Source organism: Chenopodium album, chromosome 8 (assembly GCF_948465745.1).
Source record: "Chenopodium album chromosome 8, dcCheAlbu1.1, whole genome shotgun sequence".
NCBI classification, from domain to species: domain Eukaryota; kingdom Viridiplantae; phylum Streptophyta; class Magnoliopsida; order Caryophyllales; family Amaranthaceae; genus Chenopodium; species Chenopodium album.
Genome location: NC_137841.1, coordinates 43725852 through 43797940, shown reverse-complemented (window position 1 = coordinate 43797940; position 72089 = coordinate 43725852). Strand labels below are relative to the sequence as shown.

The 72089-nt window shown below is 36.1% G+C and overlaps 1 long non-coding RNA gene and 1 other non-coding gene across 3 annotated transcripts; both read left to right on the top strand.

Annotated features, from left to right (window-relative positions):
* The first annotated feature begins 33356 nt into the window (after window positions 1–33356).
* Window positions 33357–61062, top strand: LOC145556072 (uncharacterized). 2 transcript variants are annotated; one of them, XR_014091720.1, is made up of 3 exons: window positions 33357–33493; window positions 57637–58230; window positions 60795–61062. It is a non-coding gene; the product is annotated as an uncharacterized LOC145556072 (long non-coding RNA). The 2 variants fall into 2 exon arrangements; XR_014091721.1 differs by lacking the exon at window positions 60795–61062 and adding an exon at window positions 58304–58649.
* LOC145556925 (small nucleolar RNA R71) lies at window positions 49894–49999 on the top strand. The gene has a single exon (XR_014092017.1). It is a non-coding gene; the product is annotated as a small nucleolar RNA R71 (small nucleolar RNA).
* Window positions 61063–72089: the final 11027 nt, after the last annotated feature.

Genomic DNA, 72089 nt, shown 5'->3' with positions numbered 1-72089 from the left:
GCCGGTGGTTGGTTATGGGAGATTATAGGTGGCCGGCCATAGAGTGCTCCTTAAGGATTAATTTTATTCCTCTTGATCGAGGGTTAGCAAGGTCGTTAAGCTACTACCCTAATCAAATTAATCATTAATAATAGCTAAACTTACACCAAACTAGTTAGTGGCAAGTAAAGGGTTGAACCACTAGGAAAGCACACTAATTCAACATCAATAATCACTAATGCAAGAGTAAAAAGGGAATTGTTTTCGTTGGTTTTGTTGAGTAAGAACACTAGAACTACAAATAAGCAAGAAAATGATGATTTAAATCAAGGGAAAATGACTCTAGGGATACGGGGGTGTCAAATATGATTAAAAAGAGGGGAATAATAATGATTATCATGAAACACATGCCAAAGAACACAAGATTCTACCTAAACAATTCATTCTCATGCAATAGTCTACGCAAATCAATGAAAGAGGTCTACACTAATAAGGATCATTCTCATGCATCCTATTAGTTACAATCAAATCAAGAGAATAAAGAAACACAATCCATAAAAACTCCACTTTAATAACTCATTCTCATCCAATCATTAAAATAGAGATTATCTTAAACTAGTTCAAATCACTTTCATGCATTTAAACTAGAAAACATCTTATAGAGTGCAAAAATAATCTCAAGCTATTAAAAATCATGTCTTTCATCAATTTATGGCAAGAGTTCAATCCAGCCATCATCATTCATCCAATATCAACTCATATTTTCCATCCCCTTCCCCTTGCTAAAAGATTAGCCTAGAGGAGGGAGATTAAACATAATATCAAAACTAGAAACAAACTCAAGAAACTCAAAACAAAACATGATTAAAAACAATGAAATCAATAACAACTAGATGAAATAATAAGATTAACAAAAATAAGCAACAATAAATGCAAATAAATAAAGCTAAAGGAAAGGATTAGAGATTACTAAAGAAAAGATTAATAAAAGATGAAAACTTGAATTCTTGCTTGATTGAAGATTAAACTTGAGCAAAGTTGAATACATGGAAGAAAATTGAGCAATAATATACTTTCTCTCTCTAAAATTTATCTAATCTAACCGTAAGAGAGAGAAGCTCTCCTAAAACTAATTAAGAAAATGGTTGTTTAAAGTTGAGAGAGTATTAACTCCAAAAGGGAATTTATATACAAGCTAATCCAAATAAAATAAATAAAACTAACTAAAATAATTAAATAACAAAAATAAAAAAACAAAAAAGAAAATAAAAAGGAAAATTAAACCCAAAAACCCCCTAAAATCCCATCAGACCCACGAATCCTACAAACTCCCTTCATTTCGTGGCTGCTCTGATCTTTGATCTTCTTCACCATCAGCGCATCATCAACCATCATCTTCACCGTTCAATCATCATAAACTATAATCGAGCATCAAATCGTGGCCATCCAATTTTCATTAAAATCACGTGACAAGCTTGTGATTGAACCCACATTTGCGCTTCCGCAAAGACGTCGCGCAGAGGTCGTGCAAATGCTACTGCCACAACTCTGAATTTGGACTCCATTTGGGCGTCTTCTAACGGGGTTGCGCGGCCGCGAATAGCTTCAATCAAATTGGACCTTAATTGAGGTTCGATAGTTTTCAAATGGTGAGAGTAGGGGCCGGATATCGCTGCTGTGCTGGTTGGGGCAATGGTGGCTGGAGATTGAGGGTGGGCTGTGGTGCAGGTGGCTTGTTAGGGTGGCTGAAGCGGAGATGTGGGCTTCTCTAGTTTGGTGGTGTTGCGAGTACGGCCTAAGGTGGTAATTGGTGGTTTGTGAGCTGTGGGTTGCGTGAGGGAGTATTGCGTGAGGTGGTGAATGGAGTGGGGTTGCTGCTTGGTGTCGTGGTGAGTTGTTGCGGCTAGTTGTTGTTGGTAGTTTAGGTGGTACATTGGAGGTAAGTTGGAGTTGTTACGGGTGTTATTGTGGCTGTGATAGGTGGGTGCGTTTGATGGTGATTTTGTTGGCTAGTGGAAGGTGGAGCAGGGCTGCTGTTTGAACGAGCAGGGGAGTTGTGTGCTAATTGGTTGATGGGGTTGTTTGATGTGGTGGTTGAAGGTGGCAACATCGCTGGTGTTGGGTGGCAATTGAAAAGCCTCGGCTTGGACCTTGAGCTCGAGCCTTCACACAAACAAACCCGAGGGTGAAACCGAGATAAATAGAATAAAATAAATAATAAAATAGAACTAAATAACCCGAACACACCTACAACCTATATAATAAAATATAATAAAATAAAATGAAGTAAAATAAAATAAAATTAGTAAAACAAAATAAATGACTAATTTAAAACAAATAAGAAAATGAGTGAAACTAGGAACTTATTATATAACAAGAACTAAAATCTTAAAATATAAACATAGAAAATAAGAGAATTTAAATAAATTAAGAAAATAAGCTCTAAACTATTAAAAACTACTAAAATACATCAAATAAAAATAAAATATGAGAATAAGCAAATAATAGAAATAAAGAACAAAATGAGCTAAATTATTGGAAAATAAGTCGGAAAATGACTCAATAAACACCCTAGAAGTGACATAAAAGTCACTTATCAACCTTCGCCTCCTTCGGGTCCTCACCTATCTCTTCTCTTAAATGTGGCACTTGTTGATTTATTAGTAGCTTAATAATTTTTTTTTATTTAAAAATAAAAGGAATAATCCATTCTCCCACATTGATGGAAGAGCAAATCTCAGTCATGCTTTTCCCTATAAATACCTGTACACATCTACTTTTGGCTTCCTATCCCAAAAGGGAGTGTAATAACGATAAATAAAACCATCTTTGTGTTGGATTAACGTGAAAAAACACTTATTAATAACTGATTGAATTGCAAGAACATAAAAATAAGATACCCTAACACAAAAACAAAGCATTAAGGTCTAATCAACTAAGCCCGATAATAATTAGACTTAAGCCCGAGCTTAAACCCTAAAAGTGACTGATTTAGAGGGCCTAGGTTAAAATTACTGTTGCCGCAAATAAATCCGCACGTATTTCAATGGGTCGCGCTGGTCTGGCGCGCGCAACTCACAAAGTTGCACGCAACTGCTAGTTATGCGCTTGCAGAAGATTTAAAATTTAATAAAAAATAAGGAATCAATTCTTACCATAATACCGCATGCAAGACAATCATTTGTACTGCCTATAACAGCGCAACTAATCCACATTCGCTGGGGTGTAACGCGCAACCCTTTCAGATGTGCCTCTATAAATAGGTGATTAATACGAGGCTCAAATAGACAGAATTTTCTAAGCCCTAATCTTATCCATTCCCTATAAATTAGGGATTAACACAAGGCTCAAATATATAGAAAATAACCTAAAATGCTGGCAAAAACATTGTGAACTTGTGTGCTACCAAAACCTCTTGTCCTAAACACTCACCCTTTTTAATACTTGTTACTACGGTGGAGGTTCCCGAACAAGAAGGAGTCCATAAGTGTTCTAAACAAAGATCTAGCAAAGAGAATTGGTGAACTCCCGAGCAATTAGAATAATCACCTTTATTTTATTGTTTAAAACAACTTTAATTAATTAATTAGTGTTGTTTAATCACTTTAAACGGATTTCTAATTAATCAATTCCACATAGTATCTTGCGTTAAATAAGAATAGAATTAAATAATTAATTATTGATTGATCACTTATGCCAAGGCGAAATTTTTTTTTTTGGTTCATCTCACGAATTTGATTTAAATAAAGAATAACGACTTTGCAATGTATATCCGAGCTAGCCCATCAGCCGACAACTCGTCGTCAAGGACCGAGTACGGGCAAGACTGCGCATACAATTGGAGGGCTGCTGCAAGGCGGTCCCCCACAAGGTCACGCAGTCTTTCGCCTAACCCCTTAACGACTTCTATCACTACAAGCTCACCTCCGAAAGGGATACCCGTAATCATAGAAATAGTAAGGGGTAACCATCATCTCTCCTCATGGAAATGGAAAGTGTTGGTGGAATCCCACCAAAACTCCAACAACCCACGAAGGAAAGCTGATGACACAGGCTGACTTGATAAATCCCGAAGATCCGTCAACTGGGGGCTGATCTCCGAAAGCTTCACTACCTCCTTTACCACGTCGGGTAAACTCTCAAAAAGGCCCCTCAAGTCACCCAAGCCATACAAATGCATGCTAGACTCACTCTAAAACAAACATATGAAAAAAAATACGGTTACGGCTTGATTTAAGGAAAAAAGGAGAAAGAAACAAAAAAAAACATAGAGGCAAAAAAAAATTCATTATGCCACGCCAACTTCTGATCGAAACGTTATCGTCTAGGTCCTACTTAAGGATTCGAGGATCCCAATTTGGAAGAGCCTCCTAGATAACATTCTCCTAGCGACGTCAATCAGCTCCGACGCATCGCTCTCGAACCTCCTCATGAGGACGTGTGTAGACACCCAAATGTGTCTCCCCAAAATCAAACCCAGTGATGAATACCTTTCACGTCATTTGATTATCAAACAAAGCGAAACTGTGAAAAGTCTAGTGATGAGGATGTTTTTATTAAAATATCTTTTCATTTTGTTTTTGAAAATATTTCTTTTCTTACCTTATTAATAAAAACGTGCATTCTAGTTTAGTTTTATCCATGATAAGGGTCCAATAATAGTTTATTTGTATGGGGCTTGAAAAGACCTTTCCAATGATACATTATAAGCCCAATTCCGATGAATAATGAGGAAGTTATGGCCAAAATACTAAACTGGGCCCGGTTTGGTTTTTATATACGGCCCAATGATCTAGAGGAGGGCCTATTATTAATTATCATTCCTATTGCTATTAGGATTGATTTTAGTCTTCTAGAATACTCTAGAAGGTTCTTTTAAATCCTAATAGAGTTAGGATTGATAATTATGTTTCAAAGAGTTTGAAATTGAATAAAACTACTCCTTTTTAGAATCCTTGAATTGTACAAGGTGGAATATATTCAGATTTTATTTTCGTGCCTCATAATCTTTATACAAATTTTATATGGTTGGATAGATCTTGAAATTATCTTTCCAATGATATATTATAATATTAAATCCGAGCTATATCGAAAAAGATATGTATGAGATATGAAGCTCTATCCAAAATTGACACCCTTCCACTATTTCCACCATATCATTTTTTTTACAAAATATTTTAATCTAATTCTAATTGGTTTTGAAAGTAGACTTCAAGATCTTTCCAACTACATATCATATGCCTTATTTGGACTTTTAGATAAAAATATATGATAAAAACAAAATCCGCAAAAACTGTTGTCCATCGAGTTCTATTTCGATTCGAATTCGGATTCTCTTCTTATTCTTCGACCCTCTTTTTTCTCTATAAATGGAGGTAATATCTCCCCTTTTTCAATCACCAATTCTCATCAATAATCACCAACTCTCATCAAGAAATTCTTGATTACTTTCTGTCTAAGCTAAAGCTTATTCTCTCTCTCTATCTAAACCAACCCTTTTACAAACACAATTCCTCATACATTAGCACTGGACACACCTAACATTGTTCGAAGTTGCCTTCACCCTAGAAGTGAAAGGTTTTAATTTCTGAGGGTTTGGTCCCAAATCTAGTCTAAACTTTCTTTAATCTCTTTTTTCAATTATTTAATTTAATCGTTTAATTTTTATTTTCCTTGAAGTTATTAACGTGTGTATTTTGTTATTAGAAAAAGATAAGAGGCATCCAGTTTTGTGCTTTAATTGATTTATTTATATTTTGATATAGAAATCATGCTTAGATTGTTATTATGATTCCTAGTGTCATGTTAGGGTGTTTTGATCTTCCTAGTATCATGTTTAGGGTAACTATAATTTCTAATATCAAATATGACAATTGTGATTCCTGTGATACTTCCTATTTTCTTTCCTAATATTCATGTTAGTATCATGTTAAGGCTATATATTTAATTTTTTTTTTTTGGTGACATGCTAGGGTTTATTATTAATCTTGTTAGTATCATGCCTAGTATCTTGCTATTAATATTATGCTTTAACATGGTTATAATAATTATGATTATTATTGTGTCGAATTATATAATTTCACGTAATTTGTTAATTAGCATATTGTTTCACGTAATTTTTTATTTAACGAATTGTTTCACGTAATTTGTTAAATTACGAATTGTTTTACGTATTATTTTATGTTATTTGTTAATTGATGAATAACTTATATATAATTTGTTTACATCATTTTGCTTGATACTTATTATTATTTATTGCTTGATCACACCTGTTTAGGGTAATTTTACCCGGCCACGTGGTCCAATCAGAGGATGACACGTGTCAGCCTCAGGATGGCCCAAAGTGGACCAATCCCTGCTTGACACGTGTCACTCCATAAATTAAGGAAAAAAGGCGGCCTTCAGACCCAAATCCCGAGAAAGCCGCAAAGCGGCGCGGCCCACCAATGATTAGGGTTCAGTGACCTAATCAGGGGCACAATTCCCAAGGACCCTATAAATAGGGAGATGTCCCTCATTTTGAGGGCACGTTTTATCATTTATTACACATTTTACTCTTTGATAGAGACATCCTGAGCTTGGAATCCGAGCAGATCCCTACCTAAATTTCCGCACCTTTTTCTCCCTTCAAGTTTCTAACTTGTGCGTCGGAGGCGGAGCACCAACCAACTGGTGTCTCCGTTTGTTTTGCAGGTATATCTCACCTCGGATCAGTCTTCGTGTTGTAACTGTTCCGAGGGACAAAAACACCCAAAACATTTGGCGCCGTCTGTGGGGAGATTACCTCGAAGATGGTTCAAGAGTCTGTACCGCCCCCTAACCGTCTGGGCGATGACCCAGAAGTTTTTACAGACTAGGAAGATGAGGATCCTCAGCTTGAAACCTTTACAGCCGAGGATGGCTCGCTCAGAATCAAGAGCATCCGGCCTAGAGATATTCCGGAGCGGGGTGCCTCCCAGGCGGGTCCGAGCAGACCCACTGGGCAGCCGGAAGGGAAAACCTAAACGGCCGCTGGATCAGCCCATGTCACCCGAGACGAACTCATGAGATTCATGACTAGTTTCAAGGGTGAAATTAAAGAGTTGATCACCAAAAGCCGGGCTGGCCCAAGTAAAGGTCAGTCGGCGAAGAAGACTCCTCTAGAGAAGGGGAAGTCAGTCAGAGACCGACAGCCCACTCCTCATCCAAAGGAGAAGGCAGCCGGGACCATTGATTGGTAAAAAATTCTCCTTCCTGGGAAGAACACCAATAACACTCGCCGGACTCAGCAGCCGGTGAGAAGTAAAAAATCAACTCTTGATGCCCGGGAGATCATTAACCGGAAGAGAAACCAATCGCTGTCTTAGTCGGCTTCAACGTCAAACTTTCCAGACAGCTTCAACAATAACTCTGCCGGGAATGCATCTTCCTTGCATGAGAGTTAGACAGGCGGTAATACCGTCCATTCTGGCCCTCATATGATTGGAGCTGTACCGTATGTGCCCACTCATGTCTACGACCAGTATCCCCGTCATTTCATGCAGCCAGCCCTCTTTGGTGGTCAGGCGGCATATCCAAATGTCCAGCCATTGGACTGGTAGCTTCGTCTGCTGCGCCTGGGTGAACAACCTTCTGCGTTCACCCGGGAGATAACCGAGGCGGCCCAGCCGGCCAAGGTTAAGAATGTGTTGGTTGGTACCTATGATGGTACCACCAACCCGGAAGACCACCTCATGGCTTACACCAACCTCATGTATCTGCAGGGGTTGGATGATGCCACTTGGTGTCGGTGCTTCCCGGCTACATTGAAGAGCATTGCCCAACAATGGTTTGGCAACTTGCCGGCCGGATCCATCGATAGCTTCAGGAAGCTCGCCTTCTTGTTTGCTTCCAACTTCTCAATGAACATCCCTGTTAAGAAAACAAGCCATGATTTGAGCACTGTTAAGCAGGGAGAAAGAGAAGGGCTGCGCTCATATGTTAGGCGGTTCAACCTGATAAGAATTCAGATTCAAGGACTGTTTGACGAGGTAGCTTTTACAGACTTTTTCAAAGGTCTGAGAGACGGGTCGACCTGTAAGTTCGACCTAGTCAGAAAAGGGGCTTTCACTTTACAGGCGGCCCTGAGGGAGGCGGAAAGCTACATCCAAGCTACCGACCTCTGCTCGCCTGGTAACCAGTCAGACTCCAAGAAGTCCGACAAACAGAAAGACAACCGGTCTGCTCAGCCGGCCAAAAACAAAGAAGAGAGCAAGAAGAGAAAAGAAGTCTGGGCGGTTACTGACTCTAACCAGTCGTCCCGGAATAAAAAGAAAGAGTTTAAACCGTACGTCCCCAAGTACGAGTTTAACAAAGATTACAACTCCATCCTCATGGAGGTAAAGGACCGGCTGTCCATTGAGAAGCCGAATCCTATGAAGAGTTCTGTCCAGTCACGGAACAAAAATAAATTCTGTCAGTTCCATGAGGAGGTCGGCCATGACACCAACGACTGCTTCAGTCTTCAGCGGGCGTTGGACCATCTGGCTGACAAAGGGTTGTTGAAGTCCTACATTTCTAAGTCCCCAGCTGGAGAAAAAAAGAAAAACAAGGGTCAGTCCTCCAAGACTACCCCCCAGCTTGCTAGTAGCTCAGATACCGATAAGGAGCCGGTCTACACAATAACAGGCGGGTTCTCCTGTGGTGGCCCTACCATCCGGGGCACCAAGAGCCATCTTCGAAAGATGGACAAGGATGATGACGAGCAGGCGTCTGCAAGCACCTCCTTCCCAGACGTCTTGATTACTGAGAAGGATAGGGGCAGCGTCCGCCGTCCGCATGATGACCCGGTTGTCATTGAATGTAAGGTTGCCAACCAACTGGTTGGAAGAATCCTTATTGACACCGGCAGCTCATCAGACATCATCAGCCTCCGGTGCTTGCAAAAGCTGAAATATAACATCAGCAGCATGCATCCGGTCACCCACCCCTTAGTTAGTTTCGGGGGTGGGATGGTCTACCCAGCCGGAAGAATTGACTTACCCATCCGGCTGGGAGAGAAGGGCCAAGGACGACATATTGTCGTCAGATTCTTGGTCGTTGAGGAGTTGACCGCCTACAACATTATCCTTGGCCGGCCGACCCTCAACGTAGCCAAGGCAGTAATCATACCATCTCTCATGCTCATCAAGTATGAGAAGGATGACGGCACTGTGGGTTCCCTGAATGGGGATCAGAAGACGGCCCGAGAGTGTTATCTCTCAGCCGTCAGAGACATTGTGGCCCCAGAAGTCCAGGAACCAATAGACCTTGACAATGTCAAGGATGCCGACCCTGCGCCTGTCCCACCAGCAGCCGGGAAGAAAAGAAAGGCACCTCTGCTGGTGGAGGTGAAGAAAGAGAAAAAATAGCAATCACTGACCGGTGAACGGTTAGAGGAGCTCCGCCCTCAACCGGCTGGTGAAAGTATTGATCTCGTTCTGGATGAAAGCCGTCCAGAATGTACTGTGAAGTTTGGGACGGTTGCTCATGCTACTTTGGGTGCAAGCTTGCACCTTATGCTGAAGGAATTCAAAGACATTTTTGCCTTTGAAGTGGAAGAGATGTCAGGCGTCAGCCCGGATCTCGCTGTCCACAAACTCGCCGTGGACCCCAAAAAGAAGCCCATCCAGCAAAAGAAAAGAAACCACGGCGAGGAAAGAAGTCAGGCGGCAGCTGCCAAAGTCAAAAAGCTGCTAGACGCCAGGTTCATCCGGCCCTGTAATTTTCCCGACTGGGTGGCCAATGTGGTCCTTGTTAAGAAACCGAATGGGACCTGGCGCATGTGTGTTGATTACACAAACCTCAACAAGGCGTGTCCAAAGGACAGTTACCCGCTCCCAAAGATCGACAGTCTGGTCGACTCTACAGCCGGTCACGCCTTGATGAGCTTTATGGATGCCTACTCCGGCTTTCATCAGATACTCCTGTGGAAGAAAGATCAAGAGATGACGGCCTTCGTCACTGATCAGGGGTTATTCTGTTATACTGTGATGTTGTTTGGCTTGAAAAATGCGCCTGCCACTTTCCAACAGATGATTAATACGGTCTTCATGAATCAGATTGGGAGGAATGTGGAGGCGTACATTGATGACATGATAGTCAAATCCAAGCTACAGACGGATCACCGAGAAACATTCACCACCCTCAAGTGGCATAGGGTTGTGTTAAATCCTAAGAAATGCGTCTTTGGTGTTGAGTCTGGGAAGTTTCTCGGATTCCTGATTGATCAAAGGGGGATAGAGGCTAACCCTGAAAAGATACAGGCGGTGATAGACATGAAGTCACCCCGTTCTGTCAAGGAAGTGCAGAGGCTCACCGGCTGTCTGGCTGCCTTGGGGAGGTTCCTCAGTCGGTCAGGCGACAAGTGCCTCTACTTCTTCCAAGCAATCAGGAAGAAAACCAGATTTGAATGGAGGGAGGATGCTGAGGCGGCATTCCAGAGGTTGAAAGAGCATTTACATTCTCTACCTAGGTTGGTCAATCCTTTACCTAGGGAGACGTTGTACAAGTACTTAGCCGTCTCAGATCATGCCCTCAGTGTCGTTCTCCTTGCTGAGCAAGACGGCGTGCAACTCTCGGTTTACTTCATTAGCCATGTTCTTAAAAATGCTGAACTCCGGTATCCCATGGTTGAAAAATTTGGCCTTGCTCTGTATATGGCTTTCAAAAAATTGAAGCCCTACTTTCTGGCACACCCGGTGGTGATTTACACCGACCATCCACTCAAGCGGCCAATGTCTACCTTGGACTCATCCGGGAGAATGTTGAAATGGGCTATTGAAATGCAAAGTCTTGAAATCACTTACGAACCAAGAAAGGCAGTGAAAGGTCAGGCGTTTGCCGACTTCATTGTTGAAATGACCCATCCGGTGGCTCCGGATAATCTTGATCAGGTTTGGAAAGTGTATGTAGACGGGAGCTCTACTAAGAACGGTTGTGGTGCAAGCGTAATTTACGAGTCTCCTGAAGGGGACAGATTTGAGTATGCACTACGCTTCAAATTTCAAGCCTCTAACAATGAGGCGGAATATGAAGCCCTGCTAGCCAACATTCGCATGTGTAAAGCAGCAGAGGCCATGAAAATTGACGCCTACTCTGATTCTCAATTGGTCGTTAGCCAGTATGAGGGAAGCTACGAGGCTACTCATCCGGCTATGATTAAATATCATCAGGCAGTCAAAGAAGAGACCAAGGCACTTGAGGAATTCCGTCTGAGTCAAGTGCCTAGGTCGGAAAACAACCAGGCGGATGCATTGTCAAAGCTGGCGTCTTCCGCCTGCCATGATACGCCTCGGTCAGTCTTTTGGGAAGTTCTTGAAAAGAGAAGCATCTATGAGGATCCTATTGGAATTCTGGACCGAAGCTCTACCTGGATGGATGACATCCGGGCCTACCTCTCAGACGGCACACTTCCTGATTCGCCACAGGAAGCAACCGTCCTGAAAAAGCGAGCTGCAAGCTTCGAGTTGAAAAATGGAGAACTCATCAAGGCGGGGTTTCTGAAGCCTTTGTTGAAGTGTGTCACCCCAGAAAAGGGGAAAGAAGTTCTCGAAGACTTGCACTCGGGATTCTGCACCTCTCATATAGGCGGCAGGTCCCTAGCCGTCAGAGCCAGACGACATTATTTTTGGCCCACTCTTGAGGCAGACGCCAAGGAATTGGTGAAGAAATATGACAAATGCCAAAAATTTGGCAAGCTTATTCACCATCCGGCTACTGATCTGACGGCCATCCACAGCCCAATCCCGTTTGCAAAATGGGGCATGGACATTCTAGGTCCTTACACGCCTGCTCCAGGCGGAAAGCGCTACATCTTGGTGGCTGTGGATTATTTCACCAAGTGGGTGGAGGCTGAGGCGGTTAAAAACATCAAGACCTCAGACGTAATTTCCTTCATTTGGAAGAACATTATCACCCGGTATGGGGTACCTATGTCTATGGTGTTTGATAATGGTCCTCAGTTTGAGACGCCTCAGCTAAAAACTTGGTTGGGAGATCAGGGGATCTCAAGCTATTTTGCATCTGTTGGCCGGCCCCAAGCAAACGACCAAGTTGAAGCCTTCAACAAACTCATCTCAGACGGCATTAAGAAGAAAATAGAAAGAGCCGGTGGCCTATGGGCAGAAGAGTTAATCCATGTCCTATGGGCCATCCGGACAACAGCAAAAGGGGTAACCGGTGAAACCCCATTTCTCATGGTTTACAGTGCTGAAGCCGTCTTGCCCATCGAACATTACGAGCCGACTCTCAGAGTCATGCTATATGATGAAGAGGAAAACTAGGAAGCAATGCGCCTGACATTAGACTCACTCCCGGAGCGCAGGGGCAATGCCACCTTGCGTCATGAGATTTACCGTCTGAGAATGACGAGAGCCTACAACAAAAAAGTACACAAGCGTCCTTTGAAAGTTGACGACTTAGTGTTACGAAAAATGGAGGCAACCGGTAGGGCCAATGAGCTGGGGAAGCTAACCCCAAATTGGGAAGGCCCCTACCGAATCTATGAAGAAGTAAGGGACGGCACCTACCCCCTGGAAACTCCAGACGGCAGGCATTTGCCTAGAACTTGGAATGTAGACAATCTAAAAAAGTACTACTTCTGAGAATGTAATCCTTTTGTAAACAGTGAGTCAATTAATGAAGATTCAGACTTTGTTTGCAAAATTGAGTTATCGTTTGATTATCCATCCGAGTAATATCCAGGTGGATTCTCCATTTACCTAACTAAGTTCGATACTTAGTAAAGGTTACATTTGTTTGACCGCCTGGGTAATACTCGGATCTCTTGTTTATTTAAGTTTGATACTTTGTTCATTTAACTAAGTATGATTATCCGCCTGGGTAATACTGAGATGGATTTTTCATTTACCTAACTAAGTTTGATACCTGGTAAGATTAAAAAATTGCCTGTCCGTCTGGGTAATACCCTGACAGACTCGTTTGTTTAAACAACTAAGTTAGATACTTAGTGTAAATTCAATACTCCGACTAAAAACTAAGCACAAAAACGTTTAGTGGCTATACAACCGGTCTCAAACAATATCAGAGGCTAAAATGGCCGGATGGTTGCTCATTTTATAAAATCGCCTGTCCCAACATGGACAAAGGCGTCCGGCGACATCCCTCCGGGTGTAATCGTCGTAGAGAACGAACTATTTTTCGGTTCTACGTACCCATGCAGACGGCAAAGATTGAACGACCCAATTGGTCAACTCATAGCCGTCTGACCAAAATGACCTGTGAAGAATGATCAAGTTGCCGAATACCGGATGCCATGGGGCATCAGTCGGTCACCGGCTGAAGGTCTCACTTAGGTTATCTATTCCCAAATTGCACTTCCCACCCCAATTGAGGCAAAAGAGTTGTTCAATGGCTATGAAATCTCTACCTAGACGGACAAACGCCGTCTGGGTAGTGACTGGAATGCCTGTCGATGTACGGCTGTGCATTTGGTTTGGGGCAATCACTACTGTGATTGATTGACTTACAAACATATCATGCTCTTTGCAGCATCAGACGTTTTCAAGTCAATCAATCAACTCCACTTGAAACCAATCACACAGCCGTCCAGGGGCAAGGACAGCCAGACTATTGGTTAGTTAGGCAAAAAATCGCCGCATGCTTTTGATAAGTTAGGCAAAAATGAAAAATTAAAATTTGCACAAAATAAAAATTCAGATGAAAAATTATCAATACCGACTCAGTCGGTGCATTTCATAAAGTCCACCCAACCAAACGGTTGTAGTGGATTAAAATGTTAACCGGACCCCCGACCGGAAGAAAGAAATTGTTAATTAACACGGCTCCACAACCGGTAAATACAAGGATACTCGGCACGCAGGCCGGAAGAAACAAGTTTTGGTACACTACCGCTGAATAAAAGAAAAAATAAAAAGGAGAGATTGGCATACTACCGCTGAATGGTCACTTCTGGCCTGCAGACGGTGCCTCCTGGTCCTCCTCCTCCTCATCATTTGAGGGTATCTCCTGTGCTTCACCAGGACCAGGTAGCTCAGGCGCGGACGGCTCGTTGTTGGAGTTTACCCAGGCTTCAAAAGAGGCAGGCTCCGGCTCACCTTGTTCTCTCAAGTACACCACATACTCGGCATAGTTGTGCGCCAGTGCCCAGACGCTGTAATCCGCGTTTGGGTACAAGGCAGCCTAGACAATCTTCATACGGGCGTCATTGTCAGCGTCACTCTCAGCAACAAGGCGGTTTTGCTCCGCCTCCAGGGTTGCTGCAAAGTATGTCTGAGCCTGAGCAGCCTCCTTCTCCAGCCTTTGAACCTTGGTCTTCAGTTTGGTGTTTTCTTCGGAAACACCTTTAAGTGTGCCAAGGTCCGTCTGGGCCTTCTTGAGCGCCTCATCAGCCTTTTTGGCGCTCTCATCCGCCTTCTTCTGGGCCTCCTCCGCCTCCTTCTTAGCCGTCTCAGCATCCGTCGCTCGCTGTTTGGCCGTCTCCAGATTTGACTCCAGCTGCTGGATTCTAGACGCCTGTGTCATAATTATTGCTTTAGTTTCAAGTTCATTTACGATAGTCGAGTGTAAAGCAATATTGTCAGCGTCTATGGCGGACTTCTTGGCCCTTTTTACCTCTTCCCGTTTGCGGGAATAAGGACGTTTGAGCCCGTCCACCCGCAGCATGGCCTGCAAAAAGTCAGGCGGTATAAGTATTGCAGGCGGGATAAAACACTTGGAAAAATTAAAATTGAATTGACAAGTTTCTTAGCTCAGCCAAAAGGGATAGAATGCGTTCAAGATTGAACGTCTCTATCCCAGGGATACTGTTTTTATCCCTCTTCCGGACGGCTTCAAGCATGGCCTTGGCGTGCTTTTGGACGTCTGGCCAGCGGGGAGATTGATCTGCACCACAATCAATACGTGATGAGTGCAAAACTAAGGCAGCACCTATTTGTTGCCGGCCGTCTGAAGATGACGTCTGTTGAGAGTGGGATTTCACCCGCAAAGGCCACCCCAGCTCAAGCGGGGATTCAAAAGGGTTCTTACCTTTAGAGCCAGCCAAGCGGAAACCGCTTGCAGGCGTGGAGAACCCCCCGGTTGCTGTTACGGGGTTAACGAGGCTGAGGCCTAGGCTGCCGCCTACCTTCCCGTTACGCCCCGCTATCCGCATCTGCTGATGACCGGCTGAGGCGCCAGGTGTTGACGCAGAGGTGGATTTTTTGATTTTGTTGAGAACGGCGGGGGTGTCCTCCCTAGCCCGTTTGAGTTGTTTCTCAAACGACTTTCCAACCTCTCCTCCCTACAAAATAACCAAAGTTACGGTTAGCATCCGGGAAAAATGATTTTAAAAGATCAACTTATGAAAGGGTCAGGCGTTTGTTACCTTGGCTTTGACCTCAGCCGCAGGCTTTTCCGCAAGCGCCTTGCGGATGACAACAGAGGATCGCTTTGGGGTCTTCTCCGACTGCAACATTTTTAATGCTTCTTCTGCAAAAAGAGAAGTTGGTCAATATCATAAATCAATTCTAATAAGAAGCTACTACAGACGGATATAAACTCAGGCGCATACGTTTGGTAAACATGTGTCCTATCCCGTAGGCGGCTAGGAAACACTCGTCCCTGAACCAGGCGCTCTTGGGGATCCAGTTCTTGGGAACTTTTATTGTTTCCCCGGTTGACAAAGTTGCGTCTGTGAGGCCGAAAAAGTCTGGCTCAATGATCTTGTCAAAATCTCCCTCTGGGATCCGGGGAAGAGCGCACTTTCGGCCCAACAGGTCAGGCTTCTTATTATACAGACGGAATTCATAATTCTCCCGTCTAGTTGGAGCCGACATCAGGTAGAACCTGTGCTTCCAGCCGTCGAATTTTGAGACCTTGTCCAAGGTCATCATATACTGAGGCTGCGTGGTTAGAGTGTACCACGCCCTCCAGCCACCTGGGTTTCTGCTAAGATAATGCATACTAGCAAAAGCCTCCCAGCCGGGGTTAAGCCCCTGAAACTCGCAGGCAGCAACATACCCCAGAATGTTTGTCCAAGAGTTGGGGGTAAGTTTCCAGACTCCAAGGCCGTAGCCTATTTAAATTGCTTTCACCGCCTGGTGAAGGGGGAAGCGAAGGCCAGCCTTGAACGCCGCCTCATAACAGCCGAAATAGCTGTTGGCGTTCTGTTGATCGTCCCCCCAGGCGATGGTGCCATTCTCAGGCGGCACCCAGATTCTATACCCGTATCCTAGCGGGTGTATTTGGGTAAAATTATTTAAGTTCTCCTCCATTTGGATCCGGTCTTTGGAGGAGACGTGGATGCTGAAGGGATCATCCTTCTCGTTCCACTTTTTCCTTTCTTCCTCCTTGCTATCCGGAAGCGGGGGTAAATCGTCACTACTCTCAGAAGTAGAGGCGGAGCTATCGCTCTCCGTCTCCTCCTCACTTTGACCCAAGGGGGCAGAGACGGCCTCGTCGCCGCCTTGGTCGCACTCTTCCAAAAAAGAGTCAGCAGGGGTTGAAGGGGCGCGCGGAGGGGATCTCTCCAGAGCCGTCTGATCACCCTGACCGGACGTTTCTCCCTCAGGCGTTTGGCCGCCTGAGCCTTCGCTCTTGTAATTTGGATCAGTTGTCGTCTGCATTGTCCGAGCCATGGTGTCCTGCACAGACACATAACTGGTCGGAATCCAAGGCAAAGGGTGGTCCCAACACCCCGAGACGGCACTCCTAGTCCTAGACTCAGTCGTCCCTGGTGACCGGCTGGACTCTAACCTAGACTGTGCCGTGTGTGTTGGTGATGCATCCATTTATTGCAAGAAATATGTACAAGCGGTGAAAAAAGAAAAAGAGCTGAGAGGGGCGGAGACGGTACCTTTTGAAGTTAAATGTGAAACTAGGCGGATCCGGCTGGGTCGGTGGAAAACGAGCTCTCTTGCTTGCGCCTGACTCAGACGAATGACTTCTGCTCTCTCAAAGTTTTCTCTATAGAAAGTTTTTGTAAGCGTACAAAATTATGAGGGTAAAACAGCTATATATAGAGGGTAAATACGGGGTCATTTCCGTAATTTACTCGGAAGGTGAACGGTTACTCTTTAACAGTAAAATTACCGCCAACCGGAGCGTGACATATGTCACAGATGCCACGTGGCGTTCCACGTCACATCTGTGAGGGGAAAATGTTTAGGGTAATTTTACCTCGCCACGTGGTCCAATCAGAGGATGACACGTGTCAGCCTCAGGATGGCCCAAAGTGGACCAATCCCTGCTTGACACGTATCACTCCAGAAATTAAGGAAAAAAGGCGGCCTTCAGGCCAAAATCCCAAGAAAGCTGCAAAGCGGCGCGGCCCACCAATGATTAGGGTTCAGTGACCTAATCAGGGGCACAATTCCCACGGACCCTATAAATAGGGAGATGTCCCTCATTTTGAGGGCACATTTTATCATTTATTACACATTTTACTCTTTGATAGAGACATCCTGAGCTTGGAATCCGAGCAGATCCCTACCTAAATTTCCGCACCTTTTTCTCCCTTCAAGTTTCTAACTTGTGCGTCGGAGGCGGAGCACCACCCAACTAGTGTCTCCGTTTGTTTTGCAGGTACAGCTCACCTCGGATCAGTCTTCGTGTTGTAACTCTCCCGAGGGACAAAAACACCCAAAACAACACCTTTTATGCATGTATAAAGGGGATTGGTACATGTAATCATGCTTTATAAGGTAATTAATAATCTTGCTTAGGGTTAATGTGATTATAATTCAAGTGATCGCCAATAATAGATTTATTTGTGCATTAATATTCTACCATCATAGACAAACAGGTTTAGGGTTAATCCTATTGATTGTATGTTAGTCAGAAAGCGCACATGAATACGATCAGAATAAAGTAGAGGCCTATTATTAGGGAAGGTTCAATCTCTTTTAGGTTGGATTTGTACCTTCATCCCCGAACTACTAGTCATGGTTCTAGACCTATTGGAGTTAACGATCTTCTGGATCGTTAAGGTGTGTAACCTTCACCTCGTGAACGATTTACAAGTTCCTAAAACTTGTTGGCGACTCTTTTTCTCGATCTTCTTTCCCTATGGACACCACCGTACTTTAGTGTATGATCATAGTGGTGTTTAAGTTTTGGGTAATGCTTGAAATATTCCCTACAACGCGTCACCCTTTTTCGAGGGCGAACTATCTTGTCAGGTAAGGGAACTCCCAGATTCTCCTCGACATCAACAAACGGAGGGGTATCCATGTAGTGTTTTAGGTACTCTAAGCGGAATTTCATGAATCTCATTCATACGCACCTAAACAGGATCTCATGCATATATAAATAAAGGATCACATAATAGTTTAGAATTAACCTTTGAAGCGTGAATCCTCTTAGCAATCTTCTTCTTTAGCGGAGATAAAGAGCCTCAAATGCGACTCCTCTATTTGGTCCACCATGTTGAATCAACACTCCACCAATGCTAGTTGGACGGGAAAAACTTTTCACCTTTCTTGGAGTAGAGAACCGATTTTAGAGAGAAAATATGTAGAGGAAAACTTACGTTGTTTTCGAAAACTAAATACTATATTATTTATTTTCCCAAAATACTAATTATTATATAATCACATTATCATTAATTAGGTTAGGTTTTTCCTCTCCCTTTTCCCTCCTTGGCCGGTCACCCTAAGGCCCACTTTAGGCTTCGGGTTCCTTTATTGATCCAAACCTAATGTGTGACCTTGTAGGATCCGTTTAAGCGGGCTTTGGGTTTGTAACTTACTAACCCAAAGTTCTATGTCATTTTCTAGCAAGATGAATAGACGACTAAAATAAACGAATTACTATCTCCATAATACGATCCATAATTATACTTAGTAATTGCACTAAAGTCGATGACACATTTCCTTCAATCTCCCACTTGTCCGAGACAAGTATGCAATATTTAAATTCCTTAAGTCTCTTAGTGTCTAATTTGATAGTATAACCACATCTCTATGCTATCCATACTAACGTTTAAATTATTTCTTGAAATCCGAGTTTGAATGCTAAGCTAATGATCATCTTATGATCCATTTGAGCACGACCATGCATTTTCAATTCTTACTCTTCAAGAGCCCAAGATACCCATCCTATCAAACATAGGAGGACCTATTCAATCTTGTGGCAACCAAAACTCCCACTCAACTTTTAGCACAACCCAAGTGTTGCCTTTAAACATCAAAGTTACACTAATAATTGAATTAAGTAGTGTTCCACTCATGTCTAAGGAATCCACTAATATAATTTGCTAAGTTTTAGAACTTCTAAGTAGGTATGTTCGATCATGTATCAACTATACATATCCATATGATTGACTAAACATCTCCATGTTTCCATAGCCCATAAAACGACACTATCAATCAATATTATATGCTAATACTTTTATTAAGTCATTTATGTCCAATTTAACAACTCAGATTAGGAACTTAAATATTTTATGAATTCAGTTAACTTATGGGGTTTCATTCATCAAATCACGTATTTGACAAGCCCGTTAAATTCAATAAAATATATTGGACATTTTATTTAATACTAAACCAAAATTAAATAAGATAAAAATTTCTTACCATATAAACATAAAACATCAAAATCATGTCTTTAAATTGTAATAAGTTTCTCCAAACAAAACAATCTAAAGCCATTCTAACACTTGCTTCAACCCTACAGCCCTAGTGTGACGTTCATCTTGGGTTGAGGAAGAGGTTTAGTGACACTTGACACTTGACAAGAAAAACCAACATTTGACAAGAAAAACCAACATTGCACTATGATTGTAACAGTTTATTTTTTAGTCAAATTGTTAACTTGGCAAGAATTCAAAAGCATTTACGATATGATTGTATTAATGAGCATTTGATCCAAGAACTTGATGATCATTCTGAGGATTTTGATATTAGTTTACAACCTACTCCACTAAGAGAAAATGTTTTTCAAATGGAGGAATTAAACTATATAAGATATATCATAATTCATAATGAATTGTTCCTATCTTCCAAACAATAGTTTTAAGGATACACTTTTAAAATGAGCTTTTTACACTAATTACGACTGCGTCAAATCACAATGTAGATAAGACATCATATAAGATATGGATAAGAGAAGTTCTTATTTTGTTTTACTACAAATTTAAGAATAAGAAACTTGTATTAAACTTTTTAGTGCAATGTTGAATTCTAAAGCTCAGTATAAGGGTACTACAACCACAAAATGTTTTGAGGAAAAATTGCTTGTTGCTCTAATTGGTGCCTTTTGAAAAAAATATCATTTCTAAAAGGCAAGTGGGAGTAATTCTCGAAAAGGTCGAGAAGAGCAACAAACTGGCTTACCCTATGCTAAAATAGCCTTTTTTTCATAAGGAAAGTGGGAGTATAAGTCTCAAAGGTGTTCGAGAGAACCAACAATGAGCATGATTCACACCATGTCAAAAACAACAACACGTGGTCTCATTAATGTAATGGGATACGTAACCATGTGTCAAGGGCCACATTCCATGTATATCCTTCTTATGTTGTTCTTCATTGAAAATAAGTTTTCACTTGTTGCGTATAAGCCCACAAAGTCTAGTAAATCTAAGCCAAAGAAATAAGTTTGATGGTTGAGAAATTCTAAAATATTGATTTTAGAATGTAAGATTTGACGAGTCAAAACTCCAAAATAGCTTAGTACAATGAAAATCTGAAACGTTTCCATGTCTGAAATTGAGTGTGAGACACTTGGTTGATTTACATGAATTGGGAGAGAACCATTGAATGTAAAGAGTAAACAAGGAAGGAAAAATGTTTTCTAAGTATTGATTAGTCACTAAAGGATTCAACGAATTCATAGTATTAACTATGGTGAAATCTTTCGTTGCTAATATTTCTTATATCTATTCAGACACTTCTAGTGATTTCAAAACGCTTTGTGGTTGACGGAGTTCAAAACTCTTTCTTGAAATTGTTCATGAAAGAGAATGTGTATGTGATATACACATTAACGTTTTAAAGGACCAGGAAGTCCTAGAAATTCATGTAAGTTTCATAAGTCCATTAGTGGATTGAAGTAAGCATTATGGAGTAAAATCTTTGATTTACTAAGTTAATCAAATTGGTTGATAGTCTTATAAATGAAGAAGCTTTTACATACATGAATTTTAGTGGGAGCTATGTAGTCTTCTTGGTTTTTTATGTAGATGACATACTTCTTACAAGATACGATATTCCCATACTTTAATAAGTCAAGTAATGGCTAATGAATTGTTATTGTATGAAAGACCTTGAAGGGTTAAATGAGTACATCTTGGGAACCAAGATATATTGATATTAGTCTTGAAATAGGATTGAACTTAATTAAGAAACTTATATAGATGAGGTTCTCTCTAGGTTCAAGCATGAAAACTCCAAATGAGGTTTCACTCCCATGTGGCATAGCACATTGCTTATTAAGACTCAGTGCAAAGTAAAGACTGATGAGATTTAGTGAATGAGTGACATTCCTTGTGCATTTGCAAAGGATTCATCATAAAGGCTACACATTGTACTCATTAGATGCATATGTGAAATTTTCAATCAAATTCTGATATGTGATATTGGAAATTATAGAGTTAAGGGTTTCTTGAAGTACTTGGAGAAGAACAAAAGGCAACGTCTAAGTATATGGAGATAAACTATCATAAAAGAAAAGGTTGCAAAGTGCATATGGATGAGAATGTCTCAAAATTTGTTAACTAAACCATTTCAGAAGCCTAAATATGAAAGTCATATTAGGTTCAATAGAAATTGAACATATTAGATGGCTTTGATTGTGTATTGGACACAGTTGCAAAACTATCAATTGTGTTCTCCCTATACTTATTTAATCATGGTTTAGTATTAAATAAAATGTCCAAGATATTTTATAAATTTCAATGGGTTTGTTAAATGCGTGATTTAATGAATGAAACCCCATAAGTGAAATGAATTCATGGAATATTTAAGTTCCCAATTCAAGTCGTTAAACTGGACATAAACAACTTATTGAAAAGGATTAGCATATAAGATTGATTGATAGCGCAGTTTCATGAGCTATGGGAACATAGAGATGTTTAGTCAATCATATGGATTTGTATGGTTGATACATGATCGAACTGACCTATTTAGAAGTTTTTGAAAACTTTGCAATTATATTAGTGGATTCATAAGACATGAGTGGAACACTACTTATATTATTGATTAGTGTAACTTTGATGTTGTCAAACGTCATGCCGTAAAAGGGGGCTATAAAGGCAACACTTGGGTTATACAAAAAGTTGAGTGGGAGTTTTTGTTGCCACAAGATTGAAAAGGTCCTCCTATATTAGATAGGATGGATGTCTTGGCCTCTAAAAGAGTAAGGATTGGAAATGCATGGGCGTGCTCAAATGGATTACTAGATAATCATTTGTTTAGCAATTCGAACTCGGATTTCAAGAAACGATTTCCGTACTAGTATGGATGACATAGAGATGTAATCATACTATCAAATTGGACACTACGAGACTTAAGGAATTTGAAGATTGCACGCTTGTCTCATACAAGTGGGAGATTGAAGGAAATGTGTCCTCGACTCTCGTGCAATTACTAATATAATATGGATTGTATTATGGAAATAATTAGTTCCTTTAGTTGGGTCGTCTTTACGTCTTGCTAGAGACCAATATTGATCAGTGGGTTAAACTAATGCCAACTAAATGGATCCTATGAGGTCACACGTTACAGTGTTAGGTCGAACAAGAATACCGAGTCCAAAAGTTGGGCTTAGTGAATGACTGGCCATAAGGAGTAATATAGGAATAAGTCTTGCCCTAATTAGATAATATGATTATATATAATAAAGGGCTTGGGGAAAGATAGACGACGTTCATCTTTCATAAAGAAACAACGTAATATTTTTCCCTTCCCCTCTCTCTACAATCGGTTAGAAGTTCTCCATAGAAGAGGAGATTAATCTCTCCCGTTCAACTAGCATTGGTGGAGGTTCGATCTACACTTGTGGACCAATATTAGAGGAGCAACAATTGGGGCTCTAATCTCCGCAAAAAGGTAGAAGAAAGCTTGGGAATTCACGCATCAAAGGTTAATTATAAACTATTAGGATCCTTTATTTGTATATACATGAGATCCTGTTTAGGTGCGTATGAATAAATTCATGAAATTCCGCTTAGAGTACCTAAAACCCTACAGATTAAAAAATCAAATTATGTAATTATCTTATAATTAAGTCATAAACAACCTTAATTGGAATTGCTTAAAATCCTTCTAAAATTAGTTTTTCAATATTATCCAAAAATATTTTATTTTTATCAAAAAAAAAAAAATTATTTATTTTTTAAACCAGGCCGGAGCCCAGCCACCACAGCAGCTGGCCGCCGCAGCCAGGCAGTTGCCCAACCACAGCAGCGCTGGCTGGCGCACCAGGCAGAAGCCTAGCTCTCCAACCAGCCAGAACAGAGCTGAAGCCGTGTAACAGTTGCACGCTTCAGCCTCTGCCCTTCCCCTCACTGACGCGCCAGCTGCCCTCTACCATTTCCTACCACCAGAGCAGCCAGCGTTGACCACGAATAGGTGGTTCTGCCACCCAGCCGTGGCTGCTCCCACTCAACCTATCAATTTCCCTTTCTTTTTTTTTTTAAGTTAACTTAATTTTTACAACTTTTGCAAAATTAATTTGGTGATCTAATTATAATTAAACCTAAACTCCTTTATGCATAATTTCAAAAAATTAATCTTAAATCTCCATTTTAATTAATTTAGGGCTTTTCATATAGAATAATTCCCAATTCATATAAAACTAATTTTACATGAATTAATTAATCATATCTAAAATAATTTTAAATATGAAAAATTGATTATGTTATATGAATTTAACTATTAAAAATAAAAATTAGGGTTCATAACCATCAAAATTCGAAATTAGGGCTTTAGGGTTCTTAAAAAAAAATTAGGGTTATAGGCTATTTGAGCAATTAAATTCACAATTTAAACAACTCCAATAAATTAAAATCATATTTTTATAAGGTTATTTAATCCATAATTCAATTCCTCCCCTTAATCGAATTAAAATTAGCCTAATTCACACATCAAAAAATCATATTATAGTGACCAATAAATTATATGCAAGGGGCTAACTGATACCACTGTAGGGTTTTAGGTACTCTAAGCGGAATTTCATGAATCTCATTCATACGCACCTAAACAGGATCTCATGCATATACAAATAAAGGATCACATAATAGTTTATAATTAACCTTTGAAGCGTGAATCCTCTTAGCAATCTTCTTCTCTAGCGGAGATAAAGAGCCTCAAATGCTACTCCTCTATTTGGTCCACCGGGTTGAATCAACACGCCACCAATGCTAGTTGGACGGGAAAAACCTTTCTCCTTTCTTTGAGTACAGAACCGATTTTGGAGAGAAAATATGCAGAGGAAAACTTATGTTGTTTTCGAAAACTAAATACTATATTATTTATTTTCCAAAAACACTAATTAATATATAATCACATTATCATTAATTAGGTAAGGGTTTTCCTCTCCCCTTTCCCTCCTTGGCCGGTCACCCTAAGGCTGACTTTGGGCTTTGGGTTCCTTTATTGATCCAAACCTAATGTGTGACCTTGTAGGATCCGTTTAAGCGGGCTTCGAGTTTGTTACTTACTAACCCAAAGTTCTATAGCATTCTCTAGCAAGATGAATAGACGACCCAAATAAACGAATTACTGTCTCCATAATACAATCCATAATTATACTTAGTAATTGCACTAATGTCGAGGACAAATTTCCTTCAATCCATGCTATAAATAAACAAAGTTCCCTATTAGTTTATTTCCTAAAACTAAAACTAAGCTAAATGCACATGTTCAAGACCTATTTCGGCAGCATAACGACTACCAAAAGGACAAATTACAAAAATCGAATGCCACCCATGCTTGGGGGCTTCGATACCTGCAGTTAAACTCAGTAAACGAGGGCTTTTAACACCCACAAGAGCCATCCTATACCAGTTTAAACTAAAGTATTCAAGAGATTATATTCCTAAATATCAAACAATTAACTAATTTTAGGTGAATAATAGCAACACAAACATGATTATCGTCTACCAAACAATCTTGAAATTCAAACATGGCAAAAAAAAGCTAAGAATATACTTTGCGCCATTTTTCGGATTCAAAATTTTCGAAACAAGATTCATGAAAGTAATACTATTTCTAGTACTATAATTTACTTCATAATCAACAAGTATAACCAAAATGAGCAAGGAAAACAAAAACTTGAAGCTAAATTTCGAAGGAGAATTAAAAAAACGCACTTAAACCTAGAAATTAAATGCTCATAAAAGGTTCAATACTTAACCATTTTTCATGAAATTTGTTTAAAAATACTCCTTAAACATAGCATAACAACATGGAACAAACAATTTCAAGAAGAAGGAACCAAATAAAAAACCCTCAAATTCAAAATTTGGGGTTTTGCGGTTCGAAAATCGTCCAAATTAAGCCAAAAATAAACAATTTTAGAAAATAACTTACATTGGATTATGGAAAATGTGAATAGAGGACGAGATCTACTTCTTTTAGCTTTAAAAAACAAGAAAATCCAAGCTTTTTATAGAGAGAAAGGCTCGAAAATGGCAAAGGAAGGAGGGAGAAAGAGTAAAATGAAAATCGCGCTCCGCGATTTCTTTTTGCTAATTTAAATATCGCGCGCAACTGAATCAGTTGCGCGTGACTGACCAGCGCAACTCAAAACGATGCGTGCGCGTGGCAAGTGCAACCCACTGAGTTATGTACGGATACTAATCACTTACAAGATTGGTGTTTGAATTTCGATCTGTTTGATTAACTTGTAACGGTTTTTGCTCGTTGTTAGACGTAATGTCGTGCAAATTATCAAGATTTCTTTTTATTTCTTTGCATTTTGTAGTTTGTTTTCTTCTTTGATAGTTTTTTGCATCATCTTTCATGCACACCGTGCTTTGTGCCTTCCCAAAGCATAAGTTTTGGACGTTTTTCGTAAGAGTGTCTTAAGACGTTCCTTAGTGGTGCTTTACGTAAAAGCTCCCATAGACAGGTTTGCCATTTTACTGTACTAGCTTTAGAAATGTCACGTTCTTTTCTTTCTTTTTGGCATCCACAACAAAAAGGATGGCGTTATCATACAGCGTAAAATTGTAAGGCGTTATCATACACCATAAAAATGTATGGTGTTGGTGTTGCGAAAAAATTTCACCTCTTCCCAGCTTAACGAGATCTACCTCTCGTAGTTAAAAGGTAGAATTTCTTTACTTTAGGAATTATCTCAAGAGTCGACAGGTGCGCCGAACCATTCGAGAAAAGGCATTTCTTGATTGGAAGCAAATACGGTAGTTAGTGAGCTTACTAGCTTATCGGACAGTTAGAGTGTCGTCCACCCCCTGTATAAAGAGTGACGTGCGATGTCTCATCTATGTAGGCACGTGCCCCTAGTCCTAAGACACGTGTTCTCATCTTGTGGACAAAATTGCTAAGAGAGTTGCTGATTTTCTTCTCTCTTACTGGTTTGGATATATGCCTCAAGTCGTGAGACGTGTATTTCTATCTTGTAGACACTGAGTATTGCGTCTTTACAAGAGAATTGTCAAGAACTTTATTCACATGTTAGGCTGCGAAAGCTGAAACACTCATTTTATCATCTTTACAACTTGTTAAAATTAGGCTAAAGTTTCAATGACATATCGAGGGACTTTAGACCAACGATGACATGACTGAGAGGATATCATCCCCTTTAATCCTTTTTGAATTGATTTCTTCTCATGACGTGACATCACCTAGAACACCTTTACTTGTAAAACTGTTCTACAATTGCAAAGGATTAAACTACATTCTTTAGCGCGATAAGACTAGAAAATACTTTTTTTAGACCATAATAGCTATTTGTCTCAAGCAGTTAGCGAATCGAGGACGGTTTCGACATCCTTAAACATTTATGAAAGATTCTCTATTCTCTGAGAACTTTGCACAAAAAGTCTTGTATCTATTTCCTTGACGACTTTGATTCTCGTCTATTCTAGACTCGATCAAAGTGGGGGCTAACTTTAGACATCTAATTTTGGCCTCCTATCCCGACAAGAAGTGCAATGACGATAAATAAAACCATCTTCATGTTGGATTAACGTGAAGAACACTTATGGATAACAGATTGAATTGCAAGAACATAAAAATAAGCTAGCCTAACCCAAAAACAAAACATTAAAGTACAATCAACTAAGCCCGATCATAATTAGTTTTAACCCCGAGCTTCAACCCTAAAAATGACAAATTTAGAAGTTCCTAGGTTAAAATTAATGTTACCGCAGATAAATCCGCGCGCATCTCAATGAGTCGCACTAGTCTAGTGCACGCACCTCACAAAGTTGTGCGCAAAACCCTGCGGAACTGCTAGTGATGCGCTTGAGGAAGATTAAAATTTCAAAAAAAATGAAATAGAATCTTATTAAAATACCGTGCGCAAGACAATTAGTTGCGCTGCATATAGCAGCGCAACTAATCCACTTGCGCTGGGCTGTCGCGCGCAACCCTTTCAGATGCATACGACACCTACTGCGACATAATGGTCTAAACTCTAATCTTACCCATTCCCTATTAAGAGGGGCTTCATACGAGGCTCAAACAGATAGAAAATAACCTAAAACGCTGGCAGAAACTTTGTGAACTTTTGTTCTACCAAAACCTCTTGTCTAAAACGCTCACCCCTTTTAATACCTGTTACTACGGTGGAGCTTCCCGAACAAGAAGGAGTCTATAAGTGTTCTAAACGAAGATCTAGAAAAGAAAAGTGGTAAATTCTCGAGCACTTAGATCAATCACCTTTATTTTATTGTTTAAAATAACTTTAATTAATTAGTGTTGTTTGATCACTTTAAACATATTTCTAATTAATTAATTCCATATAGTATCTTGCGTTAAATAAGAATAGAATTGAATAATTAATTGTTTATCGATCACTTAAGCCAAGGAAATTCTTTTTTATTTTGTTTTTCTCACAAATTTGAATCAAATAAAGAATAACGACTTTGCAATATAATTCTGACGTGATCAATGCGTGTAAATAAAATCAACTAACTTAGTTTTAGGTATCACGTTGCATATATTGTTTGGTGATTAAATTGTGAAAAAGGAAGAGCTAGTAGAGGCTATAACAAGGGTTAGAATAGCGATTCCTCCCTAAAAGAAACTTATTTTTGGTACACATAAACCAATTTGGGCATGGGTAAACTTACGATTCGTGCTAATTATCCCTTGAGCTCTACTTGGGAGAAAGGCATGAACAAGATTTATGAGTTTTCCAAAAACTCATTGGCGACTCCTACTTGTTTCTTACAAAAAAGCGTGATGAGAGGATCATTTCTAAATCATGGTCCCCCAAAAAGTCAGGAATTCAAATCCTAATACACCCTAACTATTGTAAAGTCCTAGGTTTTCAAAGGTTCATGGGCATTTAAGAAGAAAGATCCCCTACGATGGGAACACCCTCCTTACAGTATCCAAGTTAGGGTTTTGGGAAAATCACTTGAGTAAGGTTTTAAAAAAGGCATCTCAATTGAGAATACCTTTAAACACATATAATTACTCGAGTTTAGGTCAGACTTAGCTAACCTGTAAGCATTGGACCATTTTCGGGGTCGAGTTGCTGGAGGACTTTTGTTGGAGGTCTTTGTGCGAGCGAGACTTAGAGCTTTTAAAGTAAGAGCTCTTGTAGTGAGCGAAGCACGCGTCAAAGGTATTGATATTTCCTTAATTCTTGTTGTTTAAGTTAATTATGCTTTGTGATTATATTAATTTTGAGTGTGGTCTTGGCTCGGGTTTTCTTTCGCGGTGAGTTGGATTCATTGAAACCCAACAATGTTTGCGTGTTGTTTCTCTAACATCTCCATCCTATGGAAAACACCGCCGATGGTATTTGGTGGACCGTCCTTAACGAGGTATGATTCTAGAGCTCATTCCCAGTACCCATAGTGGCGACATTTGTAATACAGCCTCTTTGGATTAATATCCGACATTAAGATCCAAAACTCCACGAGGTTTGAGTCATCCCCCAAGGAGTTGCAAATTTTTGCTGATATCTATGAGATATCCAGAGAAGCACATGGACGGCGAATTAATCGGCTTCTTGAAGAGGCTGAGGACATAGTTGCAAAAAGGAGCTTGATAATTATAACCCCTCTTTCCCTCTTAGTGGGATTATATACATAATGGAGGGTAGTTTTTGTATATGGAGGGAAAGTTAGTGACTTAACGCGCCATATTTTTGTCAGGGGGCCTAGTATTGACAAAACCGAACGAATTTCTGGTCCTAAAATAACTTAGACATATAACCACTGTAGCTAGATTAATACCGTTAAGAAATAAAAGGTACCCTTAATTATAATAATCTGGTGCAATGGTACCCTTGAGTATGACCTTCATAAAGGTACGTTTACGAAATATTGAATGTCCCTTTTCTTACTGAGTGGTACATTTATTAAGAAACAATGTACTACTGAATTATGACCTTCAAATATGCGATTATGTGAATCCGTTGTTGATGAATTTTATCACAGACAAACGCGTACGAGTAAGTACATGTCCTACACAAGTGGTCATAGGGTAACGGTATGTATAATGAGACAAGATCATGTATTTTGCTTGAAACATTAACAGAAGTACTTACGCAACAAATAATCCCAATAGTTGTTAATACAAATTGAGGAAAAATAGTCATTGGGTAATGAATGATGCAATCTTATGATGGTTCGATATACGAACATCAAAGACACCTACTAAAATAGTGCTACGTGGGTGCTTGGATAATAGGACAAGAACATGTATTTTGCTTTAAACATTTCTTAATTGACTTAGCAAACCTGCCTCAAAAAAAAAAAAAATTGACTTAGCAAACCAATATCCCGAATAGTTGTAAATTGATTTTGAAGATGACTACAACCAGGTTATGAATGCTTTTACATAGTAATGGTATGACATAAGAGCATCGAATGACCACTATATGACTGATAGTTTTCAACATTTTAAAAGGTCCTTCATTTCATTTGGCCACAAGAGGACTCCTAATTGACATTTGAATTATATACCGTTATGAACATAGTACCACAAAAATAGTTAGTAAAATATACCATTACATATTGAGTATTACCCTTTTCTTTCTTAGTGGTACATTTATTAAGAACAGCGGATTACTACTAAGTTTTTGCCTTCATAGCTTCAATTGAACCATTATAATAAGATTGTGCAATTGGACCCTAGACTTGTAGGGGTACCCTTGAACGTGATCTTTGGAATAGTACATTTTTGCATTTGTAATGCCCCTTTTCTTTTTCTGTGGTGCATTTTTGTATCACATAATTACCACTGAATTAGGGCCTTAATGTAAATTGAGTGTATGAACACGTCACTCCACTGATTTTTATCTATGGAATTTCACTGTGAGAACATTGGATTGCAAAAAACAAGAATGTATCGTTCTATGAATTTGACATCGTGTGTGAGCATAGAACTCTAGAATTGTTGTACTTATATGCATAATTTAGTACATTAAATCAGATTATATTTACCATCTTGAACATGGTGGTACTTAATTACATCAAATGGTACCCGATAGACTATGTGCATGTGAACAGAGGATAATTCATAAAGTCATGGTTTGATCCTAAAATTTTGAGTGTGTAAACAACAGATTACAAAAAACTAGAATGTACCGTTCAATGCATTGGACCTCCAGTGGGAACATAAATTTATGCGGTGGTAAAAAAATTACACCCAAATTGATATATTGTATCATTGGGTACAATTAATGCACATATGACTTTGAATTGTCTCTTTATCATAACAACCCACCCTAAGAATCCTATAAATACTCAATATGTTGAAACTAAAGATTCACATATTTAGAGAGTTTCTTACAAGGAAAAAACTAAGTAAAAAATTGGGAGTTCAAGTGAATAAACAGATTAAAGTGATTCTGATATAGAGGAGTGTTCAGAAAAAACATATAAAGATTTGGTTGACGGCAAGTGCAAAATACGGTCATCGACGGCGAGTTCGATGTGCCCCTTCTGTCTAGGGAAAAAAAATCAAATACTAGCAATTCAGGACTCTAGTAGAACATCCCACGGTGTAGCAAGAGGTTCTGAAAAATGTCGTGTCAAACAAAAGAAACAACATCTAGCCTTGGAAAAGTATATGAAAGAAAATTAAAACGAATAGAAATGTTGAGTAGTTTTTTCTTTTTTTAATTCATGTTTTCTTGTTTTTTTTTTTCTTTTGTCATGTTCCCTATCAGTTTTTTCTTAAATAAATTAATATAATCCCAGTTTTTATACTTTTTTTATGTAATTTCTTTAGAAGTTGATGAAGGTTTCCAATTCCTTAGTTTTATCTATTTTCAATAACGTAGACATATATGTACCACTATAGCCTAATAAATACCTTTACGAAATAAGCGATACCCTTAGGTATAAAACAATGGTGAAGTGGTACCCTTGATTGTGACCTTATAAATGGTACCTTTATGAATTATTTAATGTCCCTTTTGTTACGTAGTGATACATATGTTGAAAAATAAAGTACCTCTAAATTAGGACCTTCATATGTTCCCTTGTTATAATAACTTGGAAATTGATTAAATGATTATTGTGAAGCCCTTGTTGGTGAAATTTAATACACGGACAACAACATACGAGTAAGGACATGTGTATAACAACTGCTCACTGGGTGACGTTCTGCAAAATAGGACAAGAACATTTATTTTGCTTTAAACATTAATAGAATTACTTATGATACCAATAATCACAATCGTTGTCATTACACATTGAAGACAAATAGTCGGTGGCTAATGAATGCTGCAAACTTATAACGGTTCGATATAATAAGATCATCGAATTACACCTACTAAACAAGTGCCACATGGGTGATTGCACAATAGGACAAGAACATGTATCATGATTTCAAAATTTCTTGATTTACTTTGGAAACCAATATTCCACATAGTTGTCATTACAGCTTGAAGATAAATACAACCGGGATATGAAAGTTTGTTCTTAGTAACCGTATCATATACGACCATTGAATGACCACTACATGATTGACAGTTGTCACCATTTTAAAAGGTCCTTCATTTCTTTTGACCACATGAGGACTCCTAATGTATGATTGAATTATGTACCATTATGAGCACAATAGTACAAAATAGTTGGTAATTTATACCATTTAATATAAATAAGTACCCTATAGGTAGACCAATTAATAGGTACTTTATGCTAAAAAAAACTATGCCATTTGTGTCCGTGTCATACAATATTGAAACGCAAAAGTACCACTAAATTATGCCCGTTCTTGCAATCAATTTTAAATAACACAAGCAAGAAAAATACAGTTAAATAAGTGTAAATGTTAAAATTTAAATAGCACATTCTTCCGAACAGGAAGAATACCAAATACAAGAGTTAAAAAAAAACCAGCAGTATAATCTTGGTACAAGATTATCATTAAAAATATATAGTTGAATCATTTGTAAGCTACATTATAGGGGATTAGAACCTGGAGTCATATTGTTGTAAGGTGGAGTTACTCCTAGCAGACTTGCAAACACTCCTCCAGAGATTCTACTCTGAGTAGTAAAGTACCCTAAGGAGCCATCAACATCTCTCATATGAAGCCGCAGCTGTCTCCTTCTTGGCCTTGCCCTTGCTGCATTTTTTTCCCTTGTGTCAGCCTTTTATTTCCTTTTTTTTCTCTTTACAAGAGGGATACAATACATTTGTAGTTCGATGTGACTTCTTTTACACAAAACACTACAAGAAAAAGGAGATTTAGAAACTGATTTTTGCGACTTCCATAATAATCAGTCGCAAAAATTATTTTTGTGAAAAAGACAAGCAGACGCAAATCTTGCTACTTATTTTGCAGTAATTGCTATGTTGTCGCTAATTAGCATCTAATATTTACTACTACCTTAATAATCAGTTTCAAAAATTATTTTTGCGCCTGCAAAATACGAGTAGTCGCAAATTTTGCAACAGATTTTGTAATAGTAGCTATGTGGTCGCTAATATGCGACACTCTTATAATTTTTTGCGTCTAAATTGTAGTTTCTAAGGCCAACAATTTTGAAACAATTGTTTTAAAAAAAAATTGCGACTTATATTGCAACTAACATGGTAGTTGCTACCATTGTTTTTAAAATTTATTAAAAAGGAAATAAAACCCTTAATATATAATGAGTTTTTTTTTTTGGTATGAAATTAGTATAAAAAAATAAAGGAAATAAGTCATAAAAAAAAAGGAAATAAGTATTTATTGCCGCCAAAAAACACAATAACCAATTATATCTATCCTTCCTAAAAAAACAATTATATTACTCCCTATTCATGATTAGTTCATATTCGATACTCTTCTTCCTCACTACAAAAAAAATTAAAAAAAAAATTAAAACGTAAAAGCCAAAATAGTTCAACTCAGAACTGTAGATCAAACCGTCGTCGTATTCTTCATCTGTCGCCGTTGCGCCATCCATCTCCTCCCCGGTTAGTTACGCATGCTTCCTCTTCCTAGCGTCCATTCCATATTTCTCATACTGTAATTAGCTAATTGCGATTTAGGGTTATCATTGAGTATTGTGTCCAATTTTTTACTTAAGTCTAGTTTCGTTTGCAAATTGCGAATTGCGAACTGATTTTAAATTGCGAATTGACTGAATTGAGAATTGAATGAGTTGTGAATTGATTGAATTGATTTTAATTTGGTTTATTGAAAATTGATTAAATTGATTTTATTTGGATGCCAATTGCGAATTTTTGGGTTTTTTTTTTCTTTTAATCTGGTTTATTGTGAATTAATCAGAGTGTCTTTGGTTTCTCAAGTTTAAGTGGTTAACTTGTCATTTTATCTGATTTTATTACTCCTTTTTTGTTGTTCTTTACTGGCTGTTAATTTTGTTGCTTTTGCTACATTTCTAGCAACATATATGGCTATGCAAAAACCAGTATAGGATAAGTGAGTCGGTGGCTAATTCTAACAATTAATAGTGAGGATTGGCCTAGTTATATTAGGTTTAAGTTACCCTCTGTGAAAATACTTAATCTACAGTCAGAAGCCTATCTAGTCTGGTAGGGGGTAAATTCATGTAAATACTCTCCCGATATATGGGTAAAGGTTAGTTAAAGTTTCTTTATATTAACCTACCTTAAAAATATGATAATCTATGGAGCATATCGTCTCTTAATTAAAATGTTATAAGTTAACATAAGGATTATAAATTGTAAATGAGGGGTGGACATTTGTCTACGGTCTGTGCTTCATTGTTTGTTCTTCATGTCAAAGTGCTCTTTAACATCTTTCAATAGGCCCTTGGCGAGGAGTACAGTAATGGGGCGTTTGGTTCGTAGGTTTTAGGTTTGAGGTTTAGAGTTAGAATAAGTAAATCCCATAATAATGAATGTTTTAACAAAATCTAATTAAAACTCATTATTTCAACCGAAAAGGTATGAGGTTTAGAAAGACTAGAGAAACGTGGGTATGGCTCATAACATACCTCTAGGTATTAAATAAAGAGGAAAATATCATTCCCGAGCAACACCCAAACATAAGATATTAAAAATTTATTCCAAACCCATACCATTCTAGTTCTAATAGGTCTTGGTTTTTGTTTTTTTTCACTGTACTCTGATATGTAATGTTAAAACTTGTTTAATATCTAAAGATTAGTGGTTTTCTGCCGTTGATATTTTGTACATTTTGTTCCATTGTGCATGATGTATCTTTGTTTTATGTGGAACTGCGTTGAATTTGTATACTTTGTTTATTAATTGAACAAAGGATAGGAAACATATTTTTTTATTCTATCATCCCATTACCCTCTTAGGCCTCTTCACTATATGACCATATGCATAATGGAGTGGTATTAACAAAAACCACATTTTTAATAGAATTAAGTGCTTCAACTATGTGGAATAACATGTTCTTTTAGGAATCTTGTATTTACATTAGGAATAACATGTTCAATTATTTGCCTGTCTATGCCCCCGAGCTTTTGAAAAATGAAGTGTGCATCAATTTCACTTGTTCTATGAGAATACAATTCATGTCAGAATAACCTGTCTTTAGTCAAAGTGTATCTAGAGGCCACTACCTTTGGGGTGGGGGGGAATGGGGTTGAGGTGGATTAGGTTTATCACTTGCTTGATTGCTTCAATGTTACTTTGTCATGAATGTCTCAAAGCCTTAATAGTCTTCTTAACAATTCAAAGAAACACTAGATCAACTATCTATTTGTAGCCTATAGTTGTGTACTAAGTTACACACACACACACAAAAACACACACACACACACACACACACACACACACACACACACACACACACACACACACACACACATATATATATATATATATATATAATCAAATTGAAAATTGAGGTTTGACTTTCGTTGACTTTCTCTCTTCTCTCTTCTCTCTATTCTCCATTGTTCTTTGATTTTTATCGGTTTTCTCATCATTCTTGAGCTTCGATGGCTAAGAAGAAGAAGCAAAACACTCCTACACTTCAATTGGTATAGTAGAAAACTGTTCATGAACCATTTGATACAATTTTGCACAATTTGTGAAACTATGGTACTTCATTTGTTCTAAGCCCGATTCAGGAGACCGATGAGATGGTTACTGCGCCTCAGTGCTAGTTAATCTAGCTTATGGCTCAATTCCCCGAAGTGATGCTAAACTATTTCACTATTTGCCGAAGCAATTTCTAGACCAGCATCTTCGATTTCTAATAGAACAGTACCTAGGGTTTCGTGGTTTATTGTTCCATTGGTTGTTGAAGCTGATGGTCAGCGATCTGAGCTTAATGTTCTCGATCCTTATTCTATACCTCCTCAGGAACATAATGCACAAACAGATGGTGAGGATCGACCTGGTCCTTTTACTGGTAAAGTGGCTACTAAAGGACCTCCCTTGTCCTATGTTGCCCTGATGGTTAAAGATGGGAAACAGGTTGCTTAGTTGCAGAATTATGTACTCATTGAAGGTAATAAGAAGTGGTCTGTTGCTTTAGTTTTCTATGTGGTTGGCTTTTACCCTACAATTGCTGCTATTCATATATTTATAACCCAGCAATGGAGCACTATGCAGAAACTAAAATTTTTTTGGCATGATTATGGGTACTTTATCATTAATCTTTATTCAGATGAAGGTAAGGATACTATACTTTGTTCTAGTCCACAAATGTTCCTGGAAAACCAGGAAAAGTGAAACCATGGAAAACTAAGTTTGATTTTAATGCAGAAATTCATAGGATTGTTCCCTTGTGGGTTAAGTTTCCTAATCTGTCACTAAATTTTTGGGAATTTTGTAGATGAATACATAACTAGGCAGCTTATAGTGTCTTTTGCTAGGGTCCTAATTGAAATTAATCTTATTAAGCCTATGCCTAACTCTGTATTTGTTGAGAGCCCTTCAAGGGAAGTGTTGGAGCTTAAGAGAGTGTATGAATGGACCCTACCCTTTTATTCTAAATGCAATACGGTTGACCATGAATGCTCTGCTAAATTTATGCATGCTGCTGCAAAGCAGACTCAGTCCAAGCTGGAAGCTGTTCCTGCAGCACTTGTAAAACTGAAGCAAGCTTGGATTCCTAAGCCCAATCAAGTTTCTGCTGCCCCTCTTGCTGACACTACTATGGATACTTCTGTTCATGGGCAAGCTGTTATCATTTCAAGTGTTTATACTGCTCAGAACAACTCTAATGAGGGATGGAGAGTAGTTGGAAGGAAGACAAAGAGTTAGCAAGCTAGAGCTAATCAGCTAACTCCTACCTCTAATGCTTTTGATGCTTTATTTGCATATGAGATAGAGGGTGATAGTGGTTTTACTATCAATCCAAGCGGAGGTGAGGTAAATCCCCCTCTAGTGTTATGATTATCTCTATCTAGAATGTCATGGACCTGAATGACCCTAGAAAAGTTGCTTCTGTAAAGAGGCTTCTTCATTCTCATTTAGTAGATGTTGTTGATTTGTTGGAAACAAAGGTTAAAGCTAAAAATGTTCCTGGTTTTCAAAGGAAATTTTTCCTACCTAGTCTTGGAAGTTCAAATATGATTACTCTCCTTAAGGGAGGATTTGGGTTGGCTGGAATGCAGATAGAACTACCGTTAATGTTTTGCAGGTTCATCATGAGCAATTTATTCATTGTATAGTTCTAATTTAGGATTTATCTACTCAGATTCAGCTTACTATTACCTATGGTCTTCATTCTATTCATGATAGACATCCTATGTGGGAGGGTATCAGAACTCTCTCTATTCAGCATTCTCCTTGTTTATGTGCTGGTGATTTTAACTCTGTTCTTAACTCCCTAGACAGGCTTCATGGTAATGATATTACTGATTATAAAACTAGAGATTTTCAGAGTTTCATTTAAGACTTGGATCTCACTGAGATCAAAATCAAAGGAGCTTTCTACTCTTGGTCTAATAAGGCTCATTCTAGTCCTAGGAATATTTCTAGGATTAATAGAGTTTTTGGTAATCAAGCTTGGTTGGACTTTCATGGCCCTGTTGAAAGTGTCTATTTGGCTCTCTATCTGTCCGATCACAGTCTAATTCTGCTTGATATCTGTCCTGCTCCTGTAGGGAAGGGCAGACCTTTCAGGTCATTGAACTGTGTTGATGATCACCTTGATTTCCTTAATACTGTCTCTCAGGACTAGAGCTCTGGTGCATTTTTTATGTAGGGCGAGACTAGGTCGTTGAAAAACTAATCTACCTTGGTCAAAACAAAATTTATAATCTCTCAACACTCCCCTACACAAAGCATAGAGTAAGTCGAGGGTCGAACCACTAGGAGTGGGAGGTAAATGCTAGAGTTATAACTAAGCTATTTCAAAGCAAAATGAGGTGAGGTGTGTCTATTCTACCAATCAAACAATATAAATGAAAATCAAACTTATCAAGTACTAGGGTATGGATCCACATAAACTCGTAATCAATTCAACTAATTGGGATTGGAGATGACTAAGTTAAGTGTTGCGAAGGAAAATCGATTAAGAAATCAAGAGAATATGGTAGGCTAATCTCCTAGAGGTCAAACTAGCGCCAACTACGAGAGACTCTAGATAGGAAACTTGCAAACCTACTCAATCGACAAATACAAGTCACAAATCAATTTTTCGTATCAATGTGAACCTGCGATGCAATCTAGTATGAGAAACTTAGGTTGATCACTCCTAAATTGAACACACATAAGCACTTAATCAATCAACCAATTTAATCACAACATCAACTCCATCAATTTCCCCCAATTAGCACAAATCAATTACTCATTTATGCTTCACCATTTCCTTAGCAAGAAAACTACTCACTAATCATGGAAATCATCATCAAAACTAAACTAAGAAACAAATTCATTATTATCATATTGATCCAAAATTATACCAATTCAAAAATCAATTAACATGAACAATTAACAAAGAAATTGAGATCAAAACAAAGATTGCATTAAAATAAAGAGATCCTTACAAACTTGCTTCAATTCAATGCAGAAAAACACTTAGAATCATCAATCTTCAATCTTCAATCTTCAATCAAGAACTTTTCTCTCTACAAACTAGAGTTTCTCTCTCTAAAAATCTAACCTAATTCTATTCTTATTTCTGAAAAATTCAACTTTCTCTAAAAATAGAAAGAAAATCTATATATAGTAAAACTAACTAAGAGAAATTAGTTAGATAGTCCTATATAAACCCTAACAGGCGCGGCCAACTACAAGAGAGAGAGCGGCTGCGCAATTCTTGGTACGAAACAAGGATCTGAGAAGGTGCGCCCGCGTTCGAGAGAAGCGCGCCCGCTCTCGAGAGAGGCGGGCCTGCGCCACCAAGCTGCGCGGCCGTGCCTAGGAACATGGCAGCTATCTTCCCTATCATCCCGATGCTCCTCGTGCATTCCACTTAATGCTCTTGATAAACACGGAACCTTGCAGTTTCTAAACTCCATGTTTGCGGGTTCAAGACTAGAAATCATGCCCCCACGGCTAGAAAGCACAACTCAAGGTCTTTAAGAACTTGCACTTATCCATGCTCGAGCTTCAAATGGAGACCACTAGGCATCCTAATCAATGCTAAGCTCGGGAAGATGCCTCGGGAAACTTGGATAACGACCTTAACCTGAAAAATAAAGGAAAACAAGCAAATAAAAGAGAAAATAACAAAATAAACCAAGAAATGCATAAAGAAAGAAATCTAACTAAGAAAATGAAAACTAAAAGAAATAAAGAGTAAAATCAAGAAAAAGCTAAGTAAAAGCTCTATAGAAAAGGGTGAAATTCATCCCAAAGAGAACCAAATGAGTGCCATAAATGACACTCATCCAATTCCCCCAAGCTAAACTTTTGCTCGTCCTCGAGCAAAACAAAGAAAGAAAAAATAAGGATGAAAAACTTATTCAAAGAGAAAAAGAAAGACATAAGACGGAAATATACACTAAGACTCACTTTCGTAGGAATCACGGTTGTTTTTAGCTACAACAAGCCCTTTAAACCCGAAAGTTGCCTATGAGGAAGAGTGAGGTCTCGTAAAGGTTTCCTAAGAGCTTAACCTATAACTCTCCACTAACATACATGAGGCAAACCATAAAAAGAAAAGTAAAAGAAAGAAAAACAAAATTGAAACCTTAACGAATTGGACCTTACAAAACGATCACATTTCAAATGCATAGACATCTTTCTTAAGCAAATAGGGGTATGCACGTTTCAAGATATCCGAGGTTGATTGAAACATAGAGTATGCTAAGAATAGAGAACTAGTTATCACAATTCACCTTCATCTCGTTCAATCTTACCGCGTTCTCCCTATAGTCTCAAATCTCCCTATAATGAGCATGTCAATAGCTCCTCGAAGGAGCCAGAAAAGAAATACTTTTGGGCTACACGACATCTTGACTGCATATCCCCACTCTTTAGGCTTTAACTCATAATGCCCTTCCTCGAAATACGACTCAACCTCTAGGTCGAAAGGTCTTTCCCCAAGGTTGTAACGTAAAGGCAAAAGGTTAGGGGTAGGCTAAAATTTTAAAATTTGGTGGTACACCTAGGTGATGAAGCAATGATTGGCCAAATCTCAACACCAAAACCGAGAAGTCACCAAACAAAAACAAACTAATACCCCCAAGCTTATTCAAAGGCATAACCACAATTATATATACAAAAAGCGTAAACGCTTCTCCCCCAAGCTTAAAGGAAGCATTGTCCTCAATGCTTGAAATGGGGAAATGAATCACATCAAAATATTTTTGATTTTTATCATTTTCAACTTATTTTTTTTTATTTCTTCTTTATGCATAACTTCAAAGCAATTGTCCTCGCCTCTTTTAACATTGGACGGCTTTTACAACTTTGCATTTATTATGTCCTTGCCTTTTTAACTTTTGACGGCTTTTTCTATCATACATTTGCCATTATTCACAAAATATACACAAATTACAAGCTTGCTTACAAATAGAACCAAAATCCAACCTTTTAAACCACAAACTCCACAAACATGATCATTTGCTTAAGAAAAACCAAAAATGGAACAAAAAGAAACAATAGGCTCAAAATTCTAAAGATGTGGCTTGAAAAGAAGGGAAAAGGCTCAAATGATTAGCAAGAGGGCAAATGTAAACCCAAGAAACTAAAAATAAAGAAGATTAAACCTAGAAAAAGAAAAATTAACACCCCGAAAAGATGCCTTTGTCCTCCCTAGATGGTTCAGTCTCGTGTTTGAGAATTATGAGTCAAGTTTCAAGATTAGGTCCGCAACAGTCAAGGATCCACGCCACTCGTGCAAGTTATGTCGAAGGCTTGAAAAATGAAGAACCTCACATGGATGTAGCAAAACTCATTATAGATGTCAAATCGACCATAGGAAGCAACTACCAACATGCCACAAACAAGTAGAATCCGGTTTCATGATCCTCGTCCTAGTTCTAGAACATGCTACCTTAGCATACACCTATCCTAGAGTCAACCAAGCATATTCTCAAACCGAGCATACCCATACCATTTAAGAAGATATTCATTCAAAAGAAAAAATCGGTTGTATATAGTCTAATTCAAAAGAAAAGCAAAAAGATGACAAATAAAGCCTCAAAACAAACCAAAAACAAACCACAAACATAAAGAAATAAAGACAAAAGATAAGAAAAGGAAAAACATATTTAAAGAAAAAGAAGGAAAATAAAGAATGGAACGAATATGCAAGTAAAGCATGTAATACCCAATCGACAAACAAGTGATCAAATGACAACATCGTCAATGATCCCAAACACTCTAGGTGTTAAAAGCATCCATCCTCGAACCATTCAACTTTCCCTATAACTAATCCTAAACTATGCATCCAAGAAAATAAAAGAGAAATAAAGAAAAATAAGAAAGGTCTCACCGGATAATCCAAGCAATGAGAAAGAGTAAGAGAGAAAGCAAACGCAAACCGTCAGGATACTCCATGAGCAATTGGAAGGATAATAAACCAAGTGAGAAAATAAATCTATATATAGAAACAAAATTGTTAGTAACTTCCAAACAGAATCAAACAGCATCATAAATGACAGAAATGATTAGAGCAGCAGAGACAGAGAAAAATCAGCCAATCAGAGAGCAATGAATCATCAGGAGCACATAAATCAAGAACTAGATTATCAATATATCATCAGCAGCAGAAATCAACAAACAAACAACAGAATCAAGAAACATCAGTAGAATACTATTGCAGGGAACATACACCAGCATAAATCATCAGAAGAGAACGACACCAGGTGTGACATAAAGCCAAAGTGAACCAATGAAGCAAGGGGGAGATAAAATAGGCGCAGCAGACACAAGAATATTCCCCCAAGCTAAAAATGAGCTACCCCCCCCCCCAAACCTAATTAAAACCAGATACAAGCTGGTAAAGAAACAAAAGAAAAGCATATAAGCATAAAAGGGAGGGTAGCTAATATGGTATCACTGAACACTATGTTAAGGGGTAGCTAATATGGTATCACTGAGTACTCCCCTCACAAACATCACTAGAAACCTGGGTAGAAACATTATCCATGAGCATAGGACCCTTACCCTTCAATCTCCTCGCCTTTACGGCTCTATCCCTAGCAAAAAAGTGGGACCAATCATCAAGGACCGGCTCGCCAGATAACCCCCAACGGCCAAAAGTCTCAGGAGAAGGAAAAGGGTTATGGTTTGCCGGATCATAAGTGAAATCACATCCACCCGGCCTCTTATAATCATAAGAGGCCGGGGAGGTCCCTCTAATAGCATAAGGAGGTACATTAGGCCCCTCCCAATAAGTGTAACATAACTTAGGGCCTACAGTCTCATCAAATGGCTCCCACTGAGGTATGGGTCCCTGTTGGACTAGTAGGTAAGGATAGTTAAGATATGGTTGGATTTCCCCTCTCATGACATGGAAATCATAGACTTGTCTAGCATGAAATTCATAGCCTAATATAAAATCAAACCCCAAAGGTGATCAATTTAGAACATTCGCTATGGAATCAATTCTCGCATGCAAAAGAGACAAGTCAATAGTAGAATTAGTAGAAGGAGAGGGAGGAGTCGAAGATGTACCTTCTCGGGAAGATTTACCTTTCCGGGATGAAGATGGAGCAAGAGGAAGATAAGGATTATCCTGGAGGTCAGGCAATGGAGGTCTCTTGAGGGCTTGATCAATCGACACCTTGTTAGGTCTCCATAGAAGAGGGGTGTCCACACATCTAACCATAGCCTCGGGATGACGGATAGGGCACCAATCCGTAGTCCTTGTAACCTTCCAAATGTACAAGTTTGCTTTGGTGGTGCGCTCCAAAAAATGTTGATTAATCATGGCATAGATGCTTAAGAAGTGGTAAGGAGCTTTCTCCCTTTTATCATGGATTGGGACAAGCAACTCGAGCATTGCTTCATACTTCTTGTTAAGAGAAAGGATCAAAATGGTAATCATACCCCCCAATTGGATATTTCCGGAGAGATGGACACCATCTCTTATATCAAGGAAATGGGCAAGAAAATGTGTAGAGAAGTCGATGACCGCTATCCCCTCTTCAAATGGCTTATCCGCTAGCCATAACAAACTCAACTCCTCTAGACAAATGGCACTAAGGGATTCCTTGGAGAAGAAAGCATATGTGAGGAGTCGGCTAAAATACCTCAAGGCTGCATGAATAATCGACGCCGCTTTAGAATATTGAGGACTATATGAGTCCTCGACAGAATTATTCCTCCACCATTTGAATTCACTATAATTGTTATAACGTTGCAAAGTATTGAATACCTCACACACACGAGGGACATCCTCGCTAGGTTTTTGAAAATTGGAGACCTCATCAAGATAGGAAAGAGGCACCGAATGAGCATTGTTGAAAACTTGAAAAGAAATTCTCTTAGAAGTTTCACCTTCCAAATCCTCCTCAAGGACCTCAAGAGAAGAAAGGAATTCAAAAGTAATCCGAGAGTAAGTAGGAGCATGAAGGATTAGGAATTCCTCTAACCCCAAATTTCGAGCCAAAATATCACATCATCGTCGATACCCAACAAAGTAGTCGCCGACGAATCATAGAATCTAGTAGAAAAGAGTGTCTGAGTTGAAAGCTTGGCAAATCTCTCCCAATGCTCTTCCTTTGTGAATTCAATTCGATAAGTCTCTGAAATGTGTGAAGGAGGAGGAACCACCTCCCTATAGGTAGAGCATCTAGCTCTTTTGGCTCGTCAGAGAGGAACCATTCTACACACATAATTGAAAAATATTCTAGTAATTACAGATTATGAGTCACAAATATGCATCATGAGCAACAATACTCCAAACCATCATAAAAAAAACTAAACTATGCACACGAACATAACCAAATCAATAAAATCAAACTATAATTCCAACAAAGGTGGTGTCAAAATTATAGAATGGTCAAGCAAAATCATCAAATACAAGTTCATATAATCACCAAAATTTCATCATTTACACAGCAAATTAAGGAAATAGTAGGCAATTTGCATACAAATATGAGGCTATAACCAAATCAATCTAAACACTCATGAACAATCAAGGTAGAAAATTTATCAATAGTATCAATAGAAATGAACAAATCATACCTTACATTGGGGAGAGTTTACAAAAAGAAGGAACACAAAGCACTAGCAAACACAATTATGCCAAATTGCAAGCAATAAACCCCAAATCAAAGGTGTACCCAAAAATCCAAACTTTATGAAAGAGAAAATCACAATGAAAGTGTAAGAGTAGGATTTAAGAGTAACAAACAACTAAATGAAGTGAAAATGGTGAAATTTCAGTAGTAGAATGAAGGAAAATGGTGATGATGCTTGAACAATAACCAATTAGAAATGAAATGAAAATAAAAGAGAGAAAAAGAGAGAAGGTCGGTGCGTAAAAAGGGGCATGAACAGGGGGGTGCGCAGGCCGCGCCTAAGTCGCGCGCGCCCGTTCCCTTCTGGGTATGCTATCTTCCGAAACCCTTCTCGTGAGCACATCGGTGAGTACATGGTAAATTATCATGATAAAGGTAGAAGCAAGCAGTTTCTAAACCCCAAGAATGTGGGTTCAACACAAGATTTTTATGAGCCCACCATTTGAATCCACCAAACTTCAATTGTTAAGCATACCTCCACTTCACCAACTTGAGCACTCTCTCTTCAAAATAGGCACAAAAATTGTTGGAAATCCAATCAAAACCACCTAAAAACACAATCAAGAAAAATAAATCAAATAAGAATAAAAACAACAAAAAAAAAAATCAAGAATAATAGAGAAAATGGTTAGAAATTCGAGTTGCCTCCCAAAAAGTGCTTGTTTAAATTCATTAGCTTGACATTCTCCACCCTTTAAGGTGGATCAAAAAGATTCATATCATGGACAACTCCAACAAAAACTCCATCATAGTAGCGCTTGAGCCTATGGCCATTGACTTTGAAAGTTCTTAAGAAATCCAAAGGAGATATTTCAATCGCACCATTAGGAAAGACCTCTTGAACAACAAAAGGACCACTCCATCGAGACATTAGCTTCCCGGGAAAAAATCTCATCCTATAATTGTAAAGGAGGACTTTGTCACCAACATTGAACTCCTACTTCAACATTAGCTTATCATGCACTTCCTTAGTGCGAGTTTTTTACATGCTTGCACAATCATAAGCATCCAATCGAAGTTCTTCCAACTCATGGAGATCAAGCAAACGTTGCTCACCCACACTTGCCAAATCGAAATTGATTTTCTATATATCCCAATGAGTATGATTCTCAAGTTCGACTAGAAGATGACAAGACTTCCCATAAACCAAGCGGTAAGGAGTAGTGCCAATAGGAGTTTTAAAAGTCGTTCTATATGCCCACAAGGCATCATCTAGCTTATCCGACCAATCCTTCCTATTTCTTGCTACCGTCTTCTCAAGAATCAATTTGATTTGACGGTTAGACACTTCGACTTGCCCACTAGTTTGAGGGTGATATGGGAGCCAGAAACGTTGATTAACTCCATGTTTCTTCAACATCTTGCGGAAGGCACTATGCACAAAATGAGATCCATTATCACTAAAAGTTGCCTTTGGGATGCCAAACCGTGGGAAGATTATCTTCTTGAACATCTTCATTACTACCTTATGATCATTTGTAGGTGAGGCGATAGCTTCCACCCATTTTGACACATAATCGACAGCAACAAGGATATATTGATTCCCATATGAAGTAGGAAAAGGACCCATGAAGTCTATTCCCCATGCATCAAAAATCTCCAACTCTAGAATGGGTTGTTGGGGCATTTCGTTTCTCTTTGAAATGTTTTTGGTCCTTTGGCATCGGTCGCAACTCTTGACAAACTCCCAAACATTCTTGAAGAGATTTGGCCACCATAGTCCACATTGAAGCACCTTCGAAGCCGTTTTTGAGACACCCATGTGACCTCCACTCAGATCCGAGTGACACATCTTCAACACACTAGGCAACTCTTCATTTGGAACACATCTCCTCAATAACCCATCAACACCCCTTTTAATCAAAACCGGTTCATCCCAAAGATAATGTCTAGCCTCCCTTTTGAGCTTCTTTCTATGATTCTTGAAAAATAAAGGAGGAAATACCCCACAAGCAAGATAGTTCACCAAATCGGCAAACCATGGGAGTTCCTTCACATCTATAGCATGAAACGAATCATCCAACAATCTATCTTCAATGGGAGACCCATCATCTTGAACTTGAAAATCCTCAAGCCTAGATAGATGATACGCTACCACATTCTCCGCTCCTTTCTTATCTCTAATATAAAGGTCAAAAGTTTGAAGCTCAAACACCCAACGAATTAGTCTTGGCTTTGATTCCTTCTTCCCAAAAAGGTATTTTAGGGCCGCATGATCGCTGAACACAATTGTGTTGGACCCCAACAAATAGCAACGAAATTTTTCAAATGAATGAACAATAGCCAAGAACTTTTTCTCTGTTGTAGTGTAATTCCGTTGAGCTCCATTTAGAGTCTTGGACATATAATAAATCACAGGAAGTTTCTTATCGACTCTTTGACCTAAAACTCCTCCAATAGTCGTATCACTTGTGTCACACATTAACTCAAATGGAAAATCCCATCTTGGAGCTTGAACAATTGGAGTGGAGTTTAGAGCTTTCTTCAACTTATTGAATGCCTCCAAACACTTGTAATCGAACACAAAATCGGCATCCTTTTGAAGAAGATCAATGAGGGGCTTTGCAATAAGTGAAAAATCTTTAATGAATCTTCTATAGAACCCTACATGGCCCAAAAATGATCTCACATCTTTCAGATTGACCGGAGGTGGCAACTTTTCGATAACCTCAATCTTTGCCTTGTAAACCTCTATGACCTTGTGGGAAATTTTGTGCTCAAGACTATTCCTTCTTCAACCATGAAATGGCATTTTTCCCAATTCGACACCAAGTTCACTTTCTCACATCTTGCCAAACACTTTTCAAGATTTTTGAGGCACGCTTCAAAGGAAACTCCACCTATGGAAAAATCATCCATAAACACCTCCATCTCCTCCTCCAACATGTCTCCAAAGATACTCATCATACACCGTTGGAAAGTGGCAGGAGCATTGCAAAGGCCAAATGGCATTCTCCTATAAGCAAAGGTACCATAGGGACAAGTAAAATTAGTTTTCTCTTGGTCATCGGGATGAATAGGAATTTGGAAAAATCCCGAGTAACCATCAAGGAAACAATAGTACTTGTGCCTCGTTAGTCTTTAAAGCTTTTGATCAATGAAAGGAAGGGGGAAATGATCTTTATTAGTTGATGTCTTTAGACGTCTATAGTCTATACACATCTGCCAACCGGTGACCGTCCTTGTTGGAATTAACTCACCTTTTTCATTCTTGACAACGGTCATGCCTCCCTTCTTTGGAACGACATGAACGGCTGAGACCCATCTAGATCTTGAGATGGGGAATATGATTCCCCCATCTAGAAGCTTAGTAATCTCTTTCTTCACTACCTCCCCCATTTGGGGATGTAATTTCCGTTGTCATTCGATAGAAGGAAGGGAAATCTCCTTAAGGGTTATGTGGTGTGTACATAAAGCGGGGCTTATACCTTAAGGTCATCACTGGTATAACCCAAAGCACCTTTGTGCTTTCTCAAAACACTACATAACACTTGAGCATGGTTTTTACTCAAAGATGAGCTAACAATCACGGGGTAAGTAGAATTTGGGCCTACGAATTCATACCTTAGGTGTGATGGTAAAGGTTTGAGCTCTACCATAGGAACCCCTTTACCTTCCTTGATCGAAGCCGCTTGCAAAGCCTCTTGGTTTGAAATTTTCATGCAAATTTGCTCATCACTTCCCTCAACGCTTCATTCTAAAAACCTCTCATACAAAGCCATGTCCTTGCTAGGAGCACCTATGTTTTCCTTGTTCAACAAAACACACTCAAGAGGATCATTAGTTGTGAGCAAGTGCTCATGCATTGAATGTACAAGATTATCTAAGATTTCAACTCTCATGCAATTCTCAAGAGATGAAGAAGGATATTTCATACTTTCATTCAAATCAAATTCAACTCCGTCATCTCCAATTTTAAGTGAAATATTAGCACTTTTGACATCAATCAAAGCACCCGAAGTAGCAAGAAATGGTCTACCGAGAATAATAGGAATTGTAGAATCCTCATCTATGTCAAGGACCACAAAATCAACTGGAATGATGAACTTTCCTACCCTTAAGGGAACATCCTCTACCTTTCCCCTTGGGATCCTAATTGATCTATCGGCTAATTGCAAGGCAATGTTGGTAGGTAAAAGTTCTCCCTTCTCTAGTCTTTGATATACCGAGTATGGTATAATGCTAACACTAGCTCCTAAATCAAACAAGACATTATCAATTTGCATTTTACAAATAGGTCAAGGGATAGAAAAGTTTTCGGGATTCTTCAACTCAGGTGGAATTTTGTTCATTATGATTTCACTACAATTCTCGGTCAAGTTAACCGTTTCCATCACATCTCAAGTTCTTTTTCCACTCAAAATCTCCTTAAGGAACTTTGCATAATTTGGCATTTGTTTTATCACATTGGTAAAAGGAAGAGTAATATGAAGTTGTCTAACCATCTCTATAAATTTCCCAAATTGCTTGTCTAGCTTGTGCCTATTAAACTTTTGGGGGTAAGGGAGCTTAGGTTTGTAATTTTCTCTTTCTCTCTCCTTCACCTTCTCAACTTGCTCCTTATTTACTTCCTCAACTAAAGTATTCTCCTCTCCCTCATTCTCAATTTAGCCATTGCTAAGACTATCTTTATCATCACTCTTCTTAGAGATTTCGCTCTTAAGGACCCTACCACTTCTAGTCACAATAGCATTCATAGGGCTCTTAAGATCTAAAATTTGTGAAGACAAAGAAGAAAGATTTGTAATTTCCTTAAACTCATTAGCTAATTGAGAAATTTGGTTCTCTAACCCCTTATGGCAAGCTAACATGTCATTGAATTTCTCATTGTTTAGAGTCATGTAGGTGTCTAACAATTTGGATTGCTTCTCTATGACACCATCCAAGAAACTCCTAGAGGAAAATGATTGATCATACAAATTATCACAATACTCTTGGGTATTAAGAACAAATCCAAGTGGGGAATCTCTTTGACTATTCAATTAGAAATTTCCCCTACTTTGATTGTTCCAATTACCTCTACATTGATTTTGGCCACTATCGTGATTATGGTTACCATAACCTTGGTTATAGTCCCCATATCCTTAGCCATGACCTTGACCATTATAACTATGGTTGTTATAGCTACCACAATTCCCTTGGATTCCATGGTTTCTATAACCGCCATTTTGGTTATAATTGTCATAGTTCATTTGGTTGTGATAATTCCTATTTCCAACATTCCTTTGAGCATCAAATCTAGGCCTAACATTGTTATTAGCAACTAAGTTCACATGTTTATTCTCAATCTCAACATAATCATTAAAAGGAACATTAGGGCAAAAATAAGTATCATGGTCATTCATTCTGCACAAATCACAAATCCAACATTCTCTAATCATGGAACAAGAAAAAGGAAGAGAGTTAGAAGAAGGAGTACCTCTCCCCTTAATTTGGGAGGGAATAATTAGTGCTTGTGAGGTCGTGTTCTCGAGCTTACACTTGATAGAAACTACCTCCTTTCCTAAATCCGAAATTTGAGTCGACAAATTGTTGATAGCGTTGAATTGTTCCATTGAGTATCCCATTGTACTACTCTTATTTATCAACTCCTTCTCACCATCTTGCCATTTCATTTAGTTTCTTACTACATCCTCAATGATACCTATAACCTCTTCCTCGGTCTTATTCATGATTGGGCCTCCGGTTCCGGCATCTAGACTTGCTCTCCCTTGAGGACTCAAACCGCCATAAAAAATTTGAATGATTAGGTAAGTGGGGATTCCATGATAAGGACACTCACGTTGGTATTCCTTGTATCTCTCCCATGCTTCATCAAGACTTTCACAAGACTTTTTCTTGAAACCTTGAATCAAAGCTCTTGCCTCTGTCGTTTTCTTTTGAGGGAAGAAACAGGAAAGGAATTCCTTGGTGACTTCATCCCAAGTTCTCAAAGAATTAGGCTTCACTTCCTTATGTAGCCACTCTTGAGCTCTTCCAATAAGAGAAAAATAAAATAGCTTAAGCCCTATGAATTCTTGAGCTACCTCGCTCACCTTAATTGTATTGCAATACTTCTCGAATTCCTTAAGATGGTTTAGGGGGCTCTCATTAACTCCTCCACTATATTGCCTCCTTTCAATCAAAGTTATCATTGCCGGCTTGATTTCAAAGTCACTATCTTGGATTAATAATGGAGCAATCCCTCTCTCATACTTGTATGCACCCAGAGTACCTAATCCTTCAATGTGACCCTTTAAGATTCTCCCATGATCACTTGCACACCATCTCAAACAAAATTATTAAAAGCACGGCTACAAATTTAGCCTAAAGAACAAAATCTTTTTGTGTTTTTGCAAATAAGGTGAAATAGACTCAACAACAATAGCAATCATCTACGCCATTCCACGACAACGGTGCCATTTTTTATCTAGGGCGAGACTAGGTCGTTGAAAAACTAATCTACCCTTGGTCAAAACAAAATTTATAATCTCTCAACACACCCATACACAAAGCATAGAGTAAGTCGAGGCTCGAACCACTACGAATGGGAGGTAAATGCTAGAGTTAAAGCTAAGCTATTTCGAAGCAAAATGAGGTGAGGTGTGTCTACTCTACCAATCAAACAATCTAAATGAAAATCAAACTTATCAAGTACTAGGGTATGGATCCACATAAACTCGTAATCAATTCAACTAATTGGGATTGGAGATGACTAAGTCAAGTGTTGCGAAGGAAAATTGATTAAGCAATCAAGAGAATATGGTAGGCTAATCTCCTAGAGGTCAAACTAGCGCCAACTACGAGAGACTCTATCTAGAAAAATTGCAAACCTACTCAATCGACAAATGCAACTCACAAATCAATTTTTCGTATCAATGTGAACCTACAATGAAATCTAGTATGAGAAACTTTTGTTGATCACTCCTAAATTTAACACACACATGCACTTAATCAATCAACCAATTTAATCACAACATCAACTCCATCAATTTCCCCCAATTAGCACAAATCAATTACTCATTTATGCTTCACCATTTCCTTAATTAGCAAGAAAACTACTCACTAATCATGGAAATCATCATCAAAACTAAACTAAGAAACAAATTCATTATCATCATATTAATCCAAAAATATACCAATTCAAAAATCAATCAACATGAACAATTAACAAAAAAATTGAGATCAAAACAAAGATTGCATTAAAATAAAGATATCCTTACAAACTTGCTTCAATTCAAGATAGAAAAACACTTAGAATCATCAATATTCAATCTTCAATCAAGAACTTCTCTCTCTACAAATTAGAGTTTATCTCTCTAAAAATCTAACCTAATTGTCCTCTAATTTCTGAAAAACTCAACTCTCTATAAAAATAGAAAGAAAATCTATAAATAGTAAAACTAACTAAGAGAAATTAGTTAGATCATCCCAAATAAACCCTAACAGGTGCGGCCAACTACAAGAGAGAGAGCGGTCGCGCGATTCTGGGTACAGAACAGGGACCTGAGAAGGTGCGCCTGCGCCCGAGAGAAGAGCGCCCGTTCTCGAGAGAGGTGCGGCCGCGCCACCAAACTGCGCGGCCGCGCCATAGCCGCGCGCGCCCGCGCTTGGGAACAGAGCAGCTATCTTCCCTATCATCCCGATGCTTCTCGTGCGTTCCACTTAATGCTCTTGATAAACACGGAACCTTGCAGTTTCTAAACTCCATGTTTGCGGGTTCAAGACTAGAAATCATGCCCCCACGACTTGAAAGCACAGCTCAAGGTCTTTAAGAACTTGCACTTCTCCATGCTCGAGCTTCAAATGGAGATCACTAGGCATCCTAATCAATGCTAAACTCGGGAAGATGCTTTGGGAAACTTGGATAACGACCTTAACCTGAAAAATAAAGGAAAACAAGCAAATAAAAGAGAAAATAACAAAATAAACCAAGAAATGCATAAAGAAAGAAATCTAACTAAGAAAATGCAAACTAAAAGAAATAAAGAGTAAAATCAAGGAAAAGCTAAGTAAAAGCTCTATAGAAAAGCATGAAATTCATCCCAAAGAGAACCAAATGAGTGCCATAAATGACTGTCATCAGGTGGCTCAGTCTGGCAGAAGCTTAAAGTTGTGAAAGCTAGTATCAAGTCCTTGCACAGCAAGCATTTTGGTAATATTGATGAGAAAATTGATCAAGCTCATAATGAGCTTCTTGAGATTCAAAATTTGATGGCTGGGAATAATGATTACTTGGAGCTATATGCTAAGGAATCTGAAGCTATTGAGGTTGTTAAGCACTGAACTGATATTCAAGAGAGAATCTTCAAGAAAAAATCAAGGTTCAATTTGATTAAACTTGGGGATGGAAATTCTCACTATTTTTTCATGGTCATGAAAACTAGACAAGCAAGGAATAGAATTGATTCTATTTTTTATTCTAATCAGGTGCTGATCAAGGATCCTAATGCTGTTTCCAATGAGATAATTTCCTTTTATAAGTCTCTTTTAGGGACTAAGACTTCTTGGCTGCCTGCTGTTGATCTTGTCACTAAAAGGAGAGGTAAGCAGCTTATTTCTACTACTTAGAATTCTCTTATCCATCGTATTTCTCATGTTGAAATTGATTATGCTCTTAAGGGAATTGATAACACTAAGGCTCCTTGTATTGATGGCTTTAATTCTTTCTTTTTCAAGAGAGCTTAGCATATTGTGAAATATTATATCTATACTAGTGTTATATATTTCTTTGATAATGAATTTTTTCCTAATCAGTGGAATTGCACAACTAATACTCTTGTTCCTAACATCCTTAATGCTTTTCATGTTAAGAATTTTATGCCTATAGCCTGTTGTATAGTGGTTTATAAGCTTATTTCCTAGAGTATCACTACTAGACTTGTTGCTATCATTGGTGAGGTCATTGATGATGCTCAAGCAAGTTTCATCCCAGGGAACCACATTGGGTATAACATCCTTCTTGCAACTGAGTTGATAAAAGGTTATTATCTCAAATTCATTTCCCGTAGGTGTATGGTTAAGGTGGCTCTGAAGAAAGCATATGATTCAGTTGAATGGGGATTTTTTATTTCTGTTCTGCATGAGCTTGGTTTTCCTCCGATTTTTATTAGTTGGATCTGGAAGTTTCTCACCTCTGTTTCTTATTCTATCCTCATCAATGGTATTCCTACCCCTCCCTTTAAAGCTAAGAAAGGTTTAAGACAAGGTGATCCCATGTCTCCTTTTCTTTTTCTATAGGTATGGAATAACTCTCCAGATGCCTTTTTGAGCTTAGATTGAATCTTGACTTAAATTTACATCCTAGATGTGAAAAACTAAGTCTAACTCGTATGATGTTTGCTGATGATTTATTGATGTTTTCTAGAGCTGATAGTGTGTTTGTCAAGCTTCTCTTCCAGGCTGATTCTAAATTTTCTAAAGCTTCGGGCTTTATTTACTACTAATTTTGATAAGAGTAAATTTTACTTTGGTGGGATTTCTACTTATGTTCAGACTAAGCTTAGGGATCTTCTTAGAGCTTCCCAAGGGTCTATTCCTTTTAGGTATCTTGTGGTTCCTCGTTCTTCTAAGAAGTTTACCATTGTTCAGTGTAGACCTCATGTTGAGAAAGTAACTGCAAGAATTCAAGGAAGGATGGCTAAACACCTATCTAATGCTTGGAAGCTCCAATTAGTTAAAAGTGTTTTTTTTTGGTATTCAGACTTACAAGGCTCAAATTTTATTTTGCCAAAGAAAATTCTGAAGGAGATTGAAGCTAGGTTTAGGTGTTTTCTTTGGAATGGTTCCTCTATTCCTGCTAGAAAATCTTTGGTTGCTTGGAATCATGTCTGTCTCCGTAAGGTCTATGGTGGCTAGAACTTGCTTTCTCTCCCTAAGTAGAACAAAGCTACTGTCAACAAATTAAACTACTTTGGGATATTGCTCATAAGGCTGATAATCTCAAGGTAAAATGGGTGCATATCAACTATTTCAAGCTTAGACTATGTTGGACTGCCCTTGTCCCTAGTAAATGTTCTTGGTTTTTGAAGAAAATTCTGAGCTGCTGAGATATTGTGAATGATCTAGGGGGATGGAATCGCATAATTCAGGGCAACAAATTGAAAATAAGGAAGCTTTATACTGCTATTAAACCTCAAGTTCCTAAGGTTCCTTGGAAAAGTGTTTTCTGTAACAACTTGGCAACTCCTAAAAGTGTGTTTATTCTAAGATTAGCTTTGTGGAATAGGCTAGTCACTAAGGATAGACTGCTACAATGGCACATCCTTGTGATCCTAGGTGCTTCTTGTGTTAAAAAAAAAAAGGAGAGTGTGCAACACTTGTTCTTTAATTGTGATTATTCAAGACAAGTTTGGAGTAAAGTTCAGAGCATTCTGCATATTGTCAAACCTGTCTAGAATTTGATGGGGAGATTGATTGGCTGAAAAAAGTTTATAGAAATCCCAGAGTAAAAAAGCAAGGTGATCCAAGTGGCTTTTAATGAAACTGTCTATAGCATTTGGATTCAAAGGAACGCTATTCTTTTTACTGGGAACTGCAAGACTATTGAGACTCTAGTCAGAGATATCATTTTTCACATTGCTTGCAGGTGCCCTACTGTAGCAAATATTTGACTATGTAGCTTGTTTTGTTGCTTTGTTTGTTTTAGATCAGATTTTATTCCCTGTAGTCTTGTTTGCTTTTTTTAGAGTTTTAGGTTTAGGTGATTTTGTCTGATCCTGCTGGTTTCTTCAGCTGAGTCCAGTTTGGTTTGATTTAGTTTTAGTATTCTACCCTGTTGTCTAGTCCTTTTGCAAATTTTGGTCAGTTGTTGAGTCTGGGTAGGGATCCTTTTAGTTTTGGCTTTCTTGTCTCCCTCTTTAGGCACCCTTCCTGGAAGGTGGCTTGAAGTTGAGGATAGGGTTATTCCTTTTTTCTTATGGTGAACCCTTCCTAGAAGGTGGCACTTTGGGAAATAGGAACTGTTTGGGGTTTGGTTGCCTTCTTTTAGACTTGTGTAGCTTGGGTGTACAACTTAGCTTTTGTAAGTTGTATTCTTGAACTCCTTTTCGTAATAACATTCTAATTTACCAAAAAAAAATTACATATATAATAAGAATAAGTTACATACATAAGAAGACTATATTACATATGTGTGTATGATTAACGATGTCGTTTCATAGTTAAGATCATGGACAAATTGAATTGAAAATGGATTTATGAGAGATTAAAAGGTCGACTACAAAGAAAAGAGTTCACAATTGGTGTTCAAGGGTTTATTAAGTTAACAAAACAACACCGTGATTTTCAAGAATCTTCAAAGATCAAATACCCTTGTTCAAATTGTAAAAATGATACTTTTTTTAGATACTGAAAGTGTAAGAGAGCATTTACATAAAAAAAAAAAAAAGGATTTCTTAATGACTACTATGAATGGGTTTGTCATGGAGAGGATTTTGATTCTTTAGAAGCATCACATGAGCCATTAAATCCTTATGTTGACATGATCATTGATGCACTTGGTCAAGTTGATGGTGATCCAATGCATGAAAAGATTCAGAATGTTGAAGAAGAACCTAATCCTCAAGCTAAAAAGTTTATTGAAATGTTAGTGGTTGCACAAAAGATCGTTAGTTCACTGAGTTTAAGGTATGTCTAGAATTTGAGATTTTCTTGTCTTCATTGCTCTTAAACTAGTGAAGTTGCATGTTTGAATATTAGCTTTGAGTCTCTAATTCGTTGTGGAAAGCATGGCCTATTCTCTGTGGAAAGTATTTCATATTAGAGCATAGTAGATTTAGCCATGTGATCAGATGCATCATAACCTACGATAGTGTATCGGCTCATTAGAAGTCTACAATGGTTGTAACAACCCACTGCAAATTACAGATTATTTTATCAAATGTTGGAAAATAACAAACCTCTGCTCTTTAGTTCTGTGTAGGATGAGTTGATTTTAACCTCGTTTGTTTAAAGCTATTCTTGTGGTGTGGTGCTTGTTAAAGCTTGTTCAAAGCTATTCTTGTGATTTTCTGTAACATACTAGTTAAGAGTTGTTGTAATATTAGAAATAAAGCAATAGAAAGATGAATTCTAGGGAAGTAGGAAGCTATTTCATTGATTAATAAAAATAAATCTTGCACACAAGGAAGCTTGAGGCCACCACTCTCTTAATAGTACCTTGAGGGCATAATGCTCTGCACTCGAGTGTTTTCACAATCCCATCTACCTAGCACATTCCTACCCCCCTACTTATATGTACACAATCAACCAAAAAAAGAAAGATAACAAATATTGCAGCTGTCACAATGTGGGAGGATGCTGCCAGCCTTCACATCAGTTCCTAACTGCTCACTAATTTGGTAGCTGCTCCCCTACCTCATTCCCTAATGGTCTCTACTACTGCCCTTTCCTCTTCCTTCGCTCATATGCGATTAGTCCCTTGTTTTTATTGTTGCTCAAGGCATTCGTTACATTTTCTGAGTGCTTAATATAGTTATAGCCCCTGTAGACCTACGTGTTCAGGTTGCTAGATGCAGTCAGCATATATTTTTGGATATCTTCCACTATTTTTGTAGAGTAAAAGGGGTGCTATAAACACTACCTTATCCACTATTTTTTTGTGACTAAAAGTTTGGTTAGAACTTAGATTTGCCATTATTCTATCAGCTTGATCACTTGTCTATCTGTCCTTGAACTACTGAAAAATAAAGGTGGTAATGTGAGTTTGAAATGGTGTGAAAAGTAATAATCTTGGATCGTTAAGGATGCCCTAGGTAGGAAAAGTTAAATCAAGGGGTTGAAAACCTTATTCTTGAAATCTGTTGTAATACCACATCCACAATGACCTGAGATGATCTAGATATGGACATGGGATCAGCCAGGGTAAGACCAGACTAAGATGTCTGATAGGATAAATCTTACTTACCTACTCTTTTCACAAACCTTAACCAACCTTGATATCCGTACTATGTGTTCTTGTTAAAAGAGTTTGTCAATCTCAGTTCAAGGATTATGCCTGACAAGATTTTATGGATTTTGATTATGAAAGAGAGATGATGACAAGTCATATCATGGTCAAAAATAACAATTGTGGAGAGTGGAGGGAGAGACAAAGAGGTGAACAAAATATAAAAAAAGGTTTTATCTTGGAAAATGTAACTACCTTTTTTCTTGTACAACATACTATTACTCTTTGTAATTTAACTTTCATTGATTTAAGATTAGTGTCATATTAGATTCTAATTGAATCTTTATTGTGCTAACTATCGTTGAATTTTAAAATTATCTTATATAATGATTGTATTGAAGAGGTGGAGAATCGAAGGGTTGTGTGCTTTTATGACTTGATGGAATTAGGTTGCTTTTGTTAATAAATCAAAATTAACAGGTTCTTATATTCTGTTACATACAAGCACACTACAAAAATTAATACAATCCTTAATTGCATTAATGATAGTACTTGTAAAAAAAAATAGAGATTACTTATGTATAATATGCTATGTTGAGTTAAAATTATAAACTTTACATGTAAATTCTGTGCAGTGTACATATACTTGGAGGCCCGGGTACAATGCTAAGGCTAGGAGAGATTTAGACAAAAAAGTCAGGGACGGACTTAGGGGTACATTGAACCAAGTTTACATAATGGCTCTCCATAAGGAAGTTGGTTTCATGAGTGACACTGTTCGAGCTAAATTCATAAATAAGCGCAAGCATCCTGATTTTGTGAAACGTTCTAACCAAGCAAGAGATAATCAGTTATCTGGCCAAACATTAGAGAAGTTTTACCCTTGCCATCGCCAAGGTAGCGTATCTACTCCTCAAGGAGTTAAAAAAATTTTGTAAGTGTATGATTTTAGTGGCAAACTTATGATTTTTAATATAAGAAGCAAGTAGCTAGAAACTTTTTAGCTACTAAGAGATGACTATAAATGATTCTTATTACAATTGCTCTGTAGTCCATGTCCTCCTATTTTTTGTTGTATTTATTTAGTGCTAACAACTTCTTCTAATACAAGGCAAAAAAAAAAGGATGAAATTTTACCAAATACTGTTGAAGTCTACGAGAGCACTCATTCTGTATGCGTGGGCAATGATGAATTAGAATTGATGGGTGACAAGACTCATCAAGTCATGGTATGAGTATACTTATATATTTTGCTAAGATTACACTAAAATATGTGGTAGTTAATGTTTACAAATGTTATAGATTGGAGAGCGTATTGCGTGCGTCTTGTCGCACGTAACAGCTCGTACGTCAAAGCATGCAGTCAATTAAACAAAAATGCGCGGGTTTAAAGCCCGTAAAAGTCGGGCTTCTTTAGCCCGATTAACAAAAAGGCGATTGTTTATTAAGCCCATCTTGATTAAAAAAGGCGCTTCTTTGTAAAGCCCATCGAGATTTAAAAAGCCGTTTTTTTTAAGGCCCATTGTAGACTGATATCCTCAAATGATTTAATTGTATCTTTTAAAAAATAAATTATAAGCTATCCTTAAAAGGAAATATTATATCATTCAACATTTATTAATAATTTAAAATTACATACATTTACCTATCTTTCATTAAATGTATGATATCCTGAAATACCTTATTATTTGTTTTTACACTACAAACATAAATTTTTCTACCACTTGAATATAACCTAAAACGAGTGAATGATATCCTCTAAAGACTTAATACTAGCTTATATCCTCATAACAAAAAATTATTTCCTTAAATAGGTATATTTTATCAACCAAAAACTAGATGATATCCTATGAAAAAAAAAATGGTATTACTAATACAGAATGATATCCTCCAAAGACTAGATAATATCCTTTAAACATTAAATATTAGTTGAATCTAATAAAAAAAAAATAAATCCTCTAAATACTAGAGTATATCCTATAAAGACTGTCGAATATTTTATAAAGACGAAATACTAGTTTATATACTCACAACGAATAATTATTTCCTTAAATGGATATATTATATCAACCAACAACTGGATGATATCCTATGGAAAAAAAAATACTTGTTGTTGCTGATACAGAATGATATCCTCCAAATACTAGATAATATCCTCATAACATAAAATATTAAATTAATATCTTAAAAAAAATATAAATCCTCTAAAGAATGGACTATATCCTATAACGACTGCCGAATATTCTGTAAAGACAAAATACTAGCTTATATCCTAATAACGAAAAATTATTTCCTTAAATGAATATATTATATCAAACAACAACTGGATGATATCCTACGAAAAAAAATACTTGTTATTGCTGATCCAGAATGATATCCTCCAAAGATTAAATAATATCGTCTTGATTATAACCTATAACGAGTGAATAATATCCTCTAAAGACTAAATACTAGCTTATATCCTCATAACGAAAAATTATTTCTATAAATGGGTATATTTTATCAATTAATAACTGGATGATATCCTATGAAAAAAATTACTTGGTATTACTGATACAGAATGATATTCTTCAAAGACTAGATAATATCCTCTGAACATAAAATATTAGTTGAATTGCATAAAAAAAAAAAAAAATCCTCTAAACACTGGACTGTATGTTATAACAATTGCCGAATATCCTCTAAAGACTAAATACTAGTTTATATCCTTATAACGACAAAATAATTTCCTTAAATGGGTATATTTTATCAACCAACAAGTGGATGATACAGAATGATATCCTCCAAAGACTAGATAATATCCTTTAAACATTAAATATTAGTTGAATTTTATAAAAAAAAAAAAAAAAAAAAATCCTCTAAAGACTAGACTATATTCTACAACGACTGCAGAATATCCTGTAAAGACGAAATACTAGATTATATCTTCATAAAGAAAAATTATTTCCTTAAATGGATATATTTATCTAGCAAAAACTGGATAATATACTATGAAAAAAAAATACTTGCTATTGCTGATACAGAATGATATCCTCCAAAGACTAAATAATATCCACTGAACATAAAATATTAGTTGAATCTCATAAAAAAAAAATTAAGAAATCATCTAAACACTGGACTATATCCTACAACAACTGCTGAATATCCTATAAAGACGAAATACTAGATTATATCCTCATAACGAAAAGTCATTTTATTAAATAGGTACATTTTATGAACCAAAACGTGTTAACTAATATAATAATAATATATTTAAATATTGATTTGATAATATCCTCACAATCCTAGTAAATATCATAAGAAGATTTTACATAAAATTTCAAACAAACTTTCGTTTTTTATGCTTTCATTTATCAATCAGATGCTTTTAATAATATTCAAGTCAAAGCATTTATGTAAATAATTTATTACTATTAAATTTATTTTTGACTTAGGTTTAATAACTATTGTATATATAATCAATTCTTCCAGTGAGTACTTAAGGATATATATCATAAGAATGGCTAACGACCGTAACAATTCCAGAAAAAGGCGTGGAAGAAAGCCTTTACTACATGGATCTTCATCAAATATGATAGAAGCAAAAGATTGGGCAGATAATATACAAGATGAGTGTGAAGGGGATTGTTTTAATTTCATTTTTTTCTGAATCATATCATTCAAAAGGAATTATAGTAAGGCTTCTTTGTATATTAAATATAGTTTATTTATTTTCTATGTATTATATTGTGTTAGAAATATAAGATATCGCAAAGCTTTTATTTATATGAAAAATTTTGTTTTATTGATGCAGAATGTTCCCTTAGATTTTGCAAAAAAACATTTCAGCAAGCTTGGGAAATCAATTGATGTTAAGCTACGACTTTATAATACTGAATTTGAAGCGCAACTGAAGATTAACACTTTTGAAAATAAGATCATTCAATGTTTTATTAAGAATGGTGTTGATGCATTGATTGATAATTATGATGTTTTAGTTGAAGAAGCTGGTGTAGGGGAGTTCTATAGTTTTTTATGTTTATTTACAATTTAATTGTTATGATTAATGCATTGAAATTTTGATTTTTAATTGATGTACTTCATTTTTTCATGAATTTAATTTAATAATAGTGTATTTCTAAATACAAAATGATATTTTTATTCAAATGACATTATTCAAAGCACTGAAATTTTTCATTTTGAATACTAAATTATATCATATAACGTCTACATATTATCTTTCAATCTATTATAGAAAGAGTAGACGATATCATTTAATAGTAGCACTATATCCTCTTATGACGAAATGATATCATCTAAATAAAAACAAATACTTTTTCTTATCCTTGAATGACTATATTTTATTTTTCAGCATATCCTACAAATACCAAATAATATCTTATAACATGTGAATAATATACATCAAAATTTTAAAATGACATTTAATTTATCCTACAATAACTACAAAATATCCTTAAATATTTACAACATATCCTCTCAAAAATGAATGATATTAGGTAATAACATACAATAGTTTATATCCTAGTGATATATTTATGATATTCTATTTAATACTGAATGATATCCTATCATGACTGTATGGTATACTTAAAAAAATTAAGTAATGTCCCAGTTATATATTTAAAAATATTCTACAAAATCCAAATTATATCCTACAATAACCAAATTATATCCTACAATATCTAAATAATATCTTATTCACACAACTTTTTATATTAGAATTTTTTATGTTAACGGTAATTTAAGGCTTCCTACTGAAGCCGAAAATGGTGTTTAAGATGTTGTACTTTTAATTTGTATTAATTTTAATTATGTATTATGTTTAAATAAAATAAATAAGATATGTTGTATTTTGTTTGTTATAATTTCTTATATATGATAATTTAAATAAATCCTCAATTACACATATTGCATCAGCAAATTAATTTAACATATCCTCATTTGAAAATCAATAATCTTAAATGATACTCCCTCCGTTTCAATTTGTTAGTCCCATATACTATTTTTGGCATTTTAAAAAGATCTACCCATATTGAATGTATTCCACTTTTAACTTAGTTTTTGTTTCCTATTTTATACATATTAAATTCTTGTTGGCTTAATTAATTGATTGTGAATTGATGACATGACTCTAATTAAAAAAATTATTCCCTTGAATTATGCATTTATGTTTGACAGTTTCCTAAAAAAATCAAAACTATTTAAATAAGGCAAAACTATTTATGAAAATTTTTTACTTTAATGTTAGATTCCAAATATTATTGTTTTCTTATTTTATGCGATTGATACTATATGGGACTATCATATTGAAACGGAGGGAGTATAACATACAAGGTAAATATTTCATAACATCACAAATGATATCATAAAAATACTTATACAATATCTGCAATATAAAATGTTACATCGACAATTGAAAAAAACTTCACTAACTTTAATATACGTAAAATATAAATACTATCCTCATAAGCATATGTTATATCCTCATATAATCAATATTCTATGACAATGAGTATAAATTTTTGTTTTTTTTAATTATTTTTTAAATAAAATTCCTCATACATTTCGCATATAAAATTAAAATAAAAAAAAAGTAATTAAAGGTCTATAAAACGATATGATTTATCACACATTTTGCATGTTTCCTGTTTACATATTCTCTCTTCTAAAGATGGAAAACAATTCTCAGTCTTCTACTTCTTCAAATGATCCAGAAGAAAATGGAATGGATAACTGGGGAAAAAAAAAGCTAAATGATTTACTCGAAAAAAGATAGAGTGAAGGATCAACTGATGGAGCTCTATGAGAAAGTGGAAAAGAATAGATTCGAAGAACTGAAGAAGAGGAAGAGAGAACATGAAAACTTCGAGATAGAACAAAAAAAGAAAAATAAAGAAGAAGAAGAAAAACAGAAGAACAAAGAGAAAAAGAAAGAAAAAATCCAAAAGAAAATATAACCAAAATCTGAAGAAGAAGAAGCAGAAGAAGAAGAAGAAGAAGAAGAAGAAGAAGAAGAAGAAGAAGAAAAAGAAGAAGAAGAAGAAGAAGAAGAAGATATCAAGAAAAATATGAAGAAGAAGAAGAAAAAGAAGAAATCAAGTAAATAAAAAGATGAAGATGAAAAAGATTAAGATTCTGGGGTTTTTTTTATTATTTTTTAATTTTTTTGTTTAAGTTCTAAATTTAAAGTTTTATTTTCGTAATCTATGAAATTAAAATTTTCAGATATATGAAATGAGCATTTATTTTGGTTGTCAAATTATACCCATGAGCTTAGTAACGACTTTCGATGGTGATTTCTCCATTGTTGATCTTTATTGGTGATTTCTTGATATGTTTTATTTGTTCTATGATATTATTTTTTAACAAAATGATATCCTTAATTACTTAGATGATATCATTTATATACTAGAATATATCATTTATAGGCTGGATGATATCTTTTTATGAAAAATCATATCATTAAATTTATAAATATATTATATCCTAGAAATGCACATAGTATATCCTCAAAAAATAAAAACATATCCTAAGCAGTACTTAAAATATTTTAAATTAATAAAAGGAAAAAAAAAAAACTAACATATAAAACATTAACAGAACACAGGAAATTATTTGTGTGATAAAAGATATCCTTTCACAACAAAGAGAACATCGTTTATGTAATATAAGATATCATCAAGATTAAATAAATAATAATATTCTATAAAACCAATGAAATTCTAGCATGAACAAACCATACTATTTAATAAGTATAAGATATCCAAAAAATATTACTCCCTCGGTTTCACTTTGTTAGTCCCATATAGAATCAATCACAAAAAAAATAAGAGAATGAATAATATTTTGAATCTTACATTTTAGTACAAAAATTGCTTAATTAGTTCTATCTTATTAATTGTTTTGATTTTTTTTATTTGGAAAGCATCAATTACAATGCTTGTTTAATGGGATTGATGACCAATCAGAATATTTAATTACTGCCATGTCATCAATCCACTAATGGGATTAGAAATTATAAGACCAAATTAGGAAAATAAAATTAAATTAAAAAAGGCATAGATTTAATATGAGTACATCATTTTGAAACGCCCAAAATAGTATATGGGACTAACATTATGAAACGGAGGGAGTATATTCTCAAAAAAATATAAACACTCAAAAGACACGTAAAAACATTTAACAAACATAAAATTAATTGAATTAAAAGAAATGAATTTACCAGAACCAAGGTTAATTGTAAATGAAAAGACATATTTGAACGTCATGACTTTCCCTCTTGCAAAACATTGCACCAATTCACGTTCAAAACTTTATATATAAGAAATCACAGTGTACAATAAACTATATTCAGAAAAAAAAAAAATATTGTTTCATTTAGAATTTAAATTAATTTGATAAGAATATAACTACTGCTACTACAAAAGGTATAATTTTATTTTGTATTATGATAATACATTTGTTACTTTATTTTATTTTGTTTTGTTATGATTTATATTTATATATATTTTAATTTTATGAAATTAATTTTTATTTTGTTTGATTAGATGGCTAATCAAATTGCACACCTAATTGATGCCTTAAAAGATGCACATCTAGCACTAGCAATTGAAGAGATATTATGCAATGCATATTTTCCCTAGGTGCACCTTCAAAGTGCAGGGAATGATTAATTGTGTATGTAAATATTATAATGAATTATGGTATAATAAATTTTGGATACCAGATCTAGTAAAAAAAATCATAATTCAAATGAATGGTGGGTTTCTTATGACATTATAAGGCACAATGGTTATGGTTTTTACAATGGCATGGTGCAAGACTGGGCTGAATTTCTTGATAGATTACGTTTAATTTTTGCGGAAGAAGAAGCCAACAAGAAAAAGAGAAGAGTCAAGCCAACCAACCACGGAGCCAAAAAGAATGAAAATAGATGATGATATTTGTAGCTTATTTTCAATGTTTTGCAGTTTATTTTTATTGAAAAATATAACATTTCATAAAGTTCATGTTATTTTATATATTTTTTTTATGATGTTGTTAGAATTAAATTAATAAATTAGAAATATTAATTATCTAAATATTTGTTCAAGTTTTTATGAATTTTATTTCTATCTTCCAAATAATTTTTAATATCCTCTAACAATTTGATGAAAACCTTCAAATACTTTATAACATCCTTTAATGTCGTTTTATTATTCTGTTAAAGCTGATATATCCTATAAAATATGATTAACATCCTACAACATATAAATGATATCCTAAAATGAAATCCAACACAATTTGTTTCTAAAATGTCTTTGTTTTTCATGTATCCTCCAATAGCTGTATGAAATCCTCTATAGAGTATATGATATTCTTTAACAACTCAATGATATCAGCTTTATAACAAACACTATATTACATGTTTAAACTTATGAAACAAACTTTGAATGATATCCTGCATTTTCTAAATGATATCCACCAAAGATTATATTATGTCCAATTTATAAGAGATTATGTTCTATACATTATGAGAAGCTTCCTCAGTACGCTTCAGTAAAAAAATCAAACTTTAGGAGTATGTTTGGACAGGTGGACCAATGAAATGCAGTGTAAATGTCATTCTGGTAAATAGATTAAGTTTTAACCTTGGTTAAGGTTAACTTAGGTTAAATTACATTGGGAAAGCGCAAAATAAGTGACTTAAGTTATTAACTGAGCATTAAAAAATATCATTTCTCCGAAAAAAGCTTGGCGCCCTTTCATTTCCTCTGTTATTGAGTAAAACAACGCCATTTTCAAAGCTTCAAGGAAGGTGATTAAGCATTTGCAAGGCTCCTTTCTAGTCGATTCCTATATTTTTCCGAGGTAAATCGTTTACTTTGTTCTTGTGTTGGTTTTTATTTTGAATTTGAGGTAAAAATTTAGTTGGGTATTCATAAGGTTTACTCGTTCTTTGATGATCACATGATTTTTGTTGTGAAAGTTGTTGATTTTGGTTGTTAAACAAGTTGTTAGTTTCTATTTGATGGTTAGATGATACAAATTATACTGAATTATCATTGTGATGTTGAATTGAAACCTTAGAAAAACAATTTAAATAGTGTAACCAACAGGGGATACTGTGAATAAACTCTCTATTAATTTTTATGTTGTCTTATTGTTGTTTTATTACTTATGATAAATCATGGCCAATCTTGACGAACTACACCCACTCTTGTCCATGCCAGACATCTTGACAGTGAATGTATTCTCTCGTCTGAGAGACCCAATGGACAGTGAGTGCATTACAAGTGTGTGCATGGATTGGAGGAAGATATCACGTCATGGACTTGACAACACTCACTCTATGTTGTCCATGGAGGACATTATGTGCAGGAATGTTTTTCCAAGGCTAGATACTTTGGATGGGGTGTGTGTGAAGCTGGTTTACAAGGATTGGAGGAGGATGTGGTACAAGAAACCTTTGGATCCTAAGACATTCCCACAGGAGTTGACCACCAAGAAGTGGGCGTTGGACTCTCTAAGAGACAGTGATGGGTCTGAGTTCTGGAAGGGGATGTCTGGGGAGTGGTGGGCTTACTGTGATGGGTTTCCCTTCTTGTTTGAGGAAGAAGACTGTTGATTTTTGTGGGAAGTTGTAGGTTTTTGGCCATGTTGTTTTTTGTTTGTTGGTCTTATTAATCTATTTATTTAGTTTTTATTATAAACATTAAATGAACTGAACCATACTTTTGTATCTGCAATATGTGTTATTGTAGATGACAATGTGAATGTAAATTGTAACACATTGTCATATCAATCACAAACCTTTTGTAAAGAATTCAACTGATGATATATAACAATTTGCAGTTACTCATTACTTATTCTCTTTGACTGTTTATTTTAATGTCCTTTGATGTCTTTTTATTATCCTGTTAAGGCTAATATAAGCAACAAATATTAGATCATATCCTTAAATGAATATATTTAATCTTTCAATATAATATATCCTACATAGTTTGGATAATATCCTTGAAAATATAAATGATATCTTTTAAATTTTGATAATGTAATCCTAATACAACACAATTTGTTTCCTCCAATAGCTATATGAAATCTTTATTTTCATGTCTCCTAAAATCTTGAAAATACAACACAATTTGTTTCCTCCAATAGCTATATGAAATCTTGAAAATATAAATGATATCTTTTTTTTTTAATGTATCCTCAAATAGCTGTATGAAATCCTCTATAGAGTATAAGATATCCTTCAACCACTCAATAATATCATCTTAATAACAAACACTTTATTACATGTTTAAACTTACTAAAAAACCTTGGATGATATCCTGCATTTTCTGAATTTTATCCTCCAAAGAGTATATTATGTACAATTTAAAAATAATAAAGTATATAATTAATAAGAGAATATGTTTTATCCTCCAACTTTAATTACTATATACATAGATATTGTTATTATATCATATAATATAGTTATTACATCCTTAGAATATATATATTAAAACTTAATACAAATTATAGGTACTAATGTTTATAAAAGTTTCTAGAGAATACGCAACCTATAATTGCTGGTAAACTTTGCTAGTAACCTCTTTTAACAGGTTACTTTTTTAATTAACTTTTAAAAAAAATTAAAAAGGTGATGTGGATTCATGGAAATCAAAAAGGTATCATTACATCTGACATGGCGCGAGAATTGAAAAGGTTTTTGCTTTAAATTGGTTCATCCCCCCATTCATTTTCTTATACTGAAAGAAACAGAGAACTCCTTTCTCTTTTTTTTTAAAAAAAAAACTTCCATTTTTTATGTGGGAGTGCAATTGCAGAACATCATGCAAGAAGCAACAGTTAGAACAATTACAGTCATCAGAAGGTATATTGTAATTTTGTCTTCATCGTCTTTAATACTTCAAGAATTATGGATTTTATGGAACAGAATAATGGAATTATTAGTTTTTCGCTAAATTTTTGAAAAAAAGGTTTTTAGTTTTGGTTATTATTGTTATGACTTGCATTTATGTCTTTCAATTTTGATGGGTTGGTTGATTGTTTAATTTGGTTATGATTTGAGTAGAAATTTTGCAAAAAAAATATGAATTTTGTTATTGGTAAAACAGGGGATACGTAAAATTAAAACAGGGATTGTTTTTATTTTTGATTTTTTGTAAAATTTTAGTAAAAGTGATTTTTTTTTTATTACCATTATCTTCATTTATGTATTTTAATGTTTGTTGTATTGACTGATCGTTAAATCTTAATAGGTTATCTTTTAATATTTAGAGGATATCATCCAATATTTAGATGATTTTTGAATATATCATCCAATGATTTGAGGATATCATTGAGTTTCACTGGGTTATCAACTACTTCTTACAGGAAATAAAACTATATCATCCTTAGACTATATAAATATCTTCTTACAATTTTTAAAAGATATCTATATATTAAAGGATACCATCTAATCTGTCAAGGACATCATACAATCTTAATTGGTTATCATTTAATATTTAAAGGATATCGTCCAATACTTACTTTATTTAGGTATATATCGTGAAATATATTAAGGATTTTATTGAGGTTCACTAGTTTTTCATCAATTTCATCAAGGATATCATTCAATATTTGAGAATATGTTCTAAGGTGTTAGTAAAATTTAATCAAACCTCTCTAACTCCATTACTTGACTTAGGTGTGGAAGCTTTGTCAGACGCTCACCCAATTTTCAGTAACCCTAATCCCCTGGTCCTCCATGTGTTCCCAAAGCTAGACTGGTCAAGCTGGGGCACAGTGAAACAAGTTTGCAGGAGGTGGAAGCTGTGGTGGATGACTCGCCACCTAGCTAACCTACAACCCTTTAACGGCCCTAGGGCCTCAGTGAATGACTGGGTTCTCCATGACCTCATTTACAACGATGGTCAGGACCTTCATGCTTGGCTAAACAAGGATATGACTGCATACTTTGATGGGTTTCCATTACTCTTCAAGGAGGAGCAGTAGGGTATGTCTTTGTTGGGGGGTGGTGGGGGGCCTTTTTGGTGCAGCTTGATGGTTTTTGTTGTGAGAAGCTGCTAGTATTAAGCTTTTTTTAGTTTGTTTTTCTGTTAAAATTACTTATGATGTAGTTAAATTATTAATATGTTAAGATTGCAATTTCATGGAAGAGAAGGATTTTGTGTGTGACAAATGGAAGGGATTTGTCACTACCATGACATTGCTTTGTAATTATAATTGAATTAATTAGGCATGTATAACCATTTTAAAATTTATGTTCTTATTCCTGCTGTTTTAAACATATAATTGTTGATGATTATTATTGTGCATTATTTAATACTAAACGTCAAATGCTTTGTTTATCTTTCAAATTTTAGATTGTATATTTCAAAGTCTTTATGATAACCTCTAAAATAGATGATAACCTTCAAAAACTTTATAATTTTTTTCAAAAAATTAGAACATATTGTCAAATATTAAATGATATCCTCAATGAAATTGATGATAACCTAGTGAAACTTAATAAAATCCTTAATATATTTCACGATATACACCTAAAAAAAGTAATTATTGGACGATATCCTTTAAAAATTGATTGATAACCTATTTAGATTGTATGATGTCCTTGACAGATTAGATGGTATCCTTTAATATATAGATATCTTTTAACAATTTTAAGAAGACATCTATATAGTCTAAGGATGATATAGTTTGATTTCCTGTAAGAAGTAGTTGATAACCTAGTGAAACTCAATGATATCCTCAAATTATTGGATGATATATTCAAATATTATTAAATATTGGCTGTTATACTCTAAATATTAAAAGATAACCTATTAAGATTGCATGATATAACTATTATGTCCTTAAAGTTTATAGACATCTTCTAACAACTAGGTATAACATTCAAAAACTTGATCATTTCCTCCAAAATTAAAAACATATCCTTGTAAAACTAAATGATATCATGTGAAGTTTAGATGATATTTTCTAAAGATTAGATGGTATCTTCTAAAACTCTCATAAGATTTAAAGGATTTAGATAAATCCTCTATAGTATGTGCATTATACTGGACAAGTTTTAGTATTTAATGATAAAATTCAAAAAATTGACAGTTAAAAATTCAAAACACTTACTATAGATACAAAATATCACCAATTTAGGAGAACTCTTTTCCAAAAATATTGCACCATTTGTTACCTTTTCAATTACACTGTATATATTTTTTATAAAAGGATAATATTAGTATAAGAGTATAATTTATACATTACAGGATACAAATTATACATACAAGGATAGGTTGCCAACCAATAAGAAGGATACATATTTCATTTTATAACAATAAAGAATAAAATATATTGTTATATCCTATTATTAAAAGGATATATTTTTTATAACAATTAAGAATATAATAAATTCATGAGAGGATATAAATTATTAATCACAAGATATGTTTTCCATAATAGAGCATAGATGTAATTTGTATAATAATTATAAAGGACATCTTTTATACATTTAACAGCATAAGTTTTATTAAAAAAAACAAATATATGAACTCAGGATATAGCTATGTAAACAAAGGCTATGATTTTCATCTTTTATTCAAAAGTACAGAAAATTAGAAATATCTAAATAAAATATAATTATTTTTAAAAATATCTTCAACAAAATATTAATATTATTCAAAGATTTTTATCCTAATCTAAGCGACACGTGGTTTCACCAAAAAAAAAAACTGACACGTTGTTTAATAAAAAAATAATAATAAAAAAAACTCAAACCTAAAACTTGACGCCACCCTATATATAGTACACTTTCCTCTCATCTATCCAAATCTATGCTTCCTTCAATTTTCATTCATTTTTCTTCTATTCCAAAAACCCTAAATCTAATTTTAATAAAAAAAAAAAAAAAAAAACATGGAAAACAAAAAAATCATCTCAAAATAAAAAGAAATATGATTCAATAGATGATGAAAAAATCGATATAAAATCGATGGAAATTCAATTAAGTTTTCTCAAGGGTAAATTACAGGGAGAAATTGATCAATGCAATTCTGAGGAAAACCTTTGTATTGAATTAACAAAAGAAGTGAACAAGATTGAAAATCTTGTTAAAGAGAAAAAGAAGAAAACATGGAAAGATGATATTGAAGTTGTTAGAGAGACTTCTGAAGAAATTTCAAAGGACAAGCAGAAAAGAGGGTGATTGGTCAATCATCAAAGTAGATCTATAATTGTATCTCTTCTTTTTATCTAGTTTTGAGAGCACACTAGGAAATGGTGACTGCATTTCTTTAATTTTTCTTACCAGAAACACGTCTTTTATTTTTGACCCTGCGGGACAAACCCTACAAAAATCACCCTCTCATTTCCCAAATTCTCTAACACATCCTTTCTTTAAAAGTAGGAATGTGTTAGAGAGTTTGTGAAATGAGAGAGTGGTTTTTGTAGGGTTTGTCATTTAGGCTCAAACATAAAAAAAATGTGTAGTTTTGGGTAGAAAAAGTATGGAAAATGCAGTAACAATGTCATAGTGTGTTCTTGAAACCTGGTAAGAATAAGAATATGATTAAAACTTTAAATATTTAATGTTCGAAAGATGTATGATTAATGTTATTTTAGATGTATTAAAATTGATGTTTTTTTTATTTATGATTTTGTACTCTATTTAATGGATATTAAGAAAAGATTGGAGGATATAATCTAATGTTTGTAGTTTATTTTAATATAGTGTTTTAAGCATGTACTCAATTAACAAAAATTCAATCTCACACATACAAATCATTTCTATTTATAAAATATATCCTCAATAAAGAAAAACATATCCTCAAATTTAGTTAAACAATAGTATACCATATCCTCAATTCATATAACAAATTCAAATATTAATAAATTATATCCTTAATAAAGTTAGACAAATAATAAAAAATGTATATCATATCCTCAATTAATATGTTGAATATCCTAAAACTATTATGTTATTCCTTAATAATATGTTGAATATCCTAAAACAAATTATTACACTAAAATATTATATCCTAAATTTATATATTGTATATTTTTATAATAATATGTTATTCCTTAATATGGTTAGTATAATTCTTAGATA